At 39.4% G+C, this 72,089-nt stretch overlaps 1 long non-coding RNA gene across 1 annotated transcript; it reads right to left on the bottom strand.

Moving 5' to 3' along the window:
- Positions 1–30,658: 30,658 nt before the first annotated feature.
- LOC311630698 lies at positions 30,659–46,119 on the bottom strand. The gene is made up of 3 exons (XR_014796439.1): positions 46,021–46,119; positions 44,958–45,045; positions 30,659–33,944 (listed from the first exon to the last, which is right to left on the bottom strand). It is a non-coding gene; the product is annotated as an uncharacterized lncRNA (long non-coding RNA).
- Between the last annotated feature and the right edge of the window lie 25,970 nt (positions 46,120–72,089).

Below are 72,089 nucleotides of genomic sequence, written 5' to 3' on the forward strand. Positions count from 1 at the left end.
GCATTTTAACAAGTTCCCCAAATCATTTGCATACAAGTTAAAGTTTGAGGTGCACAGGTGTAGGACAGGAGACCCACCTGTGTGGCACAGAAAGTACTGGATTAGGGTTCCTACACTGTCATTCCCAAACTCAGTGTCGTCAGGTAAGTCACTTCAAAGCCCTGAGCTTCAGCTTATTCATATACAAAAAGATGGGTTTTGAGCCTTTCAACTCTATTCTCTTATTCCAGGGGGGTGAGCTAACAGGAGATTGAGATGTGAGAAGTGAGATAATCAGTTTTGCTCTAGGAAGACCAACCTAAGGACAATTTGAACATGAATTGGAGATGGGGGAGGGGGAGAGTAAAAAAAACTGGAATATCAATAAAAAGTATCATGTGGTATTTTAAACATGAAGTCACAAATTAACACACTGTGTGGGCAAAATTATTTACTAATGTAGATATCACCTTAGTATTAGCATTATTTTCCACTTTATGCATTTCTCTTAAATACATTTTTATTAATGCATTAAACTCAAAGACACAGGTCATATCAAAAGAGTGAATATGAGAGAGAGAAGAGAGAGAGAGAGAGAGAGAGAGAGAGAGAGAGAGAGAGAGAGAGAGAGAGAGAGGGAGAGAGAGGAACTGGGGGTGGGGGGAATTCTTCCAAAATCCAGTAGTTGCAAAGAAATTCAAGCAATCACAATGAAATGTGTTAAAAATTATAAAATGAATTGTTTTTTAAATTGTCACTCCTTCGATGGCTGGCATCTTTCTGATTAGAATATTGTAGCAAAAGTCATAGGGTCTCAGAAAGAACAGACCTCATGCCTTATTCAAAACTAGATACAACATTAGCATTACTAAAGGCATAAAGTTATTTTTATCTTTTTATTACATTTATTGAAGTGACATTGGTCAACATGATCATATAGGTTTCAGGTACAGATTTCTATATTACAAAATCTGTATATTTACACCATGTGAAAGGCATGAACACGTTGACAAAATGCTGCTCTTCTTACTCCCAAAGAAAACGTTCACTTTAATATGTTGTCTAGTGACCAACTTGAAAGGTAGAGATATTTCTAACTTGTCTTTATTTACTTTTCAAAACATTTCTTTTAAAAATATATATATATATCTTATTGATTTCTTACTGAGAGGAAAGGAGAGGGATAGAAAGTTAGAAACATCGATGAGAGAGAAACATCGACCAGCTGCCTCATGCACACCCCCACTGGGGATGTGCCCGCAACCAAGGTACATGCCCTTGACCGGAATCGAACCTGGGACCTTTCAGTCCGCAGACTGACACTCTATCCACTGAGCCAAACCGGTTTCGGCTCAAAACATTTCTTCATTATAAAATTTTCTTCCAGCCCACAGCACATATCCTTAGCCATCACTTCCAGATAAATACAGAGCATCTATGTGAATGGATTGAATTAAGCAGATCCACTTCATGATCTTTTATTTATGTCCAACCACATTTAAAATAAATAAGGTAATGCCCATAGAACAAGGTTGTATGGGTCTTAGATCTATTCTTTTCATCACACCTCTTTTGTTCTATCTTGCCTAGCAAATCAGATGCTAGATATATTTTGATTAGTTTGTACTTTAATGGATCATGTATCGAGGGTCCACCTTTCACATTGGGGCCATTAATTTTTCTTGAGTCTGATGTAAAAAACAGGTAGAGCTTTTTTTGTGTGTGCTGATTGAAAAGTGATGGATTATTTTCATGTGGTAAGAAACACAATGTTTTCTTTAGCACAGCAGGATATAATGTTTGCAAGGTCTAACAGTGAAATATTATGCATATCTGCCTCTGGCCAGCTGCCAGAAATGGAACAGCGAAATCAGAGGAGATTTTGAATTTGAATCTTAAAACCAGGGCAGCCTACAAAGAAACTAATGAGCCATTCCAGGCAGAAAAAGCATTTGTACTAATAGATGGTTCCTGCCACACACTCCAGCATTGAACAAAATGGTAAATAATTATTCATTTAAATGTTACCTTGAACTTTATTTCAAGGGGAAAGAAAAGATACTTATTTCGAGTAATTTCCGATAGGCACCACTGCAATTTTTTTTTCTATCCCCAACTCAGAGGCCCTTGAGATTCCTTTCCCTGTGCAAGGAGAGTCATTTTCCATACAGTTTTTTTTTTTTTCTCCTCGTGTGGCTGGGGGGAAAAAATGGACTCACAGAAAATTTTATCACACCTTTCTTTCGTTTTTAAAACTGGTATTTTTCAAATCAGTACGCAGCATCCTGAAAAGGTTTGACGTGTTAGAAAAAATAAACACATAAGAGCAAGTTGTAGAGGTGGGGGAGGGCAGGTTTTGAGTTCTCTGAATGTCTGGAGCTCCTTTGTTTCCAAAGTCAAGGGCCTGACAGTGAGAATGTATTCTACACTTTGCATTTTTTTTTAAATTGTTTTGGGAAGCTATTGGTATAGGAAGGGAAACACAATCACACAATCCGTATGTGTGTTTACATCTAACTGATCAGGATACCGTTTTCTGAAAAATATTGGTGTCTTATGAAGTTGGAGACTTTTTTTCCCCTGAACTTTTAAACTTTATTTCATCTTATTTTAGGGCAAGGAAATGTCATTTATTCTCTTGCTTAGTTTTGATGGAGAAGCGACACAATCCTACGGAAAATCCACTTGCTGTTACTCTCCCCCTGGCGAAGAGAGAAATCTAATGGGAAGAGACACTGGCTACCTCTTGATGCCTTATGTATTTCATGTTGCTGTATTTCAGTTCCCATTTTAAAGGTGGAATTGTGACTTTAAACAATGGACTTTCACTTTGAAGGCCATAATAAACTCTCAGCATTGGAACCCTGCAGGGAGGGTGCTCCACCCCTGAGAAGCACACGGGGGGGGGGGGGGGGGGGGGGGCGGGGGAGAAGAGGGGAAGGAACCACTGCAGTGTCGCATCTTGCTGTTTGAAAATCACAAGTGGGACATGCTTGTGTGTGACACGTTCCATCAGGCCGTCCTCCTGCCTGAGTTACTGGCCAGGTGTTCGTTTTCCTGGAAGCTGCATTAACTCTTCTGGGCCCCTAGGGTCCTGCAGAGGAATTTACTGCTATGTCGCCCCAAATGGTGCTCCTGTGGCCCAAAGCCTGCTCTATCTCCAAATCCACACAAAACCTCAAAGACCTATTAGGAGTGGTTTATAAATTAGGAGAATATGGTTTATCTTCTACTTACTATTTTTTCAATGTCATGGATCACACAGTGATTTTTTTTTATTTGTTTGGTATATATAAACAAGAAGTTATTTTAAAGAACTTAGAAATCACATAGCCTGTGTATTAATCTACCAACCAGCCCCCAAGATCTTAATTTAAATTTAAAAAAAATGAAGTTCCATAAAGTATGCAAAAATCATGTAACCATAAATTTAAATGTTTCTTTTAAAAATTGCTGTGCAATAGTCACACATGTTAGAAAACGCACTGTTGTATATTTTTTTTTTTAAAAAAATCAATTCTATAAGGGCTCCCCTTGTATTTAAATTGTGTGAATAAATCTGCTTTGTCCAGATGGTTAAAAACTCATTAAGAATTAGGAATAAAGAAGATCAGAGAACCTTAAAGAACGTATTAGTAGAATGCTTGGATACGTATATTTCTAAGCAGATTATATCAATTCTAGAAAGACCTAAACTTTAGAGAAATGTGTGAGTGGTGCTAATTTCCTCTAACGCTAACAGACGGTGTTTAGGCTGCCCTAAAACTACAAGATAATATTCAGACTTAGAGGCACAAGGGGAAATGATCCCGGCTATGTTTTCTTTTTGTTCGGAGATGAAAGAAAGCTACACCATTACTGTTGAAATGTTAAATAACAATATGATGATTCCATCATAGTTAAATGAAGATTATACAGTCTACTGGTTCAAGACAACTAAAAAGAACATAAACTACAAAGTATACATTTGCATATGTATAATTATTGTATCTGTAATGTATAAATTACTATAAGAACTAAAAACTATAATTTTTGTTTTTACAGTTTATGTTCCATTTTCCCTGAGCTTTCCTCCTGGCAGCAATCATGTTCCTATTCAGGGGTGGGCAAAAGTAGATTTACAGCTGTGAGTAAGCAAAACACATGAGTTCATGCTTGTACTATTATTTATTGATTAATTATTATTTATTTCTTTGTATTATTTATCTTCTTGTTGTTATTATTTAGTATCCTTACTTATGATTTCTTTTTTAGGTGATGACAGCTGGCAATCTACCTACATTTGCCCACTCTTGTATTTTGTTTTTTATTACATTATTTCCTGATTACCATGTCCTTCAGGTTCATTTCAGCCTATACATTCTAAGTGGTGCCACTTGAGTTGCGCTCTGTCCTGCTTTTTCCTTGGTCTTCCCTTCAGCCTCTGACAATGCCTCAGTGGAGTTCATTTATTAAAGAAAAATAACTGGCCTTTCTATGTGTTTATGTTTAAGGGAATAATGATTCAACATCAGGGCACAATAAATACACAAATTATCCAATGGGTGTTATCAAAATATCTGATTGAAATTTAACATGCTCTTTAGGGCTTTTTTAATTTTTCCCACATTTTATGACACATTTATCCTGAGCAGCTAAAGCCCAAGGATGAGAAAGGATTCACTAGTACAAACTGTGCATGGTAGAGCTCCTCTGAACATTGCCCAAACTTGTGAAGTGAAAAGCACAGGGGTTGACTAGCCATATACATATTTTTAATAATCGCACCTCAAACATATTTTGCTGCTGCATAATCAGATGCCTTAGGTGTGCCAAATATACTTACTCTCTAAGGCTAAATGAAGAATTTGCAAGTAAGAAAAGCAATTGCTGTTTCATTACATGCCTGTGATTATAGAACACTAAGACAAGTCAGAGTTCTTTTTCTAATATCAGATTTGAACTTTACCATATTTTCCCAGGAGCAATTTTCTATCACAAACCACAGTTACCCACCAGAAATAGTATTGGAGGATGATCTCGGCAGTGTTCAACTTTTCTTTCAAACGTTCTTGGCGTGTTCACTTGACTGAGACATTTCTATAATTTATGGACACTGAATCCATTTTTCAGATAGTCACTCCCTTCCTATAGATTCAAGAAACTCCATGCTTTTGTAAGAGTTTTCAATTCATACACATATTAACAAACAAAAGCCAATTTAACCTTTGAAAACGTTACAAGGGACGGACTCCTATTGCACCCTAGCAAGGCAAAGCAGGAAGAAATTTTAACAGATAGATCTTAAAACACTCTCTCCTTTAAGAATTGTAGAGTTGCAAATGTTTCGATACTTAAGACCAACGGACAGATCTTTTATGAATATTTGGAAAATCATCCTTAGCCCAGAAAAGATGCGAAAAGATCATCATATATGTTTGGGAAAGCTGAGTGGTGGTAGAAAAGACTCTCGCATGCTAAGAGCAGAAGGAGAATGGTAGTTATTATTAATTTAGAAAAACAAAGGAGCAGCCCAGCTTTTCAGTAATGTGGCAAAGTCGTGTGCTCTTGAAGGGGGGGGGGGCGCATTGTAATTGGATTTTAGAGTAATTTAGAAGACGAGATAAGATGTAATGGGTGTGTATTAGAGGTTAGAACTACAACAGAAACCCATAACGCAAGGGTTCATTGCACTGGGAGAAAACAGAACAAAGAAAAGCAGCAGCGACCGAAAATGGCCTGAGTGGGAAGCAACAAGGTGAAGCAGGCTGGGGAGACCGGCCTGGGCGGGGAGGATCTCGGTTGTTGGCGCCTGCTGTGTTGCAGGCTCAAGCTCCTCCAACAGAGACAGTTAGGATCTCGGGCTTCCTTTAAAACATGTTTTCTTTAGTGACTTGGTCACCTCCCACCTCCCTCTCCTCCCTACCAGCCAGTTCAGCTGGGCCTTTCTTTCCCCCAGCAGCCCACCAGTTCATCAGGGATGCTCAGGCCCTTAGCCAGCCCTCCTGGGGATCCCCTACTGGATCCCGGGTTGCCTCAGGGGAGGTTGTGGGGGTTCTGTCTGCAGGCTCCCCCCTGACACCACACACACACACACACACACACACACATACACACACACACGTGCTCTCACACTCACATACATGCAGAATCAGCCTGCTGTCCTGACTTCTTGGTCTCTCTACAGCCTTCTCCGGGGAACTCTGGGCTTCTGCCCACTGGGAGAGAAGGAAAAAGAGTCAGAAAAAAAACATAATAAAACTTGCTTCCCAGCCCACCAATTTTCATTCATCCCAAGCCTTGGGCAGGTAAATGCACTCTTTCGCCCCTTTACCAGGATGCCTTCCCAAGAATCTATTACATGGGTCTGAGCTCTCAGGGGAAGACCTCAGGTGAGTGGCTTCTTTTTTGGGGGTAAATCATCTAAGCGCCGGCAAGGAACTCCAGCTTCTAGAATCTGAGAGCTGAGCCGCTGGCGCGGAGGGAATGGATCCTGGAGTCAAATTCCATCCCAGTTACCGGCGCTTGGCTACCCCCTGCTGGGCGGGAAGCTCTCCGCCTTACACCATCCGGATCCAGGGTCAAACTTCCTCCCAGAGCCGGGGATGGGATTCTCCTGTTTCCTGTCCAATTGTTATCACAAGTCCCAACACGAAGCTGGGGGGTGACGTTCCCTCCCAATCCCCCAGAGGCGTTAACAATGTGTTTTTTTTTCCTCCGGCCCTTTGTGTGCCAGTTTAAGCAGAACAAATCTATTTATTTTTTGGAGGGTTGGCTTATTAAAAGCACACACATAACTCAAATTATATAGTGAAATGACTTTAGGCTTTGTTGAGCATGAAAAGTGCACTCGCTCAAGCCCCATTTCCAGCTTTTTAGTGCATCGTTTTCTTCTGAAGCAGAACAGAGGTTATGCTAAGGAGACCCTGGGCCCAGAGGCCTAACATGGAGCCTAACCCTCAGGCTTTCTCTAGCCCTCTGCTCCCCACAACCCCTCTTTTGTTCACCTCTCCAGAAAATCCTAGCCACACGAAGTAGGGAACTTGGGCAGATATGTGTAGATGGGAAATCAATTCTTAACTGGATCAAGTTTTCAAACACAGATTAACACGTTTTAATTGTCCTGCAAGCTATTCTTAAAGTCACTCCTAACAGAATCCAGACTGGAGGAAATCCATTGCCATCACTCTAATGTGTATACACGATTAAGACAGTTATGAAACCTCGGACACGTTTGGAAGACGTGGCTTAAAAGTGCCTTTAATACATAATAAAATAAAGTAAAATATAAATACCAGGAGATTAGTTGTTATAAGCTGTAACACAGCTGCAGTGACAAGAAACTGCAGGAACATGTAAACAGAGGGTGCTTTTAGTCACTCAGTGACCCACATGTCTTTCTCAGACCCACACAACTCTAATTCCAGCACACTTTCTCATTTCATTTATTTTGCATACCAAAGCAGAAAAGAGAGGGACATTCAGATTGAGTAAACAGAGGCTTTATAATATACAGCCTCCAGGCTGCCAGATAGACAACTTCTGTTTACATGGAGCTGTGAGGGTAAAGAAACAATGTCAAAATGGTATCCCTTCCTGCTTTATTGGTGTGAAGTGAAAACCCAAATATACTCACCCACGAATTAATAAGGGACGAATGGGCTTCTAGCCTTGCACGGCGTGTTAACGTGTCAGAACTCTTGAACTCCACATCTTTTCAAAGCCTCGGAAATAAACACAAACGTTTCTCTCTGTCAGAAGCCGGTAAACAAATTAGGGTTTTGCTAACTCCTCCAGTTGTTTTGGTTCCATGTTGTGGCCTCGAGAATCAGCCCTACACGATTTCCAGCTGAAGCGGGCTGGGCTGGATGCCTTAGCGACTGAGAGAAGCGAAGGGTTGGCCCCGAAGGAAGAGACTGACTGGAGATTTTGACATTCCTGTGGAGCAGCAGGGTAGCCAGAGACCTAGGATACAGACTACCAATTACTGTTTTAGCACAAGCCTCACTCAACTCCTATTTTTTCCCCCTGATGATTTCTGTGTCAGCTACTGTACTCAGGCCCCGATCTTGCAGTAATTCAGAGAGTTTACTGAAGTAGGGCTGGGCAGGGGGACCCCAAGCAAAGAAATAAGCTTTATCTGCAATGCAGGAAGTTTAATGTGAATTCAAGCAACACTGGCCAATCACGCAGTTGGAGAAGCAGGTCAGCCTGCCCACCAAGCTCTGTCAGTTGGCATGTGGTTGTTCAATATTTGATCCTGCTCAAGAAATGGAGTAATTCCAACCCTTGCTCTCTGATGACTCCAAACCCTTTTGTATATCAGCCTTTATAATTTTCTCTTCCCATTTTTATTGTACATTCAAGCCGTACCAGCCTTACCAGTGCTAACTACTCCCTTCCAATGAATCAATCAACAACTCAGACACTTGAGGATCTTTCTTGTGTTTGATGTACACTGAGCTGCGAGGGTACAAAGTAAATGAAAGATAGTGCCCTAGACCTAAAGTTTATTAAAATACAACAGGAAAAACTATATTAAACCAATAATAGCAATGGGATACAAGCAAAAGTAAGATAAGATTGTCCAAGATGAAGGACTTCAAAGAAGAGAAATATCAATGGGTCCAGAAAACATTTATGCAGCTTTCAATAAGAAGATAAAACCTGAATGAACTATTACCTTGATTGTGGTGATGCTATCATAGGTGTGTGCATATGTTCAATTCATTGAAATGGATACATTACATATGTACAACTTTTTGTATATCACTATACCTCAATAAAACTCTTTAAAAACCTGATTGGGTAGTGAAGGCCTGGGGCAAGGGGCGAGGGTAGGCTAGAAGAGGTCAATGGGGAGTATATGGGGACATATGTGATACTTTCAATAATAATGATTTAAATTTTTTTAATTTTAATTTTCAAAACCTGAATGAATTAAACAATAGAAAACAGTGTTTGAGTGATCATTCTGTATCAGACACCACCCTAAATACTATCATGTGTATTATCTTCTTCAATCCTCTTACTAACCCTTAGAGAAGATAATAATTTACCTCTATTTCAGAGGTGAAAAAATTAAGGCCTGGAAAAGTTAGAATCTTCTGAAAGCTTATAAGTGGTAGGACTGAGATGTGACTGCTAACCCAGGACTTGTAAAACTATACTGTAATAAGATGAGAGAACAGGTTTAAAAAAAATCCAGATGACTGCAAGTCAGCCTTCCCTTTTCAGCTGGGTGGCTTTCATTGTTCTGCCCTGGAGTCACATTTGCAAACATTGTGAACCAAAAGAATCTGAGACTGTGCCACACCCCCATGGAGTTCAGTATTGCATAATTCAATATACATAGTAAAGGCCTTAAGAACCCCCAAATTGCATATGAAAAAGACACGTGTGTGGCCAGTGAAAGAGATTCAAATAACATTGAAAAGAAATGCATGCAGCTGCAAAAGAACCAGCAAGAAAAGGTAAAAAAACAAACAAAAAAACAAACAAACAAACAAATAAAAACAAAAACAAAAAACAAAAAGTTTCTTGATCCTTTTGTCATTTGGAGTTTTGCTCAGAATGATCTAGGTGAGGGGTAGGGTAGTTACAAATTCAGATGCCTCCCTTCTAACAATTTAGGCACCTGCCACAAAACCAAATGGAGGCCCACAAATTGTATGCCTTTATTTTTAAAAATATAACCAAGCTGACAAACTCTTAAAGTAAAATGTGTTTTATCTTCCTACATGAACTAACCAGCTGGAAGGCCAATATTGAATTTAGAATTCTTGGACTACTTGGAATTCTGTGTTAGAATGTGGTCATGTGGGGAGAGTTAACTCACAGCCCTGATCCCCAACATCAGAATCCATCCTATAGTCCCATTTCTCTATTAACCTCTGTCTCTGTCCTGCAGCTAAAGGGCCTCACACATCTAGCTAGGTGCACAAAGTCCCACCCTAAGCACCCAATTTTCCACCCCTAGTCTTCAGAGTGTCACAGTGTGTCTTTAGGAAGAAAGACCCAAGTGTGGGGGCTAAAAAAATAAATTAATATTTTCCCCAAAAATCAAATTGTAATACATGTACATGGAGAATTCATATAAGCATGAAAATTCCAAAGACACTGAGGCAACATTGGGCACATCAGACATTTTTGACAAAGGAGAAAAGACGGTAAACAGGGTATTAGATTTGAGAAGTAAGCATGGGTAAATCACAGGTAATTGAGGAAGAGCAGAACACCACTGGCAGGGCAGATTCTTGCTAAGTGACTCAGGAACAATGGGACACAGGAAGTATCTAGCTAACAGCCTGCTGTCTAGAGCCCTTTGTTCACCATATTTTATTCAACCTAGACTAAGGAACATACTAAAATCTTCTGAAGGAGGTTTCTCTGTCTGAATCTCTTGGGCAGGAGAGGAAGAGGGTCAAAGGTTTCCTCTGAGTCTTATCTTACATAATAAATAGGTAATATGCAAATTGACCCTCACACCCTCACAAGATGGCTGCCTACGACCAGGCCAGCAAGGAGATTAGTGAGGGACAACCAAACAACTGAACAGCAGGCTGCGTGAGGTGACCAGGCCAGCAGGGGCTTATGAGGGACACCAAACGACTGAACAACCAGGCTGCATGGGGCAACCAAGCTTTGGGGGGGGGGTCCACCAGGCCAACAGGGGGGCAGTTGGGGGTGACAAGGGTGGCAGGCAGATGAGTGATTAGGAGCCAGCAGTCCAGGATTGTGAGAGGGATGTCCAACTGCCAGATTGGAGAGGGTGCAGGCTGGGCTGAGGGCCTCTAGTTTCCCAATAAACAGCTTAAAATCAATATCCCAAACGGCAGCTTTAGAATGGCAAAATTTGGGTTCCCTTTGCAAGGAAAGGGCCAGGCAGGCTTGGTGTCATTAGCTCTGGGAATCCCAGGAGCCTGGGTGCCTAGAACATAATGTAGATACTTGCTACTCACAGCACTGAGGGATTTTTAGAAATGTGGAATCCCAGACACATCAGAAATACTGAATTAGAATGTCATTTAAGACGAACCTCTGGTATGTCATAAGCACTTTAAATTTAGGAAAGCAGAGGGCTAAAGGGAAAGGTGCCTGATTGACAGGCAGGCTCACTTATCCTAAGAACTCATCCCCCTGTAGGAAAAGGTGTGGCTGAACAGGGCAAAGATGGAGCCCTTCTTGCTCAGGTCTGAAAGTTGACAAAAGGCCAGGAAGATGACAAAAGTGCTATGGTAGGTCTAGTGTAAAAGACACATGTCACAGTCCCTGAGGGGGATGTTGAAGGTGTCAGCCATGTCCAAAAGAATTAGCCAGTGAACAGCTACAAGTCATTGGGGTCTTGCAGATTTGCTGGTCATCGGGGAGGTCATATTGTGGACAGGTGTAATTAATATACTAGACTAGTAGCTCTCATGGTTGGGGAGGTTCAAAAGAATGAGTATCAGAATCTCCTGGAAAGGCATTAAAAAATATTTATGTTCTTACCTCCACCCCAGAGAAAGTATCTAACATTTTGATTGAAGAAGACATATACATTTTTATATTAAACAATAAACAGGTTATATTGATAGTCTGAATCCTCCCTACCTTCTGTTGAAAATTTTTTTGGATAACAAAATACACCTAGTTATTTCCATTGATTGTCATAATAGGCCCTGGAGGGGGATGATGATCTGCCTGATTTTTTTTTGGTCATTATCTTGTCTCAAGTATACATGTGAAGGAAGGTCCACTCTCCATCCCTCATAGTAGGTGAAAGACAAAAAAAGTTGGATAAACCAAAAGGAAGGTAGTATAGTTATAAAAAAAAAATCCCAAGACCACCACTTCCTTTTCTTTATCCACATTTCTACATATGTATTATTGCACAAATAATATTCAAGTCATAATTCAAAAAGCATTTATCTTTGACACTGGAATGCAATGCTACTGTTCTTTTTAAACAAATATTTATGGAGAGCACACTACATACTAGGCACTTTCACATACGTTGTTTCATTTAATCCCGACAATAATTCTTTGAAGGAAGCCTATAAGCAGTCAAAGTCACAAAGAGGATGAATGACCTGCCCAGCTCATTTATCAGCAAGCTAGTGGGAGAGTATCTCCAACTCTTTCCACAACGATGCTTCTTTCACTTAGTTATCTGGGGCTGCTGGAAACAGGACATCCAAAAATATGATCACTCATTATAGAAGTTTAGATCTTGCCTGCAGAGCTCAGTCTAAAAATCTAAACATTTTGGAGAAAGACCTTTTAATATTTCTTGTCCATTTTCTTGACTTCTAAATAAAGGATAGTTGAATGTCCATTAGCTAACCTTTTGCTTATAATTCAGAGTCATCTTCATGAAAATTCTTATTGTGTGGCTGTTTAGAAGTATGAGGTTTGTATTTTCTATTTTCTTAATTTTCTGTCCCTTTCCCACTCCTCTCTTATATGTCAAAATAAGCATTAGGAAGGAGAGCCCAAGGGGTAAAGTGCATGGAATCAGTGTAAGGGCTTTGTGACCATTTCATGGGCTGGAGGACCCCTTTGATTTCCAAATTTGGGGATAAAGTTGCTGGTGAACTAACTTTTAAATAAGTTAGGAAGTAGCATTTGAAGTCCTGGGACAATAAAATCATTTACATAAGTCAGTCTCACTTAAATTCCTGAACCACACAAATGATGCAGCATAGATCCCACCACTTACTGAAGAATGAAATGAGAGCAGAGTGTGAGTTAAGAGCATGGACTCTAAAGCTAGACGGAGATAGTCTGTCTTTGTCCTTCACTGGCAGTGTGACCTCCAGCAAGTTATAGTGCTTTTCTATGCACCACTTTTCTCACCTGTTCTTATGAGGATAAAATAGGTTATTTATACTTGTAGAGCTCTTCAAATAGAGACTGGCATGTAAGAATTGTTTTTAGCTCGTAAAATAATATAGACAGAAGCCAAATTCTGATGGGGGGGGAAAAAGTCACAGATAATCCTGAAAGTGCATAATCTAGGATCAACTACATAACTAGAAGGACTTTACATTTGAGGCTCCCTCCCTCCCCAACATTCTGTATGTGATGCCTATTAAAAGGGCCCCTCAGAAGTAGGTTGGTCATTGCTAGTGAACTCCATGGCTTGTGGTAACGTGATCCATCATGAGATGCTGCAACAGGCTGACATTTTCCACATGTAAATCCTGCACTTTGTAATGTAAGAGCAATTACTTTTATGAACAAAATCTTTTCAATCCACCATTTCGAATCCTGTTCTTGCCATGTCATAGTCAAAACATCTGTCCATTAAAGCCAATGTAAAAGTATATTAAACTGAGTGTGTTTGGTTTGGAACATCTGCTTCTTTCTACTGGAATGAGAACTATTCTAAATTCAATGGGTTCAGTCTGCAGGGCTTTCATGAAAACTTTTCAGTCATATTCATGGGGATTATCAAATAGCCCACAGTTTTGATTACTGTTTCAGGTTCAAATAGAATTCAGAGTTCAACAAGGGACTCAATCAAAATAATGACAATAATAACGGCTATAATGCAAAGAATAAAAATCTTTGTGTGACACTTTTACTTAGAGAGTTTCACATATTGCTGTTAAGTATTATATAAACATGATATAATGGCTTGTACTATAATGAGTACTCTATATTTTTTTAAATACCAATATTTTTTCCTTGTTCTTCATTGTGCATTCTTGTTGAAAGTAGTCATAGTTTTCATTCCAAACTTGAAGGAGGAAAAGAATGAACAGAGATTGAATTCAGGAGACCAGGATTGGCATAGATTTCTGATCATGCCTGACTCAACTCCAATAGTTTTCTCTATAGCCTTCCTAGTTGAAGCTGAAACTATGTGAAAGTGTGAATATATTTCCAAGAAACCACTTACTAATAAATATATGTCTAAAGCTTGGTTGTAAAATCACCCCAGGTGCAACTAAAATTTGAAGAAAGATAGCTAAGAAATATAGTCAAGAAAAGATCATTCTTTTGTTGTTTTCAAACCTTTGGCTCATAAACAAAGAAGTGAGGTTTTCTAAAATAACAAAGCTATGTATGTCTTCCCAGCCATGGCATTTTCACTGATCATTTTCCATATTTAATTTTCTTTCTGATCTATCAGCAGTAATTTATTGTAGAATGAATAGAGAACTTCAATTAAAACAAAAACACTTAAGCTTAAGCTCTAATATTATCATTCATTGACTTTGGGCAACTAACACAACAATTCTTTTTCCTTTCTTCAATTCTCAGAGGTAATATATATTGCCTAATCTAGTAAGGTTCAATGTTGGTGAAATTCACAACATGTAAGAAGTTACACATTTATCAAGTGCCTACTATGTGCCAGGCTTTATGAGAGAGATGGTTCACGGTTTAAAATGGTCCCCAATGAATCAAGCCTCTCTGGGTCTATGCTTATGCAAAGTGATTTTACTGTTCCTACCATCCAGAGGTGGAATCTGTTTCCCCATCCCTTGAATCTGGATGAGGCTGGTAACTTGCTTTGACCAATAGAATGCAGCAGAAATGGCTTTGGGGGACTTCTTTCACTTTTACCCAGATCTTCTTTCACTCCTGGAATTCCACCATGATGTTAAGAAGTCACACCTAAACTCCTAGACAGAGAGGCCACATGAGGAGAGAAAGACCTTGCAGGATGAGAAACCACATGGAGGGAGAGGGAGGGCACATGGATGAGGACTGAGCCATTAGCTCTGGCCATCACCACATGGAAGAGATGAACAGACCCCTATGACTCCTGCCCACTTCCTGACCCATAAGATCATGAACAATATTGTGGCCGTTGTGTGAGGTCTGAGGTTTGGCATATATATATATATATATATATAGTTGTTACTATATAAGTAATATACAAGGTGATTTCCACTATATGGTCAATCTGCAGAACAACACTCTGAAGTAGGTATTGTGAATCAGAATGCACAGATATTGAATGTAAAGACCACTCCACAAACCTTTGAACTGACAAGGCAGTTGTTACTGACAGCAAAATCATGAAACTCTCCCGGTCAAGGAACACACTGAAGAGAAACGTTCTGCACCACAGTATTGCTCTGCTTCATGCAATGATTCAGAAAGCTCCAAAAGTTCCCAATAAATCTCTGTCATTTCCCAATAGGCTAAAAGCCTATTGCTGGGTCTTGGAGACTTCAGACTCCAGCCTAATGTAAGTTCTGGGAAGATCAAAACCATTTTTATTATAACAAAATTTTCAGTTTCTCACATTAATGGGAACAAGACTCAAGTTTATATTAAGCATTATGCAGTAGCCTTTTGATGGAGTTTGGCTGGTGCATAGAATTTTAGAGCTAAAAGGAAGCTCAGAGGGCATCTGGTCCAAGCCTCAAATATCATGGCTAAAGAGCTCAGATGCAAGAAACTTGCTCAACTCCAGCCAGCCAGCTCACAGCTGCAGGGCCAAGTCCGGTGCCTGATTCCCAGCCATGGAGCACTTGCTGTGGGCACCTAGGGTAGGATTACCCACATCTGGAATCTTGGAAAGGAAAATTAATTGTATGTCTCCTTACATCATATCTCCTTCTGTTGTCATTAAATCGCATCAAGGCTAGATCTGAAGCCTTTCACAAAAGGGAGAGTCTATTTATTTTTTTAAAAAAACAAGCCAGGATGACTTTTAAAGTAGCATAAAGAAAAGTGCAAAAAAAGGCCTAACTGGCATTTGATCAGATGAAAGATCAGATGGAAAAAAAAAAAAAAATCCCCACTATTTAATTGGGCAATAAGAGCTGGATTCTGAATTCATTATTTCTGATGCTTGTTGGCATTTGAAGCGAGTCACTGTTACCTTCTTAGCATAAAACAAGTGACCAGGAGGACATACCATGCAAGCAGCAACACACACTCTGGATGTGTGCTAAGTGGAAGAAGAAAACAATTACAGCATCCCCTCAGAAACCCGTTTCATTTCCATGAGGCTCACTTGGCTTCTTTTGTGCAACTCTTAGCACAAGTTAAAGTGTATTATCCTGTTCTTAGATGAAGGACTCCTGAGAAATGAAAAGCAAACAGACAACAACAAAAACAGCTTTGTTGGCTCAAGGACTGGGGTTGGTCCGCAGAAGACAACTGGAGTTCTTTATCCTGTGGCCCACATGTATATATTGCCTTGGGCTGTGCCTTCTACAACTGAAATCTTACTGCATGCTTCAAGTGTTTATGTCTCATCTCCCGAACTAGATCAATTTTGGTGAGAATAGAGGCTGTGACTTAAATAGCTTCCTCCACAATGCCTACCAAACTCTATACTTCAAGAAGGAGAAAATTTGCTATAAGAATACAGGGATGCTTAAAGCACATTGCTCTCTTTCCCAGGGTCATCATGTTATGCTGCATTGACCGAAGTCCTTCTCTCAAGAAGAAAAATGAAAAACAAGAAGATACAAACTCAAGTTAGAGAATCTGGAATGAGAATGTAACCAGCCCCAGTGGTCTCTGCACTTTTACAAAGAGCAATCAATGTTAGGCACAAGGGCACCTGTAATCTACAAAGGACTCGAGGGACAATAGATATGCACATTATACATTTGGGAAGGAGGGTACCACCGTAGTGTGGTCATACTTTGTGATAGGAGCAGAGAAGGAAACCTTTGTAGGTTGGGAGTAGGGAGGCAGCACTGCATTGAAGTCTCAAATTACAAGGTAACCTTCAATTTGCATCATGGGTACTCCTGAATCTGCCACAGATCCCAGACTACCCCTACATGACCCAGGAAAGAGGAAGAGAAGGGGGGTTGGGGGAGGTGTCTACCTGAATTAGCTAAATAATGCAAACAAAGTTCACAAATGGGTCTTTCTTTCCCTCCTTTGGGGTGTGCCAGGAATGCCTCCTATCCGCCTCTGTCATTTTTTTTTCTTCTTCAAGTTAGATATTTGCTCTTCTCCCAGAAACCCTTTCTATTGACAGAGTAACAGAAGAGCAAATTTTAGCTTGAAGTTTTTCCACAAAGCAGATGTCTTTTCTTGTGAGAATTGGCATATTTTTACCCTCAGAATGATCTCTGCTTTCATATGCCTAATTAAATTTTAGAGGTCCCCTGCTTAAATAAAGATTTATTAGCTGTTAAAGTTGTAGCATAATTCTTCTGCCACCTACATGCTATCCTTGAACATATTTACAAGCAGACTAGCTTATCCACTATAAAAATAAGGGTGATTTAATGCTGTTATGTTATTGGTGTCAATTACCCAAATTCAGCTTTACAATAGAGCTTTCTGAAGATTCTGCTATTTGACTTGCAGACTGTCACTGTGCTTGAAGAAAAAGAGTCTGTGAATTTCAGCTATTTAGTGTTTGAACTAGTCTAATGGAGGTAATCAGCCAGTCTGGAACATGTTCCCCGTATGAACATGATCACGTCACTCAAAGGCCTTCTTCATGTGGGTAAGTGCTCAGGTACTGACATCCATGCGTTCAGTGAGATATGCAAAACTCATAGGAAGATTGACTGTGATGTTTCAAAAAACCACTTCTGCAAAACAACAGCCTAGACATCTTTTTGTTTTCTGGGATTTTTCGCTATAATTGTGCCAACCCTAAATTTTGGCAACACTCTTAAATTTTTCAGGATTAAATTAAATTTGGCAACATTTGCAAGCTTCTGAAGTCCTGTTTTAATGAGGACATTTCTAAGCATAGATTGCATTGTGCTTATTTCTCCGCCGAATTACTCAATCTAATCAAACCTTCAGATTCAATGCCGTCAGGCCAGTGAAAATCCTCACTGACCTCAAGTTGAAATATCCCTTGCACACAAAATCAGAACAACCCGAGTCTGAGTGGGGACATTGGGTAGAAACAAAGTATGTGTTTAGTTATTTAATAAACTGGAATATTTTGAAAGACACGACTTCTATTTTCTAATATACAGGAAGGAAGAGACTTTTTCATTTCTTAAATCATCAAGTAATTGTTCAGATGCTTCCTAGGCAAGACAAAATGTATGGATGCTTCCCTGTGGAAGTTGAAGGTCAGTGGCTTGGCATTCTAATTTTTAAAATAAAAAATAAAAAAAGAAAGATAGTATAATTTGAGAGTTAGAATTAAAATGGTCTTTACAATTCTGTGGTACTATAATCCAAATAATTTTTATAAAAATACCTCCATACTTCCTAGCCAGTTTCACTTCAGCCTGCAGAATGAAGGGTCCTGGGTTTGATTCTAGTCAAGGGCACACACTTGTAGGAGGCATGCAGGATACAGCTCTCTCTCATCATTGATGTTTCTATCCCCTGCCTCTCTGAAATCAATAAAAATATATTTTAATAAATAAATAAATAAATAAATAAATAAATAAATAAACCTCCACATGTATTTCCATCCATCCTAAAAGCATTCCAGTTTTGAATAGTAATTTTATGTTACCTTGTAATTTTACTGTAGGTTTAATAAATACAACTTCTTGCACCTTTGCGGTTCACATAAAATTAGAGGTTTTGTCTCATTGTGTTTATCTACCTACAAACACACATAAAAACAAACATTTGTGGGCATTTCCCTTAGCCAGAGGGGGACACAAATTAGCTGTTTGTTTGTGGGTTTTTTGTATGTTTTTGTTTTTTTTTCAGTGTGACAGCAATACACATATTATTTTCTTCTTAACTGATTCATTTGTGGGCCTAAATTTTCACATGGAAATTATGGGCTAACACATTAGCCCTTAAAAAAAATAAGTAAAACTAGTAAGAAGGAATAAACATGGGTTTTTTTTTTTTTTCTTTCTTTCTTGTCTGTCATGGCAAATTGCATTGACCTGATGTTCCTTGTAACAAACAGGTGTCAGCATTTTCAAGAATAGAAAGAAAGGTAAGGTGAGGTCAACCCAGCTCTCATGAACCTGTTGGGAACTTATGAGCTTTCTGGCCCTCTTGAGATTTTAGCATGTGTGTTTCTTTACATATCATTTAAGACTCTAAATAAAAAGCAGCATCTATTAAATAACACATTTTCTTGTTTGTGTATCTTAGATTTGTATGGCCAACTAGGTTTTAAATGACCATAAATGCCACAGAGAAAGGGAGAGGGAAACCAGACTGAAACACAACATGCATCTTATAATCTATCAAGTTGTGACTTATTAAAGAAAGGGAAGAAAAAAAAACACAATTGTGTGAACATGTGTGTGCATATACATACTTTTTAAAACTGTTTAATCATTTTATCTCTATCCTAGAGGCCTGGTGGATGAAAATTCATGCACTGGATGGGGGGGAGGGGTCCCTTCAGCCTGGCCTGCCCCCTCTCACAGTCTGGGAAGCCCTCAGGGGTGGGTGGCGACCTGCCAGTCAGGGGAAGGTGATATCCTCATCACATCTCTGCTGCTGCCACTGCTGGCAGTGCAAGCCTAGGCCAGCCCTGGTTACCTGAGCTTCAGATGGCCCTGGGCTGCTGGGCAGGCACCATCCGAGGCTTGCGTACACCTCTGGCTGGCCCTAGGCAGCTGGGCAGCTGACATCCGAGGCTTACCTGTGCCTTGGGCCAGCCCTGAGCAGCTGGGGGACTGAGAGGACTGGGGGACTCCATAGGCAGGCATGCAAATGGCCAACTTGCCTGGGTCATAACCAGCAGTGCCATGCCTGCCATTCAGGAAGGGCTGTGGGGATTGGGCACTGCCAAGTTGTAGCTGTGAGTGTCGCCATCTTTGAGGGCATGTCCGTCAATTAGCATATTTCCTCATTGGCTGTGGGTGACGCCATTTTTGTGAGGGTGTGATGGTAATTAGCATATTTCCTCTTTGTTAGATGGAACATAAAAGCTTAAGCAACCTGCTGACCAATCGACCAGTAGCTATGATGCACACTGACCACCGGGGGCAGATGCTCAATGCAGGAGCTGCTGGACTGCAGTGGCTTGGTAGCTGAGGTTCTTGGGTGATGCATCCAGAGCCAGAGAGGAGAGAGCCCGATTCCAGGGTGCGTCACCTGAGAACCAACCTCTCATAATCCAAGATCCCTCAAAGGATGTTGGAGAGCTGGTTTTGGCCCCATCTTCCCAGGCCAGGCTGAGGGACCCCACTGGTGCACAAATCCATGCACTGGGCCTCTACATGTAAAATATTTTGAGTCATAACAAAAATAGCTATGTGATATTTTATTCAGTAGTAAACACTTTATTTGGATAGTCTTTAAGAAATAAACATTTAGCCTGGCTGGCATGGTTAAGTGCTGACCTATGAACCAGGAGGTCACAGTTCGATTACTGGTCAGGTCATATGCCTGGTTTGCCAGCTGGATCCCCAGTATGGGGTGTGCAGGAGGCAGCCCATCAATGATTCACTCTCATCATTGATGTTTCTATCTCTCTCTCCCTCTCCCTTCCTCTCTGAAATTAATCAAAAGAAAAAAGAAATAAACATCTAGATGTTTGAATTTGGTGGATATAGTTACCACAGAGAGCTTGATTCTATAATTTTTAACACTGGTATGTATAATAAATTACCACAATCTACTTGGAACCACTTGACTAACTTAATTTGCTTGATTAATAATAGGGACAGACAATAGAAAAATAATATAGTACTATAAGACTCATGATTAAATCTATATTTAATAGTCTAATAATTTATTATATTCTGTATTATTTCTTTAAAATATAGAACACTGATTACATGGAATTATTTCATGTGAGCTATTAAAATGAAAGTGCATTTAAAATGTGCAATATGACTTTCTTAAACTCTTACAAGTATAACCAGGGTTTTCCTTACTAGGTCAATCTGTTAAAATCAAGTTAGAAAAACATAGCAAAATAGGTTTTGAGGGCTCTGTCCCCACCCAGAAGTGAAAGAAATCCAGACAGATATTAAAGTCACATTTTTCATTCACTGCCTCCCTGCCACACACACAACTGTGGGAAGATTCATGAGGCTGTCTCTCCTGAGAGCCTGCTGACTATCTGGCATCCAGTCTTTTCTCCTCTCCTGTCCTGGTTCTTCCTGAAAATGTCTCCTTGAGCTGCTAAGCCTCTATGAGTAGTGCCCATCAAAGGCCTCAGCGACACAAGACAATGCCACTGGTGCCCTCCAATGTGCCCTGTCTTTGTTGCTGCCTGAGACACCAATGATGTTTGAGGGCCTCCCCACTTGTCTTTATTTGAGATGCAGGTTAGTCTGCTATTGCTCGAGCCCTGGTATTTGCACTTGTATGTGCTTCTAGCTCTCCTATTACATCTGCTTGCCTAAGCTGTATTTCCCCCATAGATTACCAGGGAACAGATCCTTCTGAATTTATTTTTGTTTTGCTCACCTCTGGCTAGAAGTTTATGTGGGCTGTCCTTAAGGCTGTCTTTTCTGGCATCATCAGATGGAGCTTCTATACCTTGGAGGTCTCCTTAGCATTCAGTTTTTCCTAAGAGATGCCACTATCCCTTTATGCACAAACTCCATGTCTCCTACAAATATGCCCAGAAACTTTTTCACCTCCAATGAAGATGTACAAAGTCCACATAAGGTCTCCTTTTGACATGTAAACAATCCTCTAGTTGTTATTTTTAAAATTGGATATTTTATTGGTTTTTAAATATTACAGTTTTTTGAACTTCATGAATGACATCATCTTATACTCTAAAAATACCCTTGCTTTCTGTATGATACAATTTCAAGGCATAGGAAGAACCCCCAATATAATAGTTTACATTTTGTTTGTCTTTAAAATAACCTGTTTTGGAGGATATGTTTTTTTCTTTCTTTCTTTCTTTTTTCCTCTTACATTTTAACACTTCTAAAATCAGGACATTTCTTACAAACAATGTGTGCATTTCATGTTTGTAATTTTACCTAATCCGCCCCCCACCTTGAAAACACTAGAGGATATATGTAGCTTACATATGATAACTTTGAATCAAGGAAATACAATGTATCAGGTTTTGACTATTTTTTGTTTATTTTTGCTTGGTAACTATATTTGGCCTGACATGTCTCAAAAAAAATGTGTTAATACATAGTAATGCACTGTGGTTCAACTGAATAATTAAAGAGGTTACCTTTGACTCAGGCTTCAATGAACATGCCTGAAGAAACCTAATCAATTTGGTATGAAGATATGGCATGTGTAACTACAAAATAATTTTTCAGATCTTTGATATGTATGTGAGTGCATTATTTTCATGTAAGTCTACTTGGACCAAATATTACCCTGAGAATGAGACAACAAATAGTCCCCTCCTTGGGCTAGAGACACTCACATGAACCAAATTCACAGTCACTGTCATTCTCAATTTCCAACTTAAAGCAACATTTGCTTCATGGGGGCAGCAAATAAATTTCCAACACGCATGTGTGCCTCCCAGTTAAATAGGCAGATGCCAAAGACCCATCACTTAGGAGCCAGTCTGGTCTAAAAGAAACCACCATCAAGACCATCTGATGTTTTATTAGCCACATTTTGCTCAGCCTCTGGTTAAAAAGTAGTTCTTTGCAGCAACCCTGGTTTAGCTGTCCCCAGGGCTCTGGCTCAAAACAAAGTTTGACATTATTTTTTTTTTCTAAGCCAAAAGGGCACTCCCAGCATATTAGTATCAGACAAGACACCTGGCCAGGGGCACCGTATCTCATTTATTTCTCCCTGAACAAGTTATTACCCTCTCCTTTGGTGCCTGAATCGCTGTCCCCAGATGCCATTCCCACGGGCGACCTTTACCATCGCAACACTGTGCTCCTGGTGCCCATCGGTCCATGTGCCAAGCAGCCTGAGGAGAAGCATATCCTGGGAGGCAATTTCTCTCCTTGGGGAAGGGCAAGCTCCCATTAGAGCCCAGCTAGGTCTCCTTCCTGCTCTATTTAACGGCATCACTCTGTTATTGATCATATTGTGTGTAATGGTGCATTGGCTGAGGAAAACGGTGATTATGCTTGAAGAGAGAACAGTGTTCTATCCGACTTAGTGATGCTCTGGGGTCTGCCTCAAATAAATGCATGGGCGATGCATTCTGAAAGAATTGTGGTAGAAGTGAAACCAGTTCCTGAGATTGAGATCATCTCCACTCTGTTTCGAAGTTTGGCCCGAAGAATTTAACGTTAGAGGTCTTTCCAGTCTCAAAGTGGATTCTCGGTCACTTTGACATGGAAAAGTGCACCTTTCTGCATTTTCTGTATTTTCAGGTTTTCTCGTTTCCGTTTTATTTGGTACGGGGGAAGGTTGAGAATTTGGGTACTTTCTTGATTTGTTCTTTATACTGAACATGCATAGGACTGTAATCTTTTGTAATTCATGGGTATTTATTCTGAAAACGGATAATTGTTTTGATTATAATGTTCTATATTCTACTTCATATGCCATTACCAATACCTCCTTGCCCAGCACCTGTTTCACATTTAACTCAGTCATGATAACGAAGGACTTCATTGACTTATTTTATAAATTATTGAACTGAAGATGGGAGGATCATTGAATTAGTCAGGCTACAATCAGGAGATAGAAACCACATCATAATTTAAATAAGAAAAATTTAATTAAAAAAAGAGTATTAACAAAAGAGGTGGATTTTCCTACTAGGTGTAGGTAACTCTTACCTACTAGATGTAAGATTACAGAAATAGCAGGAATAGGGAGAAGCCACTACCTCTGGGCCTGAGGCAGGGGCCCCAATGAAGCCCTTTCTCCTTCAGGAAAGGAGAGGCCCCATCCCCCATGGAGAGTACAAATTGTGGCCCACTGCATAGTGGAGAAGTTTGCTGTACCAGTGGAACTCTGCAAAGCTGCCCTGAGGGATGCTGGGAGGCCATACAAGGGGCTAATGATGAAACCGGCTTGTGCTGAACACCATCATGGATGCCCTGTGAGCTCCTCACCAGCTTATACTGTGGGAGCAAGCAGAAAACATACTGGGACTGGGAAGAAAAGCCCTGGCCTCTTCTAGTGTCCCTGTAGTGCCCTCTGCTAAAAACTTTAACATTTTACAAGCTGTTAAGAGGAAAATAATCCATGATTAAAAACAGAGCAACAAAGAGTAGATTTGGAGCTGAGAGGCAATAGTCTAATAACTGGCCCAGTCTACTCCTTTAAGGTAGACCGAACTTCTTTACAGCAACAAATCAATTCTATGCATCCACCTAACAATATATAGCTATCCTTTAAACAAGAATAGAGATCCTTATCCTTTCCCTAAAATGAAGAGACACGTAGTCTCAACAGTCATGTTACCCATCACTAGGTATATTAATTACTCCTCAAATGCAGGCATAATCTCACTGAATATTCTATTACCTAAGTACTAACTGTATTGGCTAGTAGCACAGCTGTCAAGAAAATGGAGCCCAGTGTGTTATGAATATATCTCCTCCAAACCCTACAGTACATCTTCCCTTACCATAGTATTTCCATGATCATTAATTTCCATAATCCTCTTCCTCCTAAGCACTAATCTATGTCTCCTGCCCAATCGGAGCTAGGATGATCCAGTGATGCTCAACACCCTCTACAGCTTCTTCTGCCACTTCCTGCCCATCCTTGCTGTGTCTTAGTACCCACCACCTCCTAGATAATGCCTTAAGATGCAAAAGCAGGAAGACATGAATAGTATGGAACTTTCACAATGAAGAACATCACACAAGTAATTGCAAATTTTTATTTTGGCCAATAATTCCAATCTCCTTGCCAAAGTAGGAAAATTGATCAATTTCAGTTGAACTCATGTCCCTCCCATCTGTACCCTGTTAATGAGAACTGAGTGGCCTCACTTAAATGAAGAGAGAGATAAAGAGAAGCAGACTGGATCATCATCCCATGAAAAGCTAAGAATTGCCTATACAATGTGCCTTTTCTTTAGCCTGGTGTTTTTCTGCAATTGTTTGCAAATCTGTGATTTGTTACATGTGAACCAGTGGAAGTCCTGCAAGTTACACTGACCTAATAATAGAAGCTCGGCCTCCTAACAACCAGGAACCAGAGCACGCGCCTGCTTTATTTCCCCACATGCACCTCAACAGCAGCAGTGACCTTTGCCTATCATACACCAGCCGTGTGGAGGACCCCATATTTCCACTGACATCTCGGCGTGGCATGTAAAGTTATTTCTAAAAAGCTTCATTTATTTAATCCTCCAGCTGTCTGAAAATCTTTATGGGTAACCATTTTTAACTTGCCCTTTACCCTTTGCTTTCTGAACCCAGCCAGGTCCTTGCTGGGGCCTCCCCACGGTCTAAAGATTGGTAGGAAAAGAAAAAGGAAACAGGATGTCTAATGACATAGAAGTCAGCTGGCAAATTCCATAAAATTACACTGGGAAAGAAGCTGGTGAGGGAGATGCCACTGTGTTTTTATTTCTACTATCACAACACAAAAGAATTAATGGGCAAAAAGTACTTTTTAATAATGGCTGTTCTTCATTAGTGTGAACCAAGGGCATAGTCTACCTAAGACAATAACATCTGCACCCCATATTTCATTATCACCATACTTCACATTTCACACAAAAGCATTGCTAGCACAGCCTTACAGCTTTAATTAGTTTCTGCCATAGCTGTGAAGGTCAGCCAATTATTGTGTGTGAAATTTCAATATGAAGTGGCTGAATTGAAGACAGCATTGCAACAGTGTGGGATTCTGCAGCGCAATAAATCTAGTCTTTTGGAACCTTTTTTTTTTTAAAAAACACAAGATAACATAAAATGATCATCAGGTGTGTATGATTTCAAGGCTTACTGGTTAATTTAACATGAGCTTTGTTGGGGGGAAAACCACATAATTTCTGATTGTTTCTTAAATTTCCTCTTATTACATTGTCATTATCTATTATACAATTGTTGAGGCTGATTTGTGCTTTTGTGAATAACTTCTTTTAACTCACTTAGAACTCCGTGGGAACATTTAATCTAGGAATAGAGCTTGGTTTTACCAAATTTTACATGATGTAAAGTTAAAAATACACAGACATACTCATAATCATATATATATTTATATATATGTATATATATATATATATGCATATGTCTCTTATAAATATATACATACATATGTTTAAATACCATAATTGACCCATAAAATGTAGAGGCTTAACAATTTATTAGGTCAACTTAAGAATGTCTTTCTACTTAAATAACTGCTGAACTAAAAAATGTTTTTATCAGAATAAATTTAATGGGTTTTCTATTTAGGATCATAGAAATTTGAAGTTGGAGAAAATTTTAATGTTCACCTGATCTTGTGCCCTTTATTTTACAAATAAGAAAATATACCCAAGCTTAATTCAGGATTTAGTGAGGTCACCCAACTCCTTAGTAGTAGTGTCAGAAGCTAAATTCAAGTTCTGGGTCCAACTCATCACAGCTTTCCACATGCCTATTTTACTACCACAGAACAAGTTAGATAAGATTTACCACACAATATGGAAAAGCTCCAAATTTTCCTAAAGGATTTTCTATGAGTTTTGAATGCTGATTATTTGTTTTGTTTCGCACATAGACATAGATGTAGTTTAATACTGATTAAAGCAAACAAATATTTATAGAGACATCCTCCAAGATATTGCAGGTGTCTAGCATGGTTAAAATGCTCTTGGCAAGTTCACAAACCATAAGGGTAGATAAGAAAAAGAAAAGAGGTGGAAGGAGAATGCAAAATTCATGGAAACGGATCTGTCAGATTGGAGGAAGATAAAGACCAGGCAGAGCCAGGGAAGGAGTTCCAAGGATATGCAGGAAGGAAGAAAACTATAGGATGCTTAACAGAATCCCTGGCCTCTAGCCACTAGATATTTGTAGTGCCTCCCACACCCCGTCCTCTACTGCAATCATAGCAATAAATGAGATTTTTACCCAATGTCCCCAGGCAGGGATGGAGGGTAACAAATTCCACTGGTCAAGATTCTAGACCACAGAGGACTATTGATCCTAGAAGATTTCTCTCAATTCCAAATAGCCAATCTACTTCAGCTTCACTGGGATGCAGGATCCCTTGACTCATTTCCTGAGCTACCACCAGCTGGGATGGTAACATCATTCACTGCAGAGATGCTTGGGAAAATAATGGTTGGACTGGTTCACATGATTTGATGACTAATGGAAAGAGTTATATTGCAGTGGGTTAAGGAATTCATACGTGTAATTGAGCCATAAGCAAGCAGAGCAGCGTGATTCTTCTTAAAAGTTAAAAAGTGAAAGATCAGAAGTGATGTGGGATCTCCAGAGAATTGTAGGGTTAAGCACTCTCAGCCTCAGAAACTGTTGACATCTGAAGCAAGGTAAGTCTTTGTTGGGGGTGAGAGGGAAATGTCCTGTAATTTTTTAAGATGTCTTCCAGCACCCTAGTGTTCCTACCCACTAGCTACCAATAGCACCCTTCCTTTCAGTTGTAACAACCAAAATATCTCTGGACATGGTCAAATGACCACTAGGGGTTAAATCTCTCCTGATTGAGAGCCAGTGGAATAGGGAGAGGAATTTTTTTGTTTTTTAATTTAAGGTGGAGAGAACTAAGCAAGTTTTCAAGAACTGAAGAAAAAATCAGTAGACTGAGGGAGAGTGAAGATGCAAGTGAGAGTAAAGAAATTTGAACAGGGACCATAGTGTGAAGAAGGTGATGAGGAAGAACAAGAGTGCCTTGGGTTGGAGAATGGACTTTGCTCCAGAGCACATTTTAAAAAGCAAAAATCCCTAAAGAGGAGGCAGAGCAATCAAACCAGAGTCTTGGTATTTTAAGCAAAGTTGTAAGTGAGATTTAACCTGATGATGGGATCTGAGAGTGAAACTTCATTAGAAAGCTGAGAAACAAGCTGCAGATCTTCTAACAGAACCAGGAAGAAGTCTATCTAAGATGCCATATTTGTTGCTTATTCAACTGACCTTTACCTAATTGAAGCAGAAGTAGAATGTGTACTTCCTAAGACTAGGACTTTTAAAGAGAGAATCAGTAGAAGGGCAGGTGGTCAAGGGAGGTGGGATAGTGTAGAAACTTTGTGTGAGTGTACCTGGGACACAGACCAGGGTGAGTTTAAGTATGTTTCTTAAAGGGGCTATAGCTTGGAAATAAGGGAAACCTCAAGGGTTTGTGCATCTCAGTGAGGTTGAAGTAGACTATCTAGTTTGGAATTGGGAAGACTTTCTAAGACCTTATGCTCTAGAATGTAGAATCTGGATCAGTGGTTCTCAGATGAATTTACTAGCCCCCACACCTGCCTGGGGACATTTGGAGACAAATTTTATTGAAATGATTGGGGTGGAGGGGTGCTGCTGGCATCTAGTGCATAGATGCTGCTAAATAGCCTACATTGTACAGCCCCCATAATAAAGAATTATCTGGCCCATAATGTTTATAGTGTCCCTGCTCAGAAACCCTACTCTAGATTAAAACTAAATATCTAGTAAGTTATTTAATGGAAACTCTCATGAGATTTTTAAAGAAAATTAACCTGCTAAAAGTTCTTTTTACAATCCTATTATACCTTGCATCAATTTTTATAGCCTCTTGGAAAGAAAGAAGCTCCAATCGCCTTTGTTCATTCATTTATTATTTCATTCAAAAGAAGTTAATGAGTTTTATTATGGAGACATAGTCAAGCATTGACTCAGAGAAGTATTGCTATAGACTGAAATGTGCCCGCCCTCTCCAAATTCATATGTTGAAGCCCCTGAGTCCCAATGTGGCTGTATTTGAAGATAAGGACTATAAGGAAGTAATAAAGGTTAAATAAGGTCACAAAAATCCCAATAGATTTTTTATCTTTATAGGAAGAGACACCAGGGAGCTTGCTTAATATCTCTCTCTCTCTCTCTCTCTCTCTCTCTCTCTCTCTCTCTCTCTCTCTCTCTCTCTCTCTCTCTCATCTCCCTTCCTTTCTACTCCTTTCTCTCACTGTCCCTCTCTCTTCCTCTCTCTCTTCATTGCTCACAGGTTATATGAGAATACAGAGAGATTGCAACCACTTGCAAGCCAGGAAGAGAGGCCTCACCAGAAACAAATTATGCTGGCACTCTGAACTCAGACTTTCAGCTTCCAGAACTGTCTGCTGTAAACAAATAGTAGTTACTTAGTCTACAGTATTTTGTTATGGCAGCTCAAGCAGACTAAAATAAGGACATTCTCCTATGTGTCTGTCTGTTTATCCCCAAACTTGTCCTAAGCAAATGCCAGGTTTGTCTTAGGAGCCTTCCCATTCCAACCTCACCCCTTTTTCTTATTCTCCACTCTTCCCCCTACCTTGGGCAGCATGGGAAAGAGATCGGACTTTAAAATTAGACAAACCTGATTCTAAATTCTAGCACCTGACCGTAGAAACACTAAAGATTAGGACTTAAGTCCTCTGAGCCACACTATCCTCATTTATTAAAATGGACTTAACCACATTTCCTGGCAGGGATGCTATATGGCTTAAATGAAATATCAGGTGGGAATGCCTAATAGTGTTCTAACACATGGCCATCTCTCAATAGATAACAATTTCCATATCCCCTCTTGGATCACAATTGCATTTGAAGGCTGATTTCAGGGATGATTTAGTTTGTTCTTCCAAACTGTCTTATTAGATGTTGGTTTAAAGAAGCTAAAGTTTTCTCTCTTCCAAAGCACACCCAAAAGAATTCTGAAAACTGGAAAATTCCAATTCTCTAACAATGGAAAGTACAGTGTGATGACTTTCTGGCTCCATAAAAAGTGGAGGAAACAATGCTATTTTGAGGTGCACGTGACTAGTATCATAAAATGAAATTAATGAGTAGTTGATACTTTAAAAAATCAAACAAATAAAACCTCAGTGTGCTCAGTTCCAGCATACTAAATCAGTTAAGTATGTTTGTGATAGCAAATGGCACAGGGATGCATGCACAACCCATATACCTATCCATTCCTACGATTTTCTACACGCTCATGATGTGCCAAGTACTGTGCTAAGCTGTCCACACCTGCTAACTCACTTAATGCTCACAGAAGGCCTTGCTTCACAAGCACGAGTAGCTGGGTTATGAAATGAGGACATGAACCTCCATGTAGTTATGACTAGCCTTTGTGTGACAAGCAAAGCTGCAGAATGCCTGGCTTCTCTCAGGAGGATAAGCAGAGCTGCCGTGGCTCCTGGGGTGCTGGATGGCATCTGAATCCAATAATTAGGGCCAGTTTCATTTGGTAAAAGATCACAAGTTTCAGATCAATTTTTCAGGAGATTTCTTCAAAACATGTCTAGAGCCATCTTATCTTTACCCTCTTCAGAATATCAACAAAAAAGATAAAGTCTCCTTTCATGAGGAATTTTTCAAGTGGTCTCTCTGGTTCATCATTTGTAACCACAAAGAGCCCTATGGTTGGCGGCAAGGGGGGCAGTGTTCAGTGCCCTCCCCAAACCAACAGGAAATGTGGCTCCTATTGCTACCCTGTTTCCCCGAAAATAAGAGTGTCTCATATTAGTTTTTGCTCCCAAAGATGCACTAGGTCTTATTTTCAGGGGGTGTCTTATTTTTCCATGAAGAAGAATACGGTACACATTTATTGTTAAATGAAAATAAAGGAAATTTATTACCTGTATACAGTATGGTAGTACGGTAGTTGTCAACAAAAACCAGACAAACCGTGAATCCTACAGTATCAAGAATTTACTCATTTATTCAATAACAATCATGTCATCATCTTCTAGAACATCATCATAACAATCCAATTCCTGAATTTCCTGGTGAATTTCTTGTGACTCCATTTCTTTCAGAATCAGTGGACCAAATCTTTCATGTTTAGCCTAGGGGGGGCCTTATTTTCGGGGGATGCCTTATATTTCACTCAGAAGGAAACCTGTAAATAGGTCCTATTTTCGGAGGATGTCTTATTTTTGGGGAAACAGGCTATGTGACCTGGTTAGAAGGACACTCAATATACTCTCCCCCCCCTCCCCACAATAGAGATTAGGAAAGAGACTGTGGGACCAAAGAGTTGGGTGATAGGTACCCACTACCTTTTGCCTTTTGGACTCTAGCCTCTAAAGATAATCTTTCTTGTTTTCAACAAAACTAATTAAAAGCTAAATCCTGCCTCCTTGATGAGGCAGGGACCTTCCGTGTCTTTTCCCAAGACATCTGCCATCATCAGCTTCCCAAGACAGCGGGAGCCTTCCTGGCAAAGGCTCACAGTGTCTCCCAAGACTTGCCTGGATCCATCGTTTACTCTCTGGGTTCACTGATACAAGCTTCATGAGGGCAGGGACCTGGTCTGTCTTCATCACCACTGTATTACCACTCCCGCCAATGTGCTTTTTCAACATTATAGACACTCAGGAAATTATTGTTATAGAAGAAAGGAAAGGAGGAAGGGAGGGACGGAGAAAGAAGGGGTGCTATCCTAGATCCTGAGCAACATGGGGAAACCCCAGTCATGTAGTCCACTAGAACTGCTCTTGGTGTCAAAATTGAATAGTAAAATTAGAAGGAATGCTGAAACCGGTTTGGCTCAGAGGATAGAGTGTCGGCCTGCGGACTGAAGGGTCCCAGGTTCGATTCTGGTCAAGGGCATGTACCTTGGTTGGGGGCACAACCCCCGTGAGGGTGTGTGTGCAGGAGGCACCGATTGATGTTTCTCTCTCATCAATGTTTCTAACTCACTCTCCCTCTCCCCTCCTCTCTGTAAAAAATCAATAAAATATATTTTTTTTAAAAAATTAAAAGAAATCTCATAATATCACTGAGCTCAGCCCCTCATTGACTGAGGTTCAGAGGGTTAAGTGACTTAGCATGGTCACACTTAAGTGTGCAGCAGAGGTCTCCTCACCCTCGGGCCAGCAGCCTCTCCCTTACACAGTGCGGCCTCTCTGGTGAGTGCTTCTGGCCCTTGTGTCAACATTCTCTAAGTCTTTAAAAAGTAAAGTGTGTTTAACATAAAGCCATTAAGAAATAGTTGATGTACTTGTTTTTTTCATTTATTTAGTGTAATAGATTTACATAATCAGTTTTATTTTTAAAAGTGGAGCATCCTCTATCTCTGGTATGTGTACACATGGGTTTGTGTGTATGTATATGTGTTTTCTTTTGCAGTTTAAAGAACAGAGCAAGACACAATGTTTATAGAGGTTTCCTCATCAAAGGAGAATGATTTGAAAGGAACTGGAAGACTCAAGTTCTCAGCAGTGTCCTCTTAAGGGAAATACCTCAAAATTTGGAAATTGATGCAGCGGTGACATTTGGTAAAATGTTCTTGAGATTTCAAATCCTGAAATGTGCTGTGTGCACACTGACGATTGTGACTTGAAAGACATCATCTAATAATCCCCAAGTTCAATGCCATGCCTGTGAATTTGCAAGTTAAGCCAATCAGGGTTTCTCAGGAGACAGCAAATGGACAAACTGCCAACCTGGGAAAGGCGAGCTACTGAGGCCTGATGCCAAAAGCAAGAAGAAAGACTTCAACTATGCGGGGGGGCCCACCTTCAAACACGGAACCAAAGGGCCCACAGCCAGCCCTCCACAGCCTCACCTTGCCCCTGGGTCAGAGCTGAGAGCTGCTTCAGTTTCCAGAGTATCATATCAAGAGTTTCAAATTTAAAACGTTTTGTTACAATTACACAGTGCTTTAAACATCTATAAAGGATTGCCCTTCTCTATTGATTAGTGGAATGCCCTCCTTCCCAGACAAGGACTAGAATCCACTATTGTGTGTCTATTTTTTTACATAAGGAAGCCAAGAACTGAGAGGTTAGATGATCTCTGAGCCAAAAGCAGAAGTCTACTCCCTGGCCACCAGTTCCATGACCTTTATGTTTCACCTAATGACGACTTTTTCGGGGGAGATGCGGTGGGAGGGTGAGGGGACAGCACTTAAGCTAAAAATTCAAAGAAAGAAGCATAACATAATAGGAGAAATAGAAAACTGTATTCTGGTGACCTTCTCTTGTTTCCCTACCACTGTAAATATGGTGGACAGCAGAATAAAGAAAATGAATGTGTATAGGAGACCACTATGTTAGAAAGATGAGGCCACTCTCTCAGAACGCTATTTAAAAGTTATTAAAAGCTGCCCTAACTGGTTTGGCTCAATGGATTGAGCGTCAGCCTGCAGACTCAAGGGTCCCAGGTTCGATTCCAGTCAAGGGCGTGTACCTTGGTTGCGGGCACATCCCCAGTAGGGGGTGTGCAGGAAGCAGCTGGTCGATGTTTCTCTCTTATCTATGATTCTAGCTCTCTATCCCTCTCCTTTCCTTTCTGTAAAAAAATAAAAATAAAAAAAAATCAATAAAATATATTTTTAAAAAATAAATAAAAGTTATTTAAAGCTATTAAAGCTAACATGCTGTTAATTTTTAGTTGATTTGAGTTTGATGCCTTCTGTCTTCCTTAGCGATCCTTTGGATGGCCGTTTTCTAGGATATGGTAAAATGGACACAGATCAAAAAGGACTGTATAACGTACAGAGTTGAAATCATTGGCCCCCCGGTACTGGAGAGCTGATTGTCCTGTGATCTGGCAAACGGGTTCCTTCCACCGAGTAATAAACAACTTTCTGGAAACCATTTTTCCATCGCCTAGAAGAACATTTTTCAAAGTGTTCTGGCCGCTGGGATTCAATATGTCAAGAAATACCTTTAAGCCAACTAAACCTCTAGAGATTTTTCTGTTTTCGCTCAACTCTCGTTTCAGTTCCAATATTTCTAGGAACACTCTGATTGATTTACTGTGGTAAGTTACGAGATGTTTTTAACGTTGGATGCAATATATCTGACTTGCGATCTCCAGGCCTCCGATGTTTTATAGCAGAAGTTAAATATGTGCAGCACAGCCTGGCACAAGCAGGCTCACCTGTAAGCCCATAAAAGCCCCTACCTGATGTGTTACTTCTTTTCTCCCACCTTCTGACTCCACTCTCCCCTGATTTAGTTGTGATCCACATCAATATCTTAGTGATGCATGATTTCAGACGACTGATCTCAGACTAGTTGTGAAGCAATCTATGTGTCATGCTGAAACATACAGATGCCAGGGGCTTGATGGAGGCTGCTTCTACGCGATGGCAGGCATCATCACAGAAGCAGAAAGGTATGCTTGATGTGTCTGGAAAAAAAAGAAAAAAGGGTAAACTTCAAGGCTTAATAGCTGCCTCTTGGGTTGTCTTTTCTGACAAACGGTGAGATCTGTGAGATATGTGTCTGCCCCACTAACCATGAAACGTGCGCTCCACCCAGCTCTGTGCTCAGCACCTGGGAGGCACACAGCCTGTATCTGTGGAAGGGATGAATTAGAAAATGACGAAATGCATCGTGGAGGGGGGGAAGCACAAGCTTGATTGCAGTTATCGAAGTTGAAAGCTGTGTTTCTCAACTGCGTTCCTCTTTCCTTTGGAATATTGTTTGCAAATTTCTGTCAGACTATTGTCAGTTTTTAGACAGTCCGACACAATCACCAGTGGTTGCCAATGGACTCAGTTTCTAAAGACAATAGGGCTTGATTTTGACTAAGCTCCATGTGGCTCAGTTAGCGCCCTTCTGCTCTAAGGCCAGAGAACCAAATTATAACCGTGTTAACCCCCTTGCTGGCTGTTAATGGCTGTTAATTGTGGGTAGTGGCTCTGCACTAAATTCCTGTGGCTTAAAGAAAAAGAATTTACTAATCTGCAATCCTAATCCTCCCTGCCACAGTTTGAATCCCTGTTCTTCCTTGGATAACTGTTCACTCACTTTAATGTCCCTCTCTGGATCAGCTAGCTTTCGCTGTGTAACAAACCTCTATACTTAGCTCATAGTTCTGTGTCTGATCACTTGGGCTCAGCCAGGTAATTCTTCTGGGTTGATCTGAGTTTACCTGTAACTTGGCTCATGCACATATCTGAGGGGCTCCAATAGATAGCTGATACCTCACTCTGCAAGGTGTCTCAACTCCAGGAGACAAGCTGGTTGTGTTCCTCTGGTGGAAGAGGGTCACAGACTGTAAAGCCTCTGAATCTTACCTCAGAACAGGTTCTACTGGTCAAAGCTAGTCACTAGGCAAGCCCAGATTTATAGAGAAGGGAAACAGATTTCTCTTCCCATGAGAAAGGACACGGTGATTTGTGAAAATTTGACAACCAACCACATCCCCTTAGGTTCCCTTCGATTTTTTTTAGCCTCGTTCTTTCTTTACATTTTCCAAAATAACTTCCACTGCTATTTATCTTATAACCAACCTCCAGTCTCCATGTGTCTCTTATTCATTCATTCCAAAAAATAATTATTGAGCATATTTATAAATGTGCTGGGTTCAAAGTCCTGGTTGTTACCTTTAAGATGCTTAAGGCTAGTGCATAAGGCACATAATTAAGAGCTAGGTGGTTAAGACATAATTAAGTATCTGAGGAACCACGGGAGCTTCGCACAGGGCCATTAAACTTAATCCAAAATGGTGAGCCAGAAGATTCCTGGGAAAGGTGGTACTTGAGTGAGCAGAAGTCCTTTACGTCAGTGCTGCACAAAGTCTGTGGGCTAGTGACAGTCTTTTAATGTTCTGTTATTGGTCTGATATAAAATAAGAGTAGAGTTTGTAAATTTTTATAGCAATTTGGTATTGCTTCAAAATCCAAGCATGCAATTTTGAAAATGTTATCAGTCTGCAAGAAATTGAAATTTATTTTTCTTAAAGTTTGTTTCATCAGAGATAACTGACTGGGTTACAAATGGTGGAAGAGAGTCTTAAGTATGTGTGTGATAGATTAATAATGCACCCCCCCAAAAAAATATTATCCAGAACCTGTAAATATTACTCTACATGGAAAAATGGTTTTTTGTAGATGTGATTAAATTAAGAATATACTGGATTGCATGGGTGCTGCTAAAGACAATCACAAATGTCCTTGTGAAAGGCAGAGGGAGACTTGACAGAAGAAGAGAGAGCAATGTGACCGCAGAGATTAGAATTGTTGGGGCATGGATGGGATTCTCCCCTAGAGCGTCTGGAGGGAGAAGGAATCTGCTGACCCTAAATTTTGAACTTCTGACCTCCTAAACTCTGTGAGAATAAATTTCCATTTAAGCCACAGTTGTATGTTGTTTGTGTTTACAGTGTCCATAGAGAAATATTTCAATGTGTGAAGGCAAGCTGGCATAAAGCAACATGATACATTCAGGTATCCATAAGAAGCTAGAGAATGATTGAGTAAAATATATATCTAGGGAGGAGTAGTGGAGATCAGAAGAAAGAAGGAGGGAGGGACTGGGAAAACCAAGGATCCCAACTTCACCCCATACTGATGCTTGAATAACAAGACTTTGGAAACGATTCACTTCTTAATGGTGACATGACTAAATCATAGAGGAATACTGTCCTTTGAACTAAATTCCAGAAAAAAAGAGTCCACCTTGCATGAGTCTAAATTCAAAATAAGCGATGGTGGTTGAAGTGTACCCTAAGCACAGTTTTCTCAAGAGAAGAGGACTTTTTGTTGAGAAAATTGAGAAATTCAGATTATTTACCTGGTTCATATGAAGTAAACACTATAAGCAAGCTACTGAGCTAGTAAAAACAAACCCCCCAGCCTGAAATATGTCTGCATACACATGAACACACACACACACACACACACACACACACACACACACACACACACACACACACTGCAAACCCAGTCTACCACACTAACCCAAAGGAATGGGAAAACTGTTAAGGGAAGAGTAGTGAGAGACTGAAAACTGGCAATTGTTAGTGACATGTTTACTAAATATGCTTTAAAACATTAAACATAACATTGGAAAGCAGAGGAGCCAAGTGGTTGGAGAAGCCACGATTCAGGTTTGGTTTCTGATCTGTTTTTCTCGGCATTTGGCTTCACAACGGGAGCTCAGCCAAACGAATCTGCATCTCCAGATCTCTGGGCAACTCCCACTTTGGCGTTTCTGACTCAGAAGAGCCAGCCAGGAAACCCCTTTTTGGAGGGAACCATTGGCCAGACTCACTCTATCAACATCCAGACATTGTAGTTAATTACAAACACACAGGACCAACCTGACAGCCAGCTCCGCAAGTAGCAGACACCAGTCTTCCCCAGGGAACTGGCTCGGCTCCAGTAAGTAGTCCAAGTGACAAGAACCCTTTTAAGCAAGACACTCCAAGGGCTCACCAGATTGTGACAGGTTTTGTGTTGCAATGTGACAACATTCTCTCCTACCACCTCCACTTCCTCAGAAATACCAGCTTTCTAAGTCAGAGACAGTAAGTGGAAATCCCTGGCAGTAAGATTATCCCATATTAAAAAAAAAATACAAATGAGTTGCTAATCACATCCCTAGTTCCCACCCATCTGGCATTAAACTTCTTTTAGCTGGGAAACTAGAAAAAAATCTTGAAAAGGAAATTGGTAAAACTCTTGACCCATGACTCAGGTGTGTAGGAGGACATAGTTTGACTCAGAAGCCTCTGATGTCTCCCCTTTTTTGACATTTTCCAACGAGAACTTATTGGGAAGACTGGAAATTTGGCCACAAATGTGAAGATCTAGACAATGAATTAGTCGAATGCTTTTATGGAGAACCCATTTGTACTTGATATTAACCTGGATTGTCTGATGGAAAACCAGACTTCTTGAAAGAGTTGGGACCAGGAGAATGGAGTGCTATGCAACTGGACACTAGTTGACTAAAACAACTTGAGAAATGCACCCTGTTTTACCCCCATCAATCAGTTCGATCCTGGCACTTGTACATGTGACAGGAGTTGTTTTGACTAGAAAGTGGCAGAATTTATCACATTACTCCAAGAGCCCACCAGCAAGTGGCGATGCATCAAGAGCCACCACGTGGCCAAAGTCACTTGACTCAACTGAGCCAGAGCATTAAGCCAAAATTCTATGTGGAGATTTTATACCCCTAAGACAGTTCTACTATTGTTGAGCACAATGTGGAGCTTGGCTCTTATGAAGAGTTTACTGAAGCTGATGTTCCCCCTCATTGCCTGGGCACATTTGCTTTGCATCAATATTAGCTTTCCCTTCAACAACTTATTGTGCCATATTCAACTAGGTAAGAACTATATGCTTGCATCCAGGTTATATGGTGGGAAACTTTCCTCAATTATTCTTCCTCGGATGGAACCGTGTGTGGGCTTCTAACTTCCTTTCTCTGATGAGGAAATGTGCATTTCCGTGGAAGAGAAAGATGCTTCATCCAGAAACCACAACACCGTCCCATTCCAGTAATCCTGGGTGTCTCTTACTTTGAAAGATTTCTCAAGTAACACTTTCCCATTTGTATTCCACTGTCCTTTTACATGCTGCCCCTTTGAAGCTTAGATTCTTAAACTGGGTGCACATCTGTCACGCATAACCCTTCCCCTTAAGCATTCCAAAGGTGTGAGGCAGAATACCAAGTCCTCCTTCCCTAGTCCAGGAGGAAATCTGTGCCCAGAAAGAGAATAGCCCTAATAGAATGACCTTTACTGAGGCTTGACATCTGCTACCTTGTAAGCTCCTTACACACTCAGCCTAATCCACCTGGAGGCTTTTCTGCTTGATGGAAGGTGATAAAAAAGCTGTTAGGCTGTAAGCCTCGTCTTAGATTCAAAGCATGTAGGCTGCTTGAGATTCTGAGGCTTAGGGCAGATAGAGGGGGAAATATTTCTTAGTTCAGGTGCAATTCTCTAGATGCTTATTAGGATGAACTCCAGTCGAAGAACAACTTTATTGGTATGAAAGTCAAAGCAAGACTTCCTAATGGGAAGGACGCTCCCAGCTTCCCAACATTTCATAGGAGTAATGTAATGGGGATCATAAAACTTGCCTTGCTGGCAAGCACCAAGACGCCCAACTCTAGAAATTTACAATCCACAGAGGATCAACAGCTTGTATTCTGGATATCTTAAAGGTGAATGCTCTCAAACACTCAACCGTCCGTGGTGATGAAAACCTGAACCCCCATAGTTATAAATAATCCAGTCTGTTTCTTCCAGCAACTAAGGCTAAGGACTAAATTCCAAATTGAACTGGCTTCTTGATTTATACTCCTGGCCAAGAGAAGAGATCTCAGAGACCGAGCTTCTGAGAATAACAGGGGCACACCACCCAGGAGAGAGGGAGACTTTGTGATAAGTTATTGACGAGCTGCTCCCTCCAATAATAGGATAATTGCTTCTCAGAATCACAAGGTGACATGAAAATATGAACTCTGGTGGAAGAACTAAAAGGGATGAAAATTTGTATTATGGAAGAATTTTTCTCCCAAAATAAGAAGTGAGATTCCGGATGCTCAATAAACTCACTCTGAACAGAATTATTTATATATAGTATGCATGGAAAGAAAAGTTTGCTCTATTTTAATAAATGAAGTATTTGGTATATTAGAAAGATATCTGTTCTTTGATAAACTGGTTACATTTTCTCTCTCATGTAATCCCAATTAGATTATAAAAATATAGAACTATATATATATACACATACATATCTCACAATTGATTTTTTAGTAGGTATGAGATAAATAGGCGCCATGATTGCTGATACCAGCAATTCTGTGTCCTTCTGATATATAAACATTTGAATCTTAGAACACCTGAAAAAACCTGTCCTTCAGGGAAAGGAGTTGGTGTTATACATGACAACCTCAAAACAATAATAAAGCCTTTATCAATATTCACCACAGATAGGAGATTATTAGTAGTAGAATAAAATGTGAGAAGATGAAGTGACTTGCACAAGGCCACACAGCTACTAAGGACTGGAACTGGTATTCCAGCTTCCTAACCAGTGTTTTCTCTAGTATAACATGTTCCCTTTAGTCTGAACCGTACATGGACTACCTTTCAGGAAAGCTAACAGCCTCTGTAAATGCCATTATGGGAAGTGATGTATTTTACATAATCTTTATTCTTCCTAAAAGAGATGTCTGTATTTGCCAGGAGTTAAAACAGTGGTCGTTCTGCCCACCTAGCAGGAACATGGCTCCCCTGAGTTGCTAAGTTTAGGTATATCAAATAAAGTGGAAGGAGGTAAAGTCACACTGATTTTATATATCCCCATTGAGATAATGCTACTCAGAACCACTCAGTTTGAATAAATTGAACAAGTGCACTTTTGATTAATTTCAAAGGATAAAGAAGTATAATATATTTTTCCCCTGAATCAAAAGATAAAATGGATTGAAGCAAAATGAAAATTCTATTCTAAGAGGTACTCAGCTTTATATTTATCTGCAGAACTGCAATAATAAATATGAAGAATATTGTGAGAAATCTATGCAAGTGAATGTTCCTTGCACTGGAAAGATTCATAGGTAAAACTCATAAGCAAACAGAACTATTTAAAACATACATTCACATGAATGCAAATTAGTGTATCCTACTAGCTTTGGCCAACATTTTCCCAGCCTCACCATGTGTCAGGTCTTGTGCTCAACGGGCATTATTTCATTTAATTCTCACAACATCCCTCTCCAGAAAGAATTAGCGTCATCTCCATTAACAGACTGAATTTAGAAACTAAAGTTTCTGAAGAAGCTTAAGATGCCTGAGGTCAGAAGGGGCAGAGCCTACTTGCTCTTCACTTTTTGACAGATATATATAATACTCTATCCATATTTACTAACCTGATAGAAAATAAGTTTAGTTTCTACAAGTTTTTTTTTAAACAATTGGCTAACAATGATTTATGTAACTAATTTTGATTTTGATAACCACCAGTATGATCCTTACCCATGATCAGCAAGACCAGCCCCAATATAGGGGTACGTGACCTCACCTCTCTACCCTCCTCCTAGCCCTTGCCTCCTCTCAACTCTAACCCCACTTACCTTGACCCAGGCCCAGACAGAAGGAGGCCATGTGTGCAACCTGAGAAGTTAGAACATGAGGTAGAGTGAAGCCAGCCTGAAGAAATGATGTCACTGTGAGGTCACTGAAAAGACACCAAACATCTACATAATTATCCCACCACGAGCACAGCAGACAAATCTGACTTTCCTTCCCCAACAAGTTTTATCTTCTCATCTAACTCTAAGTCCCACCTAAATGATCTAAATGCAGATGATATTTACCTACATTCTCATTCATGCCTATATTTGGGTTTTAGGCGCCATGCGAGATGCTAAGGATACAGAAATGAATAAGATGCCATCCCTTGTTGTCAAAGCCTTCACAGCCCAGGGAGGGTGACGGGATCAGAAAGTGCAGTGTGGACAGGCAGTGAGGAAGGGGTTAGCAGAGAGAACTGTGAGAACACAGAAGACAGGGAGCAACCCAGCCTTGGTGGAGGGAGCTGGTCAGATTACACCTTCTGGGGCAAGCAACTCATGAGCTCATTTGTGTTCTAAAAAGTATTACATCACTGAAGGGAAGATGGTAAGTATGAGGATTGTTTTGTGTTTGGAGCAGAGTGGACCTCAAGATCCAGCAAAAGCCTGGTGTGTCTAGTGAGTCATCATCTGCAGTCAAAGGTCCAAAAGGGAAGCTATTTTAATTCCCAAGACCCCTGCAAAAATCAGTAGATTAGATCTTAAGGAGAAGAAACTTTATGCTAACTCCTCCCATTTCCATTCCTGGATTTCTCCAAGTCACTCCATCATTTTTATCCAATTCTCTACTGTGGTTATGGCCACTCTGCAGTGGGCAGTACCAAATAATAAAGCAGTGCTTGGGTCCAAGTTACAGACTTTAAAAATGAGCACAGGTGCCAGCTGAGTGGCACTGATATGCACATGCTGTGCCTCTGCTTCTTCCATTTGTTCTTGAAAGAGCAAAAAAGCCACAAAAATCCAAAAGAAGTTTGTGACTTCCAACTAACACAAGCCTGTCATCTACCTGATACAACAACAATAAAAATTCTAGCAACTATGATTTATTGAGGGCTTCCTATGGGTCCATAGCCATTCGCTCCCACCTGGACACTCATTGGCCTCCTAACAGATTATGTGTATTCTCACTCATCTCCCTCTTATGTTTTCTCCATACAACTGCCAGGGTGGGCCTTATGAAGGTCACTTACAAAATGAATTCTCTATCACTATGCCCGCTACCTTACACACGGAATCCCTCTTACACACTATACTCAATAGCTTCCCATTCTACTTAAGATGAAATAAAAAATCCTATCAAGCCCTTTGATGGCCTGTCTCCTCTCTTCCATCCTTTATTCACACCACATGCCCACACATGCTACTCAAAATCAGAAGACCGTCTTTCATTTTCTTGAGCCTGCATGCTTTTTCTTCTGCCTGAATCACAGTTCCCATTCCTCTTTACCTAGTTAACTTCTAAACATCCCGCAAATGGCTCAATTACCACCTCCTTAGGAAAGCCTTCCTGATCACCCTAACAATGTCAGAAGTCTCACAACCTCTCAAAGCAGCACACATTTTCATTCACTAACCAAAATAATGATTTTGCATTATTGGGTGAATAGTTGGTCAATATTTGACATTATTCAGTAAAGGAGAAGCAACAATGAACATATGAGCATGGGATCCTGGGGTCCACTGAAGTGCCATGTATGGCACCAGCGAAAGCAGCTAACCTGATTGAACATTGAAATGGCCTATTAAATTTCCACTAAGGTGCCATCTCAGCTTTCACTATCTGTAGGGTCAGCATGCTACACTCCAGGATATAGTATAAAAAAACCAAAAACAAACAAACAAAACAACACACCTATACCTGATGTATGGCACTATGTCTTCAACAGCTAGAATACCCAGGCCCATAATCCCCCAGTGACCCACCTATTGATTTTATGTGTCTCTCCTCCCCGGCCCACCACGACCATTTGTGATTGTTGAATTGGAAGTTCTGTGTCCCAGAAGGGGCTGAGGTTGGATGAGAAATGTTTTCATGGGAGTGGAGGGGGTGGGTAAGAAGTTCTTTAAACCTAAAGCTATGATTACTGCCTGTTCATACAGTAACAAAATGGTTACCATAATGGCAGGAGTAACTCATAGTCGTGTACTGCCATGACTAGAAGAACCATAACCTGACAAAGATAAGGCAACCAAAGGCTAGACCCTTCAGAGAGGAAGATATGGTGCCAACTGACCACTTGGCTGAGGGTAAGGAAAACCTAGAATGAGCAGAAGAGGAGGGATATAATGGATATCATTCATGAGCCTGGGACTAGCTACAGCAGAGGGGACTATAGATATCTGTTAAGTTTTTTTGAAGAGTCAGGACAGAGTGGACTTCATGTGAGGTCTAACTGTCCCTGAGTGGGGCAGACTCAAATCTTCAAATCTCAGCTGCAGTTCTGATGAGCACTTATTTCCACACACCTCAAGTCTCCCCCTAACCCCCTGCATCCCCCAGCATCTCTTTATTTCCCTGCCTCTAGAATTTTTCCTAAGCCATGGGTTAAACTTTTATATGGAATTTACTTATCATTTGATAAGTACAATTTGTTTAGTTTTTTAAAATATGATTTGACTGAACTAATGAAAAGTATATTTTGCAGTTGTAATTTTTTCCTTTGGTGCACATTTCTGTCGTGTAGATAAAAGAAGGAATAGTGTTCTAATACCGTATTTTCCGGTGTATAAGATGACCCCCCCTAATTTTACAGTTAAAACATAGGTTTAGGCCTATATTCGCTGTATAAGACTACCCCCCACTTCCGAGGCAACACCAGTTCTTTTTTTAATAGACCGCCTCTCTGACTCTGGCCAATCTGAGTAGGCTTTTTTTTCCGTTTCAAAAGTCGTCTTATACGCCGGAAAATATGGTACTTATGGTTTCACCATGGATTACTTGCATTCTTGTCATTTAAAAAAGGTGACTACGGAGAAATCCTGCTTAGTACACACTTATTTTGTGCTTTGACAAACAAAAAGTATTCAAATAAAATATAAAGCACCTATAGGCTAGATTGTTTCTGAATACTTAAAAATCTTAGGTACTTTGAAACCAGTTGAGAGAATAATGTTTGGTCCTATGTCTGGGCTATCTAATATGGTAGCCACTAGCCATATGGGGCTATTGAGCACTTGAAATGTGACTAATCCAAATTGAGATGTATTTTACACATTAGAGTTCTAAGATATAGTAGGGGGGAAAAAGGAAGTAAAATATCCCATTAGTAACCTGGCTGGTGTGACTCAGTGGTTGAATATTTGATTCACGGTCAGGCACATGCTCTGTTACCCCATTAGTAGTCTTTTGTATGGTTACATGTTGAAATAATATTTTGGACATATTGGATTAAAGAAAATATCTCTTAAAATTATTTTTACTGTCTTCTTACTTGTTTTTTAAGTGACTACTAGAAAATTTAAAATTATCTATATGACTTATGTTATCTCTTGGACAGTGCTGGCCTGGAGCATTTATAAGACAACTTCCTTCTAATGGAGGAAGATATTTTCATAAAAATTCCTTATGAAGGCAAACTCTATCCAATGGGAAAATTAATTTACACTTATAGAAAAGGGAATATTATCATATACTCCTTCTGATGATATTCCACTGACTTCATATCCTAAATAAAATGAATAGCCCAAAAGTCAACAATTGAATATCAGAAAACTGAGTCATGTTTCATGATTAAAGGCCTAATCATTCACTCTTTTTCCTTTTAAACATATTAATGTCCAACAAAGTTAGCAAAATAGTCGCTCTCTGACCCTATATAATCACACATCCAAAAAGCAATGTGGCTTGAAAAATACCTGTTGAACTACCAAAAATAATGAGAAGCTGTAAACCAGAAAATACCATGCAAATAGTTGAGACTATCAAGAATCTACTCCATGTATCACAACATGACATAGTTTGATATCTTATCTAAGAAAGGATGACATGGCCAGCCACAAAGAGACAGAACAAAACCCACGGAGCACTGTGGAGGAACGCAGCAGCTGGGAAGGGCTTCTTCTTGACATTAGCAAACCAAGCCAGGAAGAAAGGAGTGAGACTTCGGTCCCTAAGGTGTTAAGTCCTCACGCTGGTGCCCAACTCCAGTTCTAAAGCGCCCACTTCTATTCAGAGATGGTCCTGAGCATAACAACTTTGGAGATTAGTTGTCTTTTCTATGAAATTGTCTTTAACCATGAGTTAATTTGGCACTATTTTTCTGCATAAGTTGTCCTCTCAGAAAATGAGCAGACTCATACTTGTAAAAAATAGAAATTGGTTTACCTTCTATTCTTCTTGAGCTCATCTATTTCAGGTCTGCTTCTTTTGGGATGTGCTAGGAGATCTCACTGCTTTCAAGTTGTGGAAATTTCTTAAGGAAAAAACACAAAACTGAAGGAGATTGGAATGAGAATGCACCTGGCTAACTATACATCTCTTACTAAGAGGGAAGAATCAAGCCACTGTCTCCTTGGCCAGGCATTGGTGGCCTTATGAGTGACATAGGTATCTTCTCCCTTTCTCAGATGGATCTGCTTCATTCTACATATCTTGTTTAAGATAGGGTATATATATATATTTTTTAATATTTCTATAAACAGTATCAAGCAGAAATGATACAATTAGATGCTAAATTATAGTGATGCTTGTTCAAAGGTGAATTACAGAGCTTTGGCCCACTTTGAGGAAAATGTAATTAATGTTGCTGCCAATGTCTACTGGCAAGCCATCACCACAAACTAACCATTTGATTTCACAATAAAGCGCCATTGTGATCCACAAAAGCAACACTATCCCTTTAGGTGCTGGATTAGAATCCAGGCGAGTCCACAATACAGTCTTTACACATCATCAGCTTCCACACAGGACATAAATTGCACTAATATAGTAATATACTGAAATCTCAGACCAACTGTTTGTCATCGGATTAGAATGTGATGACACAAAATAAGGCTTTGAGACGGAATCTGTGCTGAGGTCTAAATTCATATTGGAAGTCTGGAAAGAAAAGACTGTTTATAAAATTATAGCCCAGGAATTGCTGCCAAAGTCAGCCTTTAGTGCAGCTGTAAGTCGGATGGAATCCACTTCCCTGACATCAGACCCACCCACTGGAATGCTCCTATGACTGGAGCTTCCCGGACTGGAAACTGCATGTCATGCTACACAGTCGGGGCTGTCAGGCCAATGCTGTTGGCCAGATTGATCCTTATGGTTGGCAGTAATTTACCCTCTCCCACCCACCCCAAGTGAGGCTCTCAGAGCAGTTGGGGTTTCAGCATTCTCATGTGTCACCCCCAGGTTTTGAGTTTTGTTCAAAAATTGCCAGATTTCATGCAATCTTCACCTTGGATGATGAGGTGCCTGCTCTCATTCCTGTCCTTTTTTTCATTCTTCAATTCCTGTCTTGTTCTTCATCTTCTGAGGGTGGGGCAGGAACTGGGTGGAAGGGAGATATGGGGGGTAAAAGGAGAAACAATTGTAATAATCTGAGCAATAAAGATTTATTAAAAAAATAAATAAAATGACTTCCTTGGTGCAGGCCTGCTTCCATAGGTGTTGTGCTACCTCATTTACAAACTGGAAGGGTACATTTTTGTTTTCTTTTGTTGAGAAACATTTGGGTCAGGTGTAAATGTGCTATGAAATAGGTGTTTATGCAGAAAGTTTGTCTACATCAGAGAATAAACAAAGTTTAATATAATTACTTATACATTTCAGAAGCTCTCAAATGACTATCTCAAAGGTTTGGTTTTTAAAAAAATATATAATATTCTGAGTTACAGTCACAATATAAAAATACTTAAATGAGTTTTAAGTTATTTGGGGACAATGGGATGGTGAGGATGGTGGGCACAGGTTTAACAAGATTTGCTATCTGCTTTAAAATATGTCATGTAAGTTGATCCTCATAAAACTAATATTAGGCAGGAAGGCTTGAGATTCATTCAATTTTATAAGTAAGGAAATTGGTGTTCAAAGATATCTTCCACTCTTCTTTAAAGAAATAGACTTACAAGTACAGGAAGCACACAGAACCCCAAACAAAAGGAATCCAAAGAGGAGCACACCAAGACACATCATAATTAAGATGCCAAGGGCAAAAAACAAAGAGAGAATCTTACAAGCAGCAAGAGAAAAGCAGTTAGTTACCTATAAGGGAGCACCCAAATGACTATCAGCTGATTTCTCAACAGAAACTATGCAGGCCAGAAGTGAATGGGAAGAAATATTCAAAGTGATGAATAGCGAGAACCTATAACCAAGATTACTGTATCAAGCAAAGTTACTATTCAAAATTGAAGGGCAGCTAAAGAGCTTCACATATAAGAAAAAGCTAAAGGAGTTCATCACCATCAAACGAGTATTATGTGAAATGCTGAAAGGTATTCTTTAAGAGGAGGAAGAAGAAGAAAAAATAAAAATTATGATCAACAAATACATATATATCAACAAGTGAATCTAAAACTCAAGTGAATTAAAAATCTGAGGGACAGAATAAACTGGTAAATATAATAGAATCAGGGGCAAAGAAAGGGAGAGGATTGATAATTATCAGGGGGGAAAGGAAGGGGGGGTGCAGGAAGAGACTGGATTAAAATTGTATACCTATGGATGAGGACAATGGTGGGGGGAGGTAAGGGCAGAGAGTGGGGCAGGAACCGGGTGGAAGGGAGCTATGGGGGGAAAAAGGAAAGACAATTGTAATAATCTGAGCAATAAAGATTTATTTAAAAAAATAAATTAAATAAAATAAAAATATGTTTTTATTGATTTCACAGAGAGAGAGAGAGAGAGATAGAAACATTAATGATGAGAGAGAATCTTTGATCTGCTGCCTCCTGTAAGTCCCTGACAGGGGGAGTGTTGAGCCTGCAACCTGGACATGTGCCCTGACTGAGATACCTGGTTCCTGGGTCGATGCTCAAACACTAAGCCACGTCAGCCAGGCATAAGTCTTCTGACTTAAACCAAAGCTCTACCTCCAAAAACTCATTTGATACTTGGTTGCAATCAAAGAAATTCATAGATTCAGAGCAGTGGACTAGAATCAACTAATCTTTCTCAGCTATGGTTCATATGCAAAACTGCTTTGCCAGTCCCAACTACATGTTTAGAAGTTAGCAAAGGTACCTTTCCCATATGACACAAACTCCTGCCTGCCGCAGGCAGTTAGCAGCTAATAATCATGAATCAGCTTGTTAATATTTATTCACAATAATTACTTGAGCACTTACTCTGTGCTTGGTTCTCTGCTAACTTGTGAGTTATTAATTAATATAGTAGTAGTATACTTTGTACTGAAGCATCACCCCAAATGCTCTAAAATAAACTGATCAATCTAGGTATCAAAAGTTTGTTTTTCTAATTAGTTCTTGGTTCTTCATCCTAAACCTTAAAGAATCCACTATTTGTGATAAGGATGGGGACCACAGAGGGTATCCCTTTATGATATCAGTGTTGAAATGGAGTAGCAAAATAAAAAATGGGGGACAAAAAAAGCTTGCAGATGCTAAGAAGATGCCCTCAAATCACCAGGCTAGAATACAAGAGTATAGGAATCAAGAAACATTGACTCTGTGAGTTTGCAGGGCAATTTAAAATTAAGGACAGCAGGAATTCTTAAGAAGGCAAGACCAATGCAGACAATCCACTCAAGGTCACGGCAAATTTTCAGCCTTGGGGCCTCTTTTTAAGACTCTTCAGGCAAGTAATTCTTGCTGGTTTCAAAAACACTGTATCATGAGCCCAAGTCTGATTTTCAGATGTTTCTTTTGAAGGATGATCTTAAGTAAAGGAAAAGTTCTGCTGCATAAATTATTATAACAAAAATTGCCATAATGACCTTTAGTTTTGTGTGTGTTTTTTTCTCCTGGAATTAACCATGGGCTCAAGTCCTTTCTCAAAATGCTATTGCCCCATAAATTCTCTTCTTCCTAAGCTTTAGAAAGTCTTCTGCTATAACAAATGTACAGTGATTTGTAGATTTGGAAAAATCCAGAACAGTTATTGCTGTAACATGTGCCTTTCTAAATATTTCTCTTCAAACAAATAACTATCCCTTGCATCATATTTTTGCTCCAGTTTTTTCCAAGATTATTACTCAGAAATCTAAAGGGTTGCAATTATGATGTCTGTCTCCTTAAAAGCAACAGAGCTATAATAATTTTCTGTTTTGATGCCCCAATAGATTATTAGACCAAAGTTTTTAGCTAATCTGATCACTGTTGAGAATCAAATTAGGTGATTCATAAGAAAATAATTATCTGTATTTAATGTATTCTGTCTATACGGCATTCTGTGAAGTTGATCAGTAATCTGGATAATTTAATCAATGTGCACAATTCACAGCCATTAATCAAGCTTAGTATTGACCAAGGCTTAAATATCCCAATTTCAGAATTTATTTTTCAAAGATGCCTTCTTTGACTCTCGCTCATAAAATAAAAATGATGGACCTAAGAAGTATAAAAATAAATGTGACAAGCTCTATTCATCCAATGACACACTTTCTCTCAACCTAAGAAAATGTGCTTTTGAGAAACTGTTTTATTATCTATGAGAGAAGAGGATTATAGGGGGAGTGCACCATATGAAAAGGCAAAGGTACTCAAGCCAGGGAGCTTTTGAGGGGAACACTGAAAAGCCAAAACATTTCTATATCTGTGTTATTGGGAACAGCTGTGTCCCGGAGTCTCTTGCCCATGCCCCCCTTACTCACTTCCACTGTTTGCTGTACAATGAACTTCCCCAAATTTTAATGGCTTTATATTACAACCATTTTATTTGTTCACAGTTCTTTCAGCCAGAAATGCAGGTGGTGCTCAGTAAGGTAGTTCTGTTCCACGGAACAAGAGAGAGGGTTGGAATGTCCAGGGTGGCTTCTGTGTGGCTGCATCTGAGCAGCTGAGATGGGCTGGAAGTTTCAAAACTGCTTCCTTTAAATGTTTGGAGCCTCAGTGCACTTCGGGGTGGGTGCCCTTTCTTTCTCCACATAGCACGGGCTTTCACAAAGCATGGTGAACCCACATTTCACCAGGTGGTTAGTTTTCACAAAGAATAAAAATATCCAGATATATAGATGAACCCCATCTATAAAGTTACACAGCATCACTTCACTCTATTGGTCAAAACCAGTGACAGACTAGGACCGCGCAGATTCATGGATTTGGTGAAATAGACTTCTCCTCGAGGCAAGAAGCGAGGTGAAAATAATCCGGGGCCATGTTTTGCTTTCTTCCATACTCCACCAACCAAGAGTGTCACTATTCATCAGGTCAAACCCTTAGCAACCAAGTTGAACTCCCCTTCTTAACTTTGAACCATCTTATCTGCCTTCCAAGATCCCGGAAACCTGAAATCCAAACAGTTTAATGATAGCAAATGTTTCACATTAGTGTGTCTTGTTGCCAGTAGTTGGGGAGAAGATCAATATTAATGAAGAGAGAAGCTGTAAACATTGCTAATGAGGATAAAGCAAGAGGGACTCAGCTACTGTGGATATGTGCTTCTGCATGCAGTAAGTAAAAAGGACACTGTATGAAAGCCTGAATCTTTAATGCACCCAGCAAAACAACACCACCGACGTTAGCACTATGGATACATTTTAATAGATGTCTTACAAAAAGCTCTTTGCTTGAAATTTAACCCAAAGACTAAATTAGAGTCAAAGCCCCAGTCAGGTAACTGTGCTGTAACATGTGAAGAATTGATTTTCTTATTTTCAGCTGTCAGTCCTGCTACAAAGAATGAGTTTTAATTCTGGGGATGTTATTAAACTCCTTGCTTAACTGGCAGAAAAATGGAACTGCTAGCCGGGTGACGGTGGAGCCGCTGTCGGATTGAATGACACCTGTCAGAGTATGATGAATGACCCTCTCTTCCCCACAATCCCCTGTTCTGTCACTCAGGTGAGGCCCATTAATCTTCATCCTGGGCCTGTCAGGCCAGGCACCCATGACGACAAAATGTCTTGAAGCATTTACCCCCAAGATGCATTGAACAATAAGATCTTCTCATTGTCAGAGACACATAAAATTAGCATAATTTATTACAATTCCCCTCCCCCTCACTCCCTACCTCTATCACCAGCCCCCAAAAAGCAAGTGGGGGCTAGATGGGATTAGACAGATGGAGTGTAGGACCAGACTGCCAACTACAGAGCCCCCTGCAGTGCTTGATGAGGGGGGAGCATCTCTACAAACCAATCAAAAAGCTGGCAGTTCAATTACAGAGTAATAAAGGGACATTCATCATTCAATTAGGCACCTGTCATGGTTTCACAAAAGGGAAAACTTCTAACCTGAGACTCTGGGGAGAAGATGCTACAACCCGAAGACAGAGAAATAAATGAAAAAAAAAGGGACAAAGTCAATTACTGGCCAACCAGACAAAAGGATATCTTAAAAATAAGGGGAAAGTTCTCCCTAGGCAAAAATCAGGGAAGTTCAATGACCTTACGTAGATTAAAAGGGGCTAATATTAAAAGTAGCATGTACCCTCTTCTACAGTGCATTTCATGATTGAATTTCCCCCTCAGAAGCTACCCAGGAAACTGAATTTTGTAAGAAACAAAAAGGAGGAGGAGAGAGTAACTGTGTTACTCAAAAGCATTGCTCTTTAAATGACTAAGACATGAGGGCTAAGAGAGGAAAACCTAGGCAGACATCCAACTTTGATGCATCACCGTATCGAGAGGGTATGATTACAACTGGCATTTTGAAAATAGGATGCCCTGCTAATAATTGGAAATAAGAGGTGACAAATCTGATTTCTTAGCAAGTGCACGTATTGGTAACTGAGGCTGGAAAAAAAATTCATTTCATCATAAATAACTTTTCTTTAAAAGTCATTCTTACAATCTAATGGCTATTTCCTACCTCATTCATGTTAAAGCTTCCTGAGGTCTTATGATGCAAGATAAGCAAATGAAACACTGAATGTTAAAGCTTAGAAGCAATAATAGCAATGACTTAGCCAGTCCTCTCACAGTTAGGACCACCCACCTTGGGCAATGGTTCTATAAATTACTTCCTATAAATTCCTGTTAGGGATTGGACGTCACACCTCACCTCTACTCCCATGCTCGCTCCATGGCTCAGCTCCATATGTTTTAAATTATTAAAGATATTTTAAACAATAAGAAAAATTTTAAAGGAAAATATTGGCAAAGTCTCTCATGTTATGCAATAGTCACAACAAAGTAGAGACAAAAATAAGGTATTTCTAGTTGGAAGTTTGTATATAATCATTTTTTCAGAATTAATTATTCACTCTAATAACCTTTCTCTGTAGATTGTCAGGAGGAAGATTTATATATATATATTACAAATCTTCCTCTCTATATATACACACATATATATATATAGATATATATATTACAAATCTTCCTCTATATATATACACATATATATATAGATAGTTCCTTTTATAATTCCTTTTAACTATAGTTCCTTTTAACTATATATATAGTTCCTGTAATATATATATATTACAAATCTTCATATATATACATATATACATATACATATACATATACATATACATATACATATACATATATATATATATATATATATATATATATATATATATATATATAGTTCCTTTTGATAGTGAGTCAGGCCATAGGTTTCATGCAATATTCATCATGTCACTGTCCAGGCACCACCAGGTTCTCAGATGTGTTTTTTTAAGGCCCTTGGGATATGATATCATGCCCCTTCTATTTAATTCTAGGGAAGAAAGCTTCTTCTTTTTCCTTCTTATCTTCTTTGTTTATTTTCTTTTTAAGTTTTTCTTTTTGCACTTTCCTTTTCTTATTAAAAAAAAAAAATCCTTGACCCTTGACCCTTGAAAAAATTCTAGACAAACTACACAAGCAAATGTAGTTAATTTTTACAAGGAAACGCAAGGTCCTATATAGAGAAGAGAGATGCTTAACTCAGAATTTTGTGAGGATCACAGAAAATGGCCTTCGTTTTAGACTTTAAGATCCTTATTTGGGAATACAAATCTGTAAAATAATATGAGGGAATATTAAATTCATAGGTTTGTATGTCTGTGAATGTATGCATACATGTTAAATCAGGATCGACCTCATTTTGTTGTATGCTAAGATATATTGACAGGCCCTCTCTGATGTTTTTCAAAAGCCCTTAAATGTCATATCCCCAAATCAGTAGGATAGGTCATTCCATCCAGACTGTGTTTATTGGGTTAATAAGCCTCTGTAAAATATATTGCCAATTCCATTGGAGGAAGTGGAGTAGGGAGGAGAGGAAATGCCTTTTGGTTAGAGTCTGGTTGATGCATTTTTTTAATCTAAGAGAGGCTGTAGCATTTTTCCAGGTTTACATTTTTTCAGTGGGAATATAGAAACAAGATTACAGGTGGAGGGTAAAAATCACCAAGGTTATAATCACAAGGAAAAACTTCTAAGACAGAAAGTCTTCTTTTAAACCCAGGATTAGGATTAAGTCCCTAACCAGTAACAACATCTGAATAAATCTTCACTGATACTAATAGAACAAAGATTTAGGAGAACTGAATCTAATAATCAAAATACACAAAAAGTTCTACATTTGCTTATGTGCAAATTTATCTTGTGAGACCTATGGCAGGACACCCCAGCAGGGTCAGAAGTCCTGGATACTGCCATGTATCAGCTATGAGATCCCAGGTGGCCATTTCACCTGAACTTCAGATTACTCATTTGTAAAATGAAAGAACTGAACTAAATAAACTCAAGGTCCTCTCTATATATAATTATTTTATTTTCCAATTCAGACCCTAAAGTTGTATTTTCAGAATGACTTACTTTGTTTTGTTGAAGAAGCCAATGATGTTGGAAGCCAGCCTCCAGTGACATCTCAAAAAAATATAAAGAAAGAAGGCTGTTTCCTTTTTTAATCAAATGCAGTGAGTGTGTATGATCGCACTTTTGTTATTTCCACAAGCCCCACCCATCAGCCAATCAGGGTGAGTATGCAAATTAACCCAACAAAGATGGCAGTTAATTTGCATATCCAGGCCAGAGCTAAGACTGAATACAGCCTACCATGTTTCCCCGAAAATAAGACATCCTCCGAAAATAAGACCTACTTACAGGTTTCCTTCTGAGTGAAATATAAGGCATCCCCCGAAAATAAGCCCCCCCAAGCTAAACATGAGAGATTTGGTCCACTGATTCTGAAAGAAATGGAGTCACAAGAAATTCACCAGGAAATTCAGGAATTGGATTGTTATGATGATGTTTCAGAAGATGATGACATGATTGTCATTGAATAAATGAGTAAATTCTTGATACTGTAGGATTCACAGTTTGTCTGGTTTGTGTTGACAACTACCGTACTATCGTACCGTATACGGGTAATAACTTTCCTTTATTTTCATTTACAATAAATGTGTACCGTATTCTTCTTCATGGAAAAATAAGACATCCCCTGAAAATAAGACTTAGCGCATCTTTGGGAGCAAAAATTAATATAAGACACTGTCTTATTTTCGGGGAAACAGGGTAGAAAGAAGCCAAGCACTGCAGAAGGGAGTGAAGCTACCGAGAAGCAAACAAGCAGGGCAGCGGAGAAGGCCGGGAAGCAGGCAGGGAAGGGAGAAGGGAGAGAAGCAGGCGGGGCGCGGAGACTGCAGCAGGAAGCCCTATTGCAGGAATCTTCCTGCCAGGGGCATCTAGTGACTAAATAAAATTCTGTAGAATTGTGACAAGTTGAGATATGACAAATTGAAATCCATTTGGCCAAAGTCACTACTTACCTTTGGCTTTGCAGTCTACCTTACCAATACTGAAGATTTATAGCCATGTCTTCTCATTTCTTTTTCTTCTTTCAGGAAATTTGGATCTTTGCTGTTCCTTTTTAGAACATATTTCCCCCATTATCTAAAATAGAGTGTTTCTAAGAAAGTTTTCATAAACCGAAATGGCATAAAGTGAAGAAGCAATCACCTTAGGACACATCTTGCTAATGAATGCACAAAATAGAGATAAAGCCCAGATGCTCACAGACACAGCTCAAAGCCATGGCAGTTTAATGCTGAGATGCTGGGGGTAGTTCCTGGGGAAGGAGCTTGGTGGGACCACTGTTGCTGCTCAGGGTGTGCTGCCTCTACAAAGACTCACTGCAAAGTAAATGCTGGATGCCATTTCTGCTTTTCAGCTTTGTTTGTACAAGCAAAAATCTTCAGATTTTTTTCAGTCATCAAATACAGGTATAACTCAGGTCTTCCATAAAAACAGAGTGCCTGTCCTAGCTGGTTTTACTCAGTGGATAAAGCATCAGCTTTTGGACCAAAGGGTCTCAGGTTCAATTCCAGCCAAGGGTACGTACCTTGGTTGCAGGATCGTCCCTGGCCAGGGCCCTGGTCAGGGAACATGCAGAAGGCAACCAATCGATGTGTTTCTCTCACATCGATGTTTTTGTCTTTCTTTCTCTCTTCAATTCTCTCTAAAAATCAATGGGAAAATATCCTCAGGTGAGGTTTAAAAAAAAACAAAAAACAGTGAAGTGACCTAATTGAACTTTCAAAAAGCAGAGGATACCTGCATGTGAATAGTTATAACTGGTTTGGGATATTCCTAGGGGATGGAATGTCAAAACATTTCCTCACACCTATCTCTGCCTTTTCCTTGCTTTATCAATCTACCTTTCAGGGAGTACCACCTCTATTGTCCATCATCCTACAGTCTAGAGAGAGAAAAAATTCTAGTCTTCTCCTATCCTTCTTTTCACTATTTAAAGTATTACAGTATTCTACTTCCTGAGGACTAGAAACTGGCTTCCTTGGTTTTCCTTGATTGACCTTGAGTGAGTGAACCAAATAGGAGGCTTGGAGTGTAAGCCCCATCCCTTAGCTGGCCTCTGCCCCACTCCAAAGCTCACTCACTCCAACCTCATTGGTCTTTCTTGTTAAAGCTCATTGAAATCCTCCCCTCACTTTCAGTCATCTAACCACAATAGTCAATCCTAGTAAAACACAATTTATTCATTTATTTAAAAAAATTGTTCATTTTAATAGGTAATTTCTTATAAACAATTTAAATAAGCATAGGCAGAACGAGGTACCAAACAGACTTAGGTACTTTGCCTCGAGCCTGCAAACACATTCTCTGCCTAACCCAGATAGTAAATGAGAAGTTCTGTTTTGTTTTGTTTTGTTTATTTTCCTGTGAAACATGCAGGTAGTGCTCAGACCTACACCTCACAGTCTGTTTGACTATAGATAGACAGGACTGAATATTAGGCATGATTGAACATCCATAATTCATTCATTTATTCATTCCCTCACTCATTTACTCATTGGTGAGTTTCTGTTATGTGTCAGGCATTATGCTGGGGATTGAAAATACAAACGTAAGTAAAACTTAAGGCCTGTTCTCTGGGAATTCACAGTCCAGGGGGGAAGAGTCACACACAAATAGATAATTATAACACAGCGTGATGAGCACACTGTGAAAGATAGGCCCAGAGTATTAGGAAAGCACAGAGTCAAGGCTGCCCTAATTCCCTGAGACTCTCAGAAGGTAGACTCTCCTATAGTAGACTTTCATCATCCTGTATGATATCCGGCTGAGTATTGAGAGATGGAGATGGTGTTTGAAAAGAAGAAACAGGGAATGATAGAACAGAAAGCTTTGTTTCCATTCCAGGTAAGAAAATGGAGGGTTAAAAAAAAAAAAAAAAAGTAATCACACCAATGCAAAAAGAGGAGGAAGATAGCAAAGTATCAGGAATGCAGCTGGATGAATAATTGATGAGCTGGTGGCCTAACAGAGAGTCTCATTAATATGATCCTGCAGGTTCATTAAGTACTGTTCCAGGCTTTTCTTGGAGGGGGCCTCCTGAGCCTTGATTAGGGATTGTGTGGCTTTCACTTTGACATCAGAACTTTGAGCCTTGGGTTTCGGCAACTGCTTCCGAAGCTCCTATCCTTTTACCCCAGCACCTTTTAGGAGCTCTTCTCGATCCCTCTCTCACTAATCATGGGTCCCTAACCATGACAGTCAGTCCTAGTAAATAATATATCAAGATAAATGATAATTGTTCTGTTTTAAGTGTCTCCTAATGAGCATCATAAATTAAAAATTAATATTGCAAAGACTGTATGAATAGCATCAAATCCATAAACAAAGCAGCGGGTATCACGCTTGCAAATGAAAGCTAAACACCTCTCTTGTCCTCTTTTCCATTCTCTACCTCTTTCTGCCCTCCCCCAACTCCTTCCCACCTTTATCCTAGGCCTGCAGATCTGAAATTTAGGCTACCAGGAATTACATTGCAAATAACAATACCAGTCTTTTTTCTTTCTTTCTTTATCTTCCTTTCCTTTCCTTTCCTTTCCTTTCCTTTCCTTTCCTTTCCTTTCCTTTCCTTTCCTTTCCTTTCCTTTCCTTTCCTTTCCTTTCCCTTTCTTTCTTTCTTTCTTTCTTTCTTTCTTTCTTTCTTTCTTTCTTTCTTTCTTTCTTTCTTTCTTTCTTTCTTTCTTTCTTTCTTTCTTTCTTTCTTTCTTTCTTTCTTTCTTTCTTTCTTTCTTTCTTTCTTTCTTTCTCACACTATTTCTGGCCTGCTATTTATCTATCTGGCTTAGTGTGATTTGAAGACCCAATCCTGAGATTTTATTTTTCATTATTTTTTTTCCTTAACCAGAGATGGAGAAAGTGGAATTGAATTATGAAATACGTTTTAAATCATATTTTTTATTTTTCAATTACAGTTGACATACAATATTGTATTAGTTTCAGATGTACACCAGAGTGATTAGACATTATAAACTTACTAAGTGATCATCCCAATAAATCTCATACCCATCTGACACCATATATAGTTATTAGAATATTATTGACTATATTCCATATGCTGTACTCTACATCCTTATGGCTATTCTGTAACTTCCAATATGTACTTCTTAATTGCTTCACTTTTTTCACCCAGTTACCCAAACTGTTATGGAGCAGGACTTGCTTCAATGGGGCTTGGGTGCTCACCAAGTTCACCCCTTGAGAGTGTCACTTGTGTAGGTGATAGGGTTGTCTTCCAGTATGGTCTGAGCTGTCCCCCAGGCACACTGGCTCTGGGCCTCTCGGGAGGTGCAAAGTTAGGCACCACCTGTACCCTGCCTGGTGCCACTGGCACAAGTGATCTGCAGATGGCTGCTACTCATGCTGGGCTTGAAAGTGCCCAGGAGTGCCAAGCTCTGAACCAAGTCTGGCTGCCATTAGTGCAGGGCCTGGGCCACTTAACAAGAGACACTGAGTATGCAGAGGCCTGATGTTGTTTGTTTTAGATTTTAGAAAAGTCTAAAGCATGAGTCAAGAGAGACCATTTGTAATGAAAAGCCCCTGGAAACAGTTTAAGTGAGCCTGCAAGTTGGGTGGGACAGGGTCTCAGGGAATCACCAGGGTTGAACAAACAGTGTGAGACAGGTTGATGGAGATTTAGATATGGCACTTGCCTGCTGGCTCTGTGGGGGTGGTCTCAGAAAAGGAACAATGGCCTCTTCTAGCACTTTTGTGTGTGAGAAAGCTGTCCCTCCAGCTCTTACCCTGATGCCAACAATTCAGTTCCTCTTCATATACCCCTGGTGCATTTCAAGCTACTGCCCCAGTGCTGGAGTTCAGAGGGACTGACTCCAAGTAAGTATGGGTGTGGGTCCTTTAATAAGAACTGCCTGGGACTCCAGCAGCCCCTGTCTCACAGTCTCCATCCCTCTGGCTTTTACAGCCAGAAGTTATATAAAACTTCTCTTCCTGGCCTTGGAACCCTGGGCTGGTGGGCCTGGTGTGAATTTGGGATCCCTTGCTCCTCAGGGGGGACTTCCACAGCAGAAATATCTTTTCTAACTCTAATATACCACATGTGATCGTGGGACCAGCCTGTTCCATTCTCTGCCCCATTTACCAGTCTCAATGTGTCTTCCTCTTTAAATGCCTACTTGTAGAACTTCCATTCAGCTTGATTTCAGGTTGTTCTGAATGACAGTTGTTCTGTAGTTTAGTTGTAATTCTGATGTGGCTGTGGAAGGCAGCTGGTATTATATTTCAAATGGAGCCACATCTGGGAAGGATTACATTGGATAGCAAAATATTATCAAAAGGTGCGTGTAGATTATACTTATTATTTTATCTTTTGAGGGGTGTATTTATGTGTTTTTTTCAAATTCCTATAATTTCTGCAAATTTCTACTATATAATGATTATTATTACCTGTGTAATAGAAAAAGAAAGAAAATACCATTTAGCAGTGAAGACAAGTAATTACTCGGGCAGACACAAAAGCCCTGTCACAAAGGCTAAAATAACACAATTTTTATGAGCATGTAGGTGTGTATTATTTCTACCCTTCACAGCAGCACTAAAGGATCAATGACATTCTTCTCAACATCCAATATAGAGGAAAAGGAGGTTTAGCTATCAGGCTGTGAGTATTCAATTTCCTCTTTTTGAGATGGACACATGGACATAGGATATTAAGTATTTCACTTATGTACCTGATAGCCCATGTTGGAATTCTGGGATTACCCAGAAACCTACTAGTTATCATTTGGGTTCTCATGCAGGCTGCCAACAATGAGAATCCATAAAGGTCATGCTCATGGTCTAAAAAAGGTAAGTATTTTAGACCACATGACAGTCTATTTTAGACCACATGACAGTCTATTTCTTACTGTGAGCTAATACATTAGCTTTATTCTACATAAACTCCAGTTGCTTTTGGACTGAAGGAACAAAGATTTCCTACCCTCACTGACTGCTGAAGTCTCTATACTAAGTCCATATGAGCTCCATGTCCATAAATGCTATCTCTCAGTGGATTTGCTTATTTTTTAAAATCCAGGGGCTTGGATATTCACATAGCCACACATAGAGAAAATATAAAAACAACTCACCTCTTTGGCAAGTGAAGTACATAACTAATGAAGGTAGTTTTAGTTCAGGCCAGGAATGTGTGCACTACACATTGGTATTGGCATTGTTGCCACTCTAATTCCCTCACAAAACTAGAGACACCAGTCGAAACCGGTTTGGCTCAGTGGGTAGAGCGTTGACCTGTGGACTGAAAGGTCCCAGGTTCGATTCCAGTCAAAGGCATATACCTTGGTTGTAGGCACATCCCCAGTAGGGAGTGTGCAAGAGGCAGCTGGTCGATGTTTCTCTCTTATCGATGTTTCTGGCTCTCTATCCCTCTCCCTTCCTTTCTGTAAAAAGTCAATAAAATATATTTAAAAAAAAAAAAACTAGAGACACTGCAGTCATAATATTATGACAATGAAAAACTGGACCTCCCTCTCCCTGGGCTACCCTAAACCCAACAATGGCTAAGCCTCCCCAAACCAAAGTGTGCATAAGTACATACAGTGCTTTAGCTAATTAAATTCACTGCAGAACCAGAATTCCAAGAACAGCAGTAACACATTTTTATTTTTGAAAAATGCCCCCATTGAAACAACAGATCTGAATGCAAATGGAAACTAAGCATTGGATAATGCTCACTTTCACATCTGTCAACATTTTAGAGAAACTTCAAGTGGAATACATTTGTGGTTCTAGAAATTCATAGTTTATGCATAGAATACATGTGAGAAGACTTTGTTTTCACAGGTACCCAGGTTTCACAAACCTTTGAAGCTAGAAGGGCTCCTGAGAGTCACGTAGATCTACCCCCTCGTTTAACATGTGTGATGAAAGTTCAGAGAGGTTGAGTCACACTCAAGGTTGCTCACATGATTAGATTTCAGGAAATCTAAAGGCTACAGAGAAATTGGGGGCAGGTTTCCCATTGTAGCTTTGCATTTGAATGGCAAATGACTCCATCTGAGATCAAGGGCTAAGCCAGACAAAATTCACTGGGCCACCTAACCTTTTGGTAATTTCACTAGCTAAAATTAATAGATAATTGAAACATTTGCCCAAATTGCTTTGGTGAAGTTTTTATTTATGTTTTTTTTTGTGTGTGTATTTTTTTGTTTGCGGTGTTTTTTTGTTTGTTTTTGTGTGTGTGTGTTTTGTTTTGTTTACTTAGAAATAGAATAGAACAGTCAGTGTGGCACATCTTTTAGTGTTTAAATATTAATAAGGTCATATAGAATATAAAATTTGTTCTTATTATGTTATACAAGAGTTTTCTTTCACAAAACATTTATATGTTATACAGGAGTATTCTTTCACATGTTTCAATGATATCTATCTATATACACAGATAAAAACACACCTGAGCTGGGTTATAATGTATAATATATTTCTTACTGTAGGTCATACCAAAAAAATGGAAATTCCCTTCAGGAGACATTTCACTTCTGGTCCCACATTAAAACCAAATCAAAACAAAAAAATCAGGAATTGTAAAATAACACCTCTTATAAAAATTTGAGGAATTTTGTGTTAAATAGCCACTTTAAAAAAAAAATCACTGAGGCCTGACATGTTCTAATCCTAGAACTATTACGATGTTTTGAAATTACTAATTTGAAAACAAAATGTGGGAAACTAGAGAAAATGACATGAAAGGCAAAAGAAAACAGAATGTTCTTCCCACGGTTTTAAGATTTTTTTTTTCTTCTCTCATCTAAAATCAAAGTTTGAGGTAAAGAACAAATTCAATGCACTCAGTTCCTGGAACATAGTAAATGTTTACTAATAGATGTTGAATGAACACTAAGTGAAAGAGTTTGTTATTGACCTGCTATGCAAAGGTAGGCAATTAGGGGCCTTTAACCATCCCATCCAGTATGCAAATCAGGCTCACACTCACTTACTTTCCTGAGCTACTTGGGCAGTGAGCACAAGCCCCAATCCTTCCAGGTGTTTGTGCTGCAGAAATGTTTGACAGGCTGACACAGGTATATTTTGGGAGGAAAATAACAGTAAAAATTAATTAAAGGATATCTGAAGAAAGCCAAAGAAATTACCCAACCTATCTGCAAACCGCACGCTGAAAATGAATGGGTTCTTCAGTGTTTGGGACATTTTTAGTGTTATAAAAATGTAGACTATGGGAGCTATTATATCAAGTAATTTATGGGATAAATATTGTAATTCATTGAATGTCACGACTTATCTTTTATTCATATAGTTACTATTCCATTACCAGAGAGGGAGGTTTGTCAAAGGTTAATTATTTTAAATTGCTCCGGCAAATTTATTTTGATTTGTACAATTTTTTTTGAATAATCATAGGTCTATATATTCATACATCTTTATGAGGCTTCTTTTTAAAAAATAATATTCTTTGATGAGGCAGTTAAAGCTAGATATATGCCTTAGTGATGTCTTTAAAATATATTCCCTTTAACTCTGTGTGTAGATCTACACAGAATTGTTATACTGTTATTATTATTATTACTGATATCATCAGTCTTTTTAAAAACTTATTATTTTTTCAAGAAAAATGCCAAATGGCAAGGAAATACAACTTTGACTTTCTCAAGGGGTTGGTCATGGTTCACAGTACCTTGACTCTGGGTCGCTATTTGGAATGCTGCCCTGAATGGTAGATGAGGAAGCTGTCAGCTTCTGCTCTCTGCTGTGTCCAAACCTCTGTTTCACATGAGGCTGTCCCTAGGCCAGGGGTAAAACATGAAAACCAGTCCTTGAGGGAGAATAAGTGATGGAAGGTAAACTAACTTCCTTCAAGGTTGGGGAAATCATTTTGAATTATAAACCTAAATGAGAAAGAAAGCCAAAAGCAAAAAGAACACTTAATCTATAATCTATAATCTATAATCTGGTTCCTTCTCCTTCAAAACCTATGGCCTCTCTCAGGAAGTCTTTGTGATTATGCTTATTTTCTTTTCCTTTCTCAAACACGAACAAATGCATATTTCTTTAATATGGTCTTATTATTATGTTGCTTTTTAATTATTCATAAATTATTTGAGAGTTAGAGAGATAAAGTGGGAAAGGTCCACTTTGGAGTCAAAAGACTTAGGCTCATATTTAAATTCTGTGTTTTATTATCTGTATGGTCTTACATAGGCTATTCGATTTCTCCAAGACCCAGTTTCTTTAATGTCAAAGAGAAATAAGAAAACCTACCTATGAGCGTTGTAGAGTTGGTAATATGTCACCTAATAATTGCACATTTCTCTGGGTTTATAAAATTCTTGCATATTTATCTCCTTTAATCCCCAAACAACAGTATAAAGATGAACACTATTACCCATCCATTTTTATGTAAACTACATAAAAATGCTATTTTTAACACCATAACTTATTATTATTTTCAGTCTGTGGATTTTATATTATCAATTTAATATTAACAGACCTAAAATACAGCCTATATCTACCTTTTATTTCTTTATTTTATTTTATTTGTTCTTTACATTCTTTTCTTTTAAGTAGCTTAATGAATAGATTCAGAAGATAAATTTTTCCAGTACAGACAACAAGTGTTTTTTTTTTAATAAATGCTCAGCAAGGTTGTGTCTATATCTTGTAAGAGTAACCGATTAATTTCACTGGATACAGGAAGAAAATAATAACCTACCATTTGATCAAAATCTTCACTTTTAGCCAGTTGTACTGGTTTCATGTACATGGTAAAATGTTCTCAGAAAGCACAAAAATTCAATAGTACAGAAATAAAACATACTCTATAATGCTATTGTTAGCAAAGCATGAACAGTGGCCCAAGCACAGAAGCTGTAAGGTATTTCCCAGGTATTACCCTACTGGTAGAAGGCAAACTCTATCCAGGAAAGACATTTCTGTGTTGCTCATACTCAATATTTTGGGTGTCTGACATATGGTTGGTGCTTAATACATATTACCTAAGTATAAAGTCTTTCTTATATTTATATAAATCAGACCTTTAGAAGACCATGAAACTTTACAGTTAAGGAAAAACATGGAATTTTAAAATGTATTCAGAAGAGAAACAATGTTGGAGATGGGACTCATTAACGAAAGTTAAATTACTCCAAAAGAGAAAAATAAGGGGAGATTGCATTATCGAGCTTCATATACACTATCTCCAATGGGCAAAACATGCTGGTAAGCAGTTCCTTACCTCTGCTGCAACTAGAAGCAACTATGGCATAAAAGCTGTGCATCAGTCAAAATAAGTAAATAAATAAATATGTAAATACATCCATGCATGCATACATAAAATAATCCCTTGTGGAGAAGTGACAGAAAGTGAATAGGAAATGACAGCATTAGCTCTCCAGGTTAATCTTTTGCTCTGAGGTAGAAACAGCCACTGTGTGTCTCATTAAGTAAGGTCTCTTCCATTGGTATTAGTAGAGATGAGGAAACCAAGGCCAGGAGCAGTTGAATAACTTGTCCGAAGTCACATGCTAGTGGCCCACAGCACCTGGAACTGTGCACTTCTCTACCTTCTGAGTCGAAGAGGTCACTGATACCCACCCATTCAATCTCAGTGTTGACCAGCTCTACAGTGTTTCCTCCATGGAGCTTAGAGGATCCTACAACCGGTTTCTACTTTTACTTAAAAGACCACATGACAGCAGAAGCTGACTGATGTTTATGATAATGCAAAACCTTTACTATGGCTGCCCACAATTTTTAAATATATTTACGTATGCAAATGTTTTATTCTTATTTAAAAACTCTCCTTTACACAGATTTCACACAAAAATTAGAGCCCAGTGAGATAGACCACTGTGGACAAATAATAATGTTCAGGCCATATATTCTATTTTGAAACCTCTCTATTTGCTGATTCAGTCTGTGGATTTTATATCATCAATTTAATATTAAATATCCACGGGCTTTTAAATTATAGAATCTAGCACCTAAGGTGAGGTTTTTGTATGAGGAGACACTGGACAAAGGTGTGAAAGCGCTGGCAACTACACCAGCCCAAGATACTGCTATAAATCAGCAAGATGCTGGAATGAAAGACAGACATGGAGACCAGTTCTATCAAGCACCACCAGAGAAATGTATGCAGCATCCAGCAACCTTCACCAGACATCATCTGATTCGTGTGGAATGGCATATTTCTATTTTTAATTCTTTTTAACAAAGACCTCCATGTCCAGAATTCCTCAAAGGCCTGCAAAGTGCTGTTCTGATCGCCCCTTCATGCTTCCAAGCTGCTCTGGGATAATGTGGTGGGGGGAAGGCCCCCAGGGGAACAGCCGATTGGATTCTGGCAAGCCGGACCAAACATCTGCTTCAAACAAAAGACATCTGCATATTTCACATTTATTTTTCATAATTTACAGAAGCAACCTGCCAAAATTCAGCAAGGGAGAATACGCGAGCGCGTAATTAGCTTAAAGTTTGCTTGCTTTAGAAGTGTGAGCATGAAGTATGAGCATGAAGCCAGAGCTCACCTGGGAGGACATCAAGGAGTGGCGAACTGCAGTTTGATTTCTGGAAATTCAGTTTAGGCTTTGTATGCCAGGGCACAAGAGCCAGCGCCGCTAGGCTTGGAAGAGACAATATGGCAGAGGTGACACTAGGAGGTCCTTTTGTTTTCCCATCAAATAAAAAAACTTACACACCGAGGGGGTGGCCTAAGATAATTTTACTTATTAAATAAGAATTGGTTGAGCAGAAAGATTTCTCCTCCTGTTTAGCACTGCAGGATAGATGATGGTGCCATGTTTCCTGGCTTTTAATTAATGATGTGTCTACCAAGAGTATCAATGGTGTAGTGAGAAATCAGGTGTGGGCATTGCATTGTTTTCCAAAGCATCTGAAAGTTGTTACTCACCAAAAATACTGGAGCGTATATTTGTTGTCCCGCTGATGGTATGTTTGGGGTATGTGATGGAAACATCAAGAGACCAAGATAACGAATGAAATGACCAGGCTTAGTATATCCTGGTGCAAAGGATGCAACAAATTATCAGCCCTCTACAAGCTACATCTTCCCAGTTGAATTTCAAGTTTTGCAAAGGCATTATTATGTAAAATAACTAAACCTTGTTTAATCAGAGAAGAAAAAGAAAGAATGGATTTTTATGACTGAGAGAGGAAGAGAGAGAAACTAATTTCCTTTCCAGCAAAATAATTTCAATCCCCAGTATTTAAAAAAAAAGAAGAAAGAAAGAAAGAAAGAAAGAAAGAAAGAAAGAAAAAAAGAAAGAAAGAAAGAAATACTAGCTATGAGATAGTGTGGGATTTCTTGTTCTTTTAACTCCAAAGGATGCAAAACATTAGGTGCTGGGTGTTTTGTTGTTGTTGTTCTTGTTTGTTTGTTTGTGGTGTTTTTGTTTTGTTTTTTTAATATTTAAAACAAAGGCCCCTGGTGGAAAAGGGGACTGATATTTGGATTTTGCTGACTTCCTATTATCTTACGGTCTTAGTCATTGCTTTACAAAAATTGCTTTCCTGATTTAGCTGAATATACAATGCTGACTCTATATAAACCTTTGTAATAAAAGCACGGCAGCTCTGAAGGGTTTAGCATTTTATGTGCTCCAGCTCCACTGAAGATGCCAGACCAGGGGAGCAGCTGCTCAGAGGGTGGGTCCACAGCCACTCTGAAGACCAGGATTAGTGGCACTCCCACAGCAGACCAATTCTCGCAGGCCACGCCCTCCCACTCCCCACCAGTGCACAAATCCCATGCTCCGAGCCTCTGTAAAAAATGTATTTAAAATTAAAAAAATATATATTATAGATCTCCTCTTCTAGCCCACACCCAAGACTCTTTAATGGAGAGGCAACTTGGAAATGGAAAGAGACTGGGCTTCATTTGGATCTGTCTCTGGCCAGGTGGCCCTATTTTTGTGTGTGTGTTTGTTTGTTTGTTTGTTTGTTTTTTATGGCCTGTTGATTTTTAAGAATTAAAATGGACTTTACTCGTATAAAAATAACATCACAAAGAAACATGAGGAGCATACATTTTCTAAACTATCTCCCCAAAGTAAACCTTTGACCAAAGAGGTGCTGAGCAACACAATAGTACACTGGTGTGCCCTGGAAGGTAACTGAACAAAGGGAAAACTGGAGATATGCACAGAATGTGTATGCCTGGGCCATTCTTCCATTGGATAATGCTCCCACCAATCAGAGTCCTGTACATTTATGGAACTGGCCCATCTTGGCTCATAGGAAGGATACAAATTTCTGAAGAGGAAAATTATTTTGAGTGACCAAGAGCTGGGTCATATCAACAACAAACTGGCCGGATCATGTATTCCTATTCTCTTGTTGGGTGGCAGTGTCTAACATTTTTTTAAATGTACCCACATGTTCAGCATTTGAATTTATCAACCTAATCATGGCCATCAAAGTTTTTTTTGTACAGGACTGATTACTCTTGCCATCCAAAAATTGTATTTGTATCTGCAGTTGGAGCAGATCTGACTCAAGATCCAATATGACTCAAAAGTATCTCTGAACAGTTTCTGGAGAATCTCTTTTATTTTTTGCTATTTAAAAGCCACAGGAGCCAAGGGCACATGCCTGGGTTGTGGCTCAATCTCCAGTAGAGGGCATACAGAAGGCAGACAATTGATGATTCTCTCTCATCATTGATGTTCCTATCTCTCTCTCCCTCTCCCTTTCTCTCCAACATCAATAAAAATATTTTTAACATATCATATATAAAATAAAATTGAGATATTATTTTATAAAAGTCACAGGAAGTACATATTTTTTTTTCTAATAGATTTGATACTTAATATCACACAATATGTGCTCTTGGCCAGGACTGTTGGGTCTGTCCTTTGAAATCCTCCCTTAGAGTCCCTCACACTATGTATCTTTTACTAATTTTAAAGATAATATTCAAAAAAGACTCACCTCTTCTTAGCCCCAAAGTTTTTCTGGATTTCATTCTTTGTTATAAGTATAAAATGCAGCTTTATGAGTCTTTAAGAGACGAAAGAAATTAGCGATTGATGGTATCTTTTTATTGCTCACAATTCATCCTGCTGAAAAAGGCTGTTATGTCCTTCGAGTTGATTATTGCTCAGTCTTAAAGTTTCTAATTGTTTTAGATTTTTTCACTTATTTTAGACATTTTCACTTTGCCCCCTAGAGTAAATTAAGATGAAAGGTAAATTAAAAAAGAGGAATTCAACATAAAGAGAATAAATAAACAAAACACAGATTGCAAAGCAGGAATGAAAACAAGGTCTCCCAGACCAATCTGTTAAAGGAATGCTACAAAAGTGAAGTGTTTACTATTTTAAAACATTAATCATGTACTCACTCTGTTTATTTAGCTATCAATGTTTTTCCTGTAACTCTGACTTGAAAATGTGTAAGCTGTTTAGAATTAGGATTCAAACTGAGGCCAAATGATATTTCGATTATTTATATTGCAGAGCTTGTCTTAAAACTTCAGAGATGCAGTCTTTTCATTTCAATTCACACCTTTTTAAAAAGTCATTATTATTTTGTATAATGTGACATCTCAAGTAACTTTTATTGCCACCCACTACTATACGCCTAAGTAACAGCCATTAAAGATACAGAGCCCAAGCCCTCCATCAATGGGCCTATTCAGAAGATTGCCATCTATTGCTTTTCCCTAGAAGCCATGCCACAACCCCAAACATGCCATTGTAGGTCTTACTTATTCGCAATTAGGAATCCCAAAGAACTGATTTTCCCAATTTGGGGGCAGTACTATTTTTAGGGATGTTCGTATTTTTAACAAAATGTCACAATTCAAATCTACAGATGGAACAGAGCTACTTCAAATACTGATCATAACTAAGCACTTCTCATCTTATCTCACAAAGTGACAAGCTTTGTTAAGGACAGAAACAGATTACATAAAGATGATTTATTCTCTCTGCCTATTGAGAACGATAGAAAAGCATTAGAATCTTCTCCTGGAATAAGAAAATGGAAAAACTATCCCCATTAGAATACTAACAAAGTATGTATTTTCTTTTTTTTTTTTTTTTTTTTTTAATATATTTTATTGATTTTATACAGAGAGGAAGGGAGAGAGATAGAGAGTTAGAAACATCGATGAGAGAGAGTCATCGATCAGCTGCCTCTTGCACATCCCCCACCGGGGATATGCCCGCAACCAAGGTACATGCCCTTGACCGGAATCGAACCCGGGTCCCTTCAGTCCCCAAGCCGACGCTCTATCCATTGAGCCAAACCGGTCCCGGCAAAAGTATGTATTTTCTTTGAAAATTGTTATTGCTGTCTTATAACTATCCATATGACTCAAGGGAGCTGGAAAGTTTTGGCATCTTCATTTTCTACAGCTGACCTAGAATTTCTCCAGTGTCCACCTCATTTCTTCCCATGTTCCACCTGCTATGAGAGTTGTTTCTTCCCCTTCCCTAACGGATATGGGGGTGTCCCGCCTCATGGTGGGTCTCCATCTGGCTCCAAGGCTGTTTTCCACTGCAGCGTCTCATTTGGTGCTTAGTGGGTTATGGCTTATTCTGGCAAGTTTCATATTTACTGTTTTAAGAACACCCAGACTCTCAGGCAAATAAGCTATCCTGGGCCTTGTCTGGCTCTCTGTCTCAGTCTTTAAGGAACTCAGGACACCAACCTTACCTACCTATGACCTTTTCTCCACAGCCTGAGAATTAGAAGGGCTTCTCTTCTATCCCCTCCCAGTCATGCCATGGGGATTTCCTCATGCTTTATTTCAAAGAGTAGCTATGGAGGATGGGAACTGATTTATGTTAAGAAAAAGTAAAACTTCATTTCCTAGTTTCAAGTTTGCATCCCATGAACATTATGGAGAGGGCCCCCTGAGGGGACAGTGGGTGCCAGTGCTTTCATTCCCTCCTATCTGTGTCCTTTACCACCCCACCCTCTGTCCTTCCATGGTGGCTCTATTCCTGCCCTCTGGGAGCCCAGTGCCCTTACAGGCTATTCACCTTCTTCAAACTAAACATTTCTGACAAAATAGCTCATAGACACTCAATGTTTGATGTATCGCCTCTCTTAGAGGAATTACAAAGAACTAACACTTGAGCCAAAGCAATGAATCACTAAAAGTGGAGTTTTGAGCATTAGTGGTTGAAGAAGAGCGTTGAGTGTAGACAAGGAGTTTTCCAGATTCTGCCAAAAATAATACCTTGTGATGAGATAACCTCCTAGGATTTTTCTATTTATATGTTCAACCAGAAATGTGCCTACATGCCCATAAGCACACATACATATGCAAACACACAGACACTTCAAATTAAAATATCAAGGCATATGAACAGGAGATGAACAAATATGGAAAAACTTTAACACATAAATATTTTATAAATATGAACTGCTAATGTATGTTAATTCATTTCATAAAAAGACAATAAAGAGTCATGGAGAATATAAGGAATTACAGAAATGACATAAACTAATCCATACAAATCCCAAATAACTCAATTTTGTCACAGAATCTGCCAAAGAATGGCCTTTTAACATACTGTTTTTTCTTAGTGGCAAACAATAGCCACACACATCTTGCTGTGACCAGTCATTGACAAAATATCAACTGTCCTGTTTTATAAAAAAAAAAAAAAAATCATTTCAAGAAAATCTACAAATGTTTACCAAAGCTGATTCCTTTTTTTTCCTTTTTTTTTTTTTTTTTTTAAATTTTGTTTCCCATTCACAAGCTATGGGAGTCTGAATTAGTGGTGTTTTAGTTACTGCAATAAAAACAACTTCCTGTATTTTTAATATACAATCTTCTTAGAGAACATGTGGTGATGTTTTTCTTTTTCTACTGGCCTGATATCCCTGACAAGAGGCCACTCTCTGCAGCACGTGGTGGGTGTGCCTCAGCTTGGCCTGGCAGCGCTGCTTGTGCCTCATGACAACGTTTTGAGGAACAAATCTGGATTTGCCTGCGCCTATCTTGATGGGCTTTGTTTTTTGACGTGTGCAGACAAACTTCGGGCGATGGATTCATTCAATCTGTGACTCCCCACAAGGATTCTCTTTTCAAAATTCAGCTTGAAACTCCAGTCAAATCCCGTCTCCATTGCTGAAACTGTCACCGGTACTCAGGAAGGAGTGTGACGACCATGTTGCTCTGAAAGGGCAAAGCATCCGTCCGTGGGGGGTGGTTGGATGTACTGGATAGATTTTTCTCCTTTAGGAAGAAGCATTACCATCTTACTACTCAACCGTCCTTCCTTTATAGCCCAAAGTGTGCTTATGTGTTAGGGCACATCAGAGATGCGCAAGCACGCCGCCATGTCTGCCATGCATCAGCGTGCCGGCCTTGGAGGCCCTCCTCAGGCTATGGGGCATCTACGCTTCACATCACTCTCCAGAGGAAAGATAAAAAGAGCCAATTTAAGAACCTACCTTCCACAGTGGCGAACAGCATCCCCTCCCAAGGAAATCTGATTGCCTGCTACTGCAGAAATGCTTTCTTGTTTCTTGAGTTCAACTTGGGTAGTCACTCAGCCAATATCTTAAAGTCAAGTTTATCTATAATAATAACAGTTACTCTACTTTGGGTATCTATCATCTCTTCAATTCCACTGTTTTATGCTGTATTTAAATTTTGCCCCAATTTCAATAATCTTGATATGTAGCTATTATTTATTTTTTGAGGAAATGTAAGCTCAGAGAAGTAAAGGGATTCGTCCAAGTTCACACAGTCAGGAATGGTACAGAGTGGGATTACAAACCCTAAAATTCTGAGACCCTACGTGGTGTTAGATTTGGCGTTTAACAACTTGGGGCACCACCTTCTCTGCTTCCAGCCCATCTCTTACCAAAGCCACAGTGGCGACAGCTGGTCTTGCACAGGCATAACCTGCACTGCCTCCCTCAGATGCCTGGTGTAGGGCCTCTGACATGGTGACACTGCTCACACTCACACAAGTGTCTGTTACTTGCAGGAGTGGCTAACAGCTTCCCCCCTCTGTTCTTTGGGACAATTCTACAGGAGTGCACAGCTCCTCAGAAAGTGCCAACAGGTTCAAACCTGTTAATCCTATTGGTGGCCTGCTCAATGCGAAATGATGCAGCCCGGAATTGCTTTACTCTCCCTGTCCACTTCTTGTTCCCTGGAACCACTTCCCCCAAAAGAGTCTCTCTCTGCTCTGCTCTCCAAAGGGAACCTAGGGTGAAACAAGCACAGCGTGTCACACTCTAAAAGTGGCAGCTGAATGTATCAAATAGGGAAATGGTTTGCTTTTACTTGAGAATTCATTAATGGACACTTAATGGTTTTCAAAGGCAAGGCATAGAGCCTAGTCTAGAAGGAACACCTTAAATAAGGGGGCAGTAACCAGCAATGTAAAACAGAAATGTTTTCTATGGGGAGAGGTGTTATTTTTATATTAACTACACACAGGGCACGGGGAGGAGCCAAGTGCATAGATAAGAAAAGAGAGAAAAGAGGAAAGGAGACTCGGGCATCGGTGAGGGCATGGGCCCCAGAAACATGACCTAGGTCTAAGGAGAGAAATGTTCTGCAGGTGATCACCTGTGATAGAGCATGAACAACAGACTTCATGACCGGAAGTATTTGTTCCAGAAAGGTCCATGTT

This window comes from Pipistrellus hanaki (genome assembly GCF_964339955.1).
Source record: "Pipistrellus hanaki genome assembly, chromosome: 12".
Lineage (NCBI taxonomy): Eukaryota > Metazoa > Chordata > Mammalia > Chiroptera > Vespertilionidae > Pipistrellus > Pipistrellus hanaki.